General features: G+C 47.5%; 1 long non-coding RNA gene across 2 annotated transcripts; it reads left to right on the top strand.

Annotated features, from left to right (window-relative positions):
* The first annotated feature begins 28,559 nt into the window (after window positions 1–28,559).
* Window positions 28,560–35,231, top strand: LOC115506447. Of its 2 annotated transcripts, XR_003966387.1 has the most exons (6): window positions 28,560–28,831; window positions 29,532–29,596; window positions 30,702–30,751; window positions 31,124–31,271; window positions 34,037–34,127; window positions 34,839–35,231. It is a non-coding gene; the product is annotated as an uncharacterized LOC115506447 (long non-coding RNA). The 2 variants fall into 2 exon arrangements; XR_003966386.1 differs by lacking the exon at window positions 28,560–28,831 and having other exon boundaries at window positions 28,924–29,596.
* The last annotated feature ends 36,442 nt before the right edge of the window (window positions 35,232–71,673 follow it).

Here is a 71,673-nt window from a genome sequence, read left to right as displayed (position 1 = left end):
TGCGTCGATTGGGGCTCTCTTTCCGTGCCACTTAGAAATGGAGAAGTGATGGAAGGCCAGCCCGTGAAGAGGAAAACCCAGCTCGCAGTTAGGCTGAGTATCCCTCCCCCCCAACCCCCCCCCCCCCCCCAGGCTGCCCGGGGGAGGCCCTCCTCGCCCCGTCGCGTAAGGGCCTGCGGTCATGGCCGCCTCGGGGAGGGTAACGGCGTGCCCGGTACAGGGCTGTTTGGAAGACTTAATGAGATAATGCGTGTAGTACTGAGCAGAGCTGGCACAAAGTAAACACGTCCACAATGTCAACTATTGTGCATATTGTCCCTGCGTGGTGATGGGCCCGCAGAGAAGGTTGTCCCCATTGTATCGGCCCAGTTCTTGTGTGACTTGTGTGTTTGTTTGAGTGGAATGAATTCTTCCCCTCATTCATTAGCGTGGAGGCTGATAGGAATTCAGGGCAATCTGGGGCGACTCTTGATCTTGGGGTCATGAGTTCAAGCCCCACTTGGGGCAGTGAGCTTACTTTGAAAAAAGAAAAGAGGGGCGCCTGGGTGGCGCAGTCGGTTAAGCGTCCGACCTCAGCCAGGTCACGATCTCGCGGTCCGTGAGTTCGAGCCCCGCGTCAGGCTCTGGGCTGATGGCTCGGAGCCTGGAGCCTGTTTCCGATTCTGTGTCTCCCTCTCTCTCTGCCCCTCCCCTGTTCATGCTCTGCCTCTCTCTGTCCCAAAAATAAATAAAAAACGTTGAAAAAAAATTAAAAAAAAAAAAAGAAAAGAAAAGAAATTCAGGGCAATGTAATATACCTTTAGGCCTTTCCCCTCTGCCCTCACACAAATCTGGAAGACAGAAATGAGTCCGTGTACTGCTGTCTGACTTCTGGGACCTGAATGGCGTCCCTGCCAAGCTAACCCAGGTTCCTGGGCCCCCGTTGGCCGCTGCACGCCCAGGACACCCACTCCTGTTCTCATCTGCCCTTTGGGACACAAATGAAACCAAACCCCAATCAAAAAGGCCCTGGAGAGTTGCTCTCAGCTTTCCATCCTTACGAGGAGGGAGCTCCCGCCAAAGGAAAAAGGCCTCTGCGTCTGTCGCTGGCCTTTTGAGGAGTCCACACTTCCTCCTGCCGCCATGCTGCTCAGTCCCAAATGCGGGGGCCCCACACAGTAGTGAAACCCTTGCATGCGGTGACGGGTGGATGAAGCAGACTCCGCTGGACCCCGGGGTCGGTCCCTGGGCCCCGAGGAGTGGGTGAAATGCCGGCAAACAGGTCCTCTGCAGGAGCTGGCTCTTGTTTTCCGAAGCTGAGTTTAAACAGACACGGAGACCATGTCTCCGTGAGCTGATGTTAACAGCTCACCCCTGGTAAGGGACGAAGCTTTACACACCTATAGGCACTGAGCCTATTTGATTTTCACACCACTGCGTGGTATAGGCTGAATTGTGTCCCCTGCCTTCCTGGACTGAAGTCCTCCCGTTCAGTACTTCACAATGTGACTGTATTTTAAAATAGGGTCGTTAGAGAGGTAATTAAGGTAACATGAGGCCATCTGGGTGGACCCTAATCTGCAATGACTGGTGACCTTACAAGAGGGGGAGATTAGGACACAGACGTGGACAGAGGGAAGACCTGTGAAGACACAGGGAGAAGACAGCCGTCTACGAGCCAAGGAGAGGCCTCAGAAGGAGCCCACCCTGAGCCCACCCTTCATCTTGGACTTTTAGCCCCTGGAACTGTGGGAAAATAAATTCGTTCAAGCCATCCAATCTGTGGCACTTTGTTACAGCCGCGCTAGCAAACTACTACCCTGTGTTTTTTTATCAATTCGTACACTAATAGTTTCCAAGTCTGGCCAAACACGTCAGAAAAGGAAATGGTAAGAAACCACCTCGCGGAAGGAAAACACGGTAGAATGTCGTAGAATGTCGTGGTTGAAATGTAGATTCGGGTTGGAGTAAGTCCGGCTGAATCCTGCTCGGCCAATTACAGGCTGTTTGCCCCGGGGCAAGCTGCACCCTCTCTCTGGGCCTGTTGTGCTAGATGAAAAGGGAGGATGATGGTGATGATGAAGATGATGGTGATGACGAGGATGACAACGGGGGTGATGACAGCGCCCGCTTCAAGAAGCCTGCAAGTGAGGACACTGGCTTACTTTAGCACACTGGGCATTTAGCACACTGTACCCTCACCCAGAAAGCACTCCCCAAGTGATTATTTTGTTCTCATCATAAACCTGAGACGTGGCTCCAAATCTGGAACCTCCCCCTTGCCAGATGTGTGACCTCGAAGAAGTCACCACCGTCCTGGTTTGCTCCATTTGCCCATCGAAGACCTCATTGACATTTGAGGACTTTTCCAGCTGTAGGATTTTATGATTCCAATAAATGTGGATACGAACCGTTCTCGAGAGAGTATTGGAACATCTTGGTAAGTTTGAGGAGCATAACGTTTTCTGGGGTTTCAAGGCTCTACGTGTTCATGGTTGACAGACCCAGGTAAATGGGGTTGCCTTTAAGGAATGACCTTCCAAATGATTCCTTTAAAAAATAAAGAACACTGTACCCTTGGATTCGGTAGGCATTAATACCAAAAGGGGGGAAAAAAAGCAAACTTCTACTTTTAAGCAGGGCAAAGTGACTGCCGTAAATCTGTTTAGGTATCATCGTGTTTGACTTTAAGAAAATGGCTGAGCTATGGGCAAGGTAATTCAAGAAGATATAAATGGCTGCATTATAATAAGCAGACACCTATTTTAAGCATGATCTATGTTTTTGAGAAAATTCATTACAATGAGTCTTACAATACCAACCTCTTCAATGAATTTTTCATGTCTGCATACCAAGATATATATAAAACGATCGTAATCATATACCTTTGGGGCAATGCTGAGCGCCAGCTGTTTCGGGAATGATTTATAGGTTGCCACACTCAAGGTTAATAATCAGGAGAAACAGGTTACAGTATGCAATGTATTTATGTCAGGTTAGAAGTTCAGTTAGTAGAGATAGCATGTTATAAGGAAGCACACACTTTTAATTATTTTCTAAGCACCCCCCCACCCACATTTCTCTGCAATAAACTAAAAATAAATGATGTTTTACACAGGGGAACACTCCTCTGCCAAGCATATCTCCTGGTTACTGTTGGCTTTATTTAAAGGGGAACCACGGCTAGGAGTTATTAGCTGTACATATGAACACACAGCTTGAAGGTATTTAAACATCTGTGCAATGGGCCTACATAGAGGGGATGATGGAGTTTTACTAACATCGAGGTAATTATGCCCTTATTGAATGGCAGCATTTTGCTGCTAGCAGGATTTCTAGCAGACTCCTCAGAGCTGGGGCTTCTACGAGCCGCAAGTCAACCCCCAGAGTGCTAAGATGTCACTTGTCTCCCTTTGAAGGCAAAACTATTTGATCAGTTTCATAAAAGTCTCAGAAATGTTCCCTTTTTGAATTGAGATAGAAATTTCCCGTGTCCTAGGAAACTTTAAAAAAAAAAATCAATAAAATGGGACGCCTGCGTGGCTCAGTTGGTTAAGCGTCTGACTCTTGGTTTCGGCTCAGGTCACCATCTCATGGTTTCGTGAGTTCGAGCCCCGTGTCGGGCCCTGCACGGACAGCACAGAGCCTGCTTGGGATTCTCCCTCTCCCTCTCTCTCTCTGCCCCTCCTCTACTTGGCTATCGCTGTCTCTCTCAAAATAAATAAGCTTTTAAAAAATACAATAAAATAATCAATAAAGAGAAAATAACTATTTTTTACGCACAATGTCGAATTCATCGTGTACCTCCCTCATCCTCATGGGTCTGTAGAAGTCTCCCTCTTCTTTTCTTTCTTTCTTCAATGCTCTTTTACTCAGTTTTCCGGTCCCTCGGCTCCCTCCCACCTAGAGGACAGCTTTCTAATGTGTGTATCAAATCTTCTATATCATGTATATATAGGTGTGTTTATTTTTGCTTATATTCTTTCAGAATGTGTGTTGTTTTGTATGCATATTTAATTACGTAAGCGGCATTTTGTTATGTATCTCCTTCTACTTCTTTAACTTTTGCGAGTTTATCGTATTTTGAAGAGCTTTCTTGAGGGCTCATTGGCGTGCGTCACACTGAGCATGTCCGTGTGGACACCTGTGAAACTACACTCTACCACGCTCTAGACAATGAGCACGTCCATCGGCCCCGAAGATTCCCTCTGGCTTCTCCGTAATCCCTCCTCTCACCTGTCACCATCCCCTCACCTCCAGGCAACAGGTGATCTGCATTCTGCCGCTGTAGATCAGTTTGCATTTTCTGGAATTTTATGTAAATGGAATCACATGGTATGTATTCTTCTTTATCTGACTTCTGTCACACAGCAAACTGGTTTTGAGATTCATCCATGTTGTGTGTATCGGTCGTTTGTTTCAGTTTTGTTTTGGTTCTGGTGGTAAAGCAGCATTCCATTGTATGGATACGGCGAGTTCTTTCCCTAGTCACCCGCTTGGGAACATTTGGGTTATTTCCAGTTTCTGGCTCTCAGAAATAAAGCTCCCACAAAGAGCCATGTGCTAATTTTTAATTAGACCTATGTTTTTGTTTCTTTGGGATAAATGCAGAGGAGTGAAACATCTGCACTACATGGCAAGTGTATGTTTTCCTTTTTACAAAGCTGCCCAACTTATTTCCAAAGTTGCCTTATTTTACTCTCCTGCCACAAATGTCTGAACGCTCCAGTTCCTCCACATACTCGCCAGCACTTGGTGTAGACGCTCCTTTTAATTTTAGACGTTCTAATAGCGGTATCTCATTAGGGTTTTAATTTGCATTTCCTTAATAACTAATGATGTCGAGCATCCTTGTCATATGCTTATTCACCATCTGCGTATCCTCTTTGGTGAGATGGCCGCTCAAATCTTCGGCCCATTTGTGGAGGAGGGTGTTGTTTTCTTTTCTTTTCTTCTCTTTTTATGTGTATTTATTTTTGCGAGAGAGCACGAGCGGGGGGAGAAGGCAAAGAGAGGGAGACAGAGAGTCCCAAGGAGGCTCTGTGCTACCAGCAGAGAGCCTGATGTGGGGCTTGAACTCATGAGCCGCGAGATCATGACCTGAGCCAAAGTCAGATGCTCAACCGACTCAGCCACCCAGGTGCCCCAGGGTGTTTGTTTTCTTATACTTAGTTTGAGTTATTTCTGCAACCTGGATACAAGTGCTTCGTCCGATATATAATCTCCTAGCCTATCGCCTTTTGTCCATTCTCTTAATAGAGTCCTTTGAAGAGCAGAAGTTTTTAGTTTTGATGAAGTTTGATTTAGCAATTTGGTTTTTTATGGATCGTATTTTTGGCATTGTTTGTGGACCGTGTGTTCTGCCCATTGGTCTATATGTCTGTCTCGATGCCAGAACCAGACTGTCTTGATTATTATGACTCTATAATAAATCTGGAAGTCAAGTAGTATAATCCTCCAACTTTATTCTTCTTTCTCCAAATTGTTTTAGCTAGCCTAGTTCTTTTGTATTTCCATATAAATTTTAGAATCAACTTGTCAATTTCTACAGAACTCCCTGCTGGGAATTCTATTGGGACTGCCTTGGATCTATATGCCAGTTTGAGCAAGATGACATCTTAACAATATTGAGTCTTCAAATCCATGTACGTGATATCTTCTTAAGAACTTTTTTCTCTTCACATTGAAAATCTCAAGATTAATTTATGTCGCTATGTGTGTATTTACTGTATTGCTTCTAACTCTGGCATAATATCAGCGTGTGTTAGTTTCTCGTTGATGCCATAAAATTCCACACACTTAAAGGCCTACAACAGCACAAACGTGTTCTCTTCTTAGTGATCTGGGAATGAGAATCTGAAGTCCGTTTTGGTGGGCTAAAAGTCAAGGTGTCGGCCAGACTGGTTCCTTCTGGAAGCTCTGATGGGGAGAATCTATTTCCTTCCTTTTTCAGTTTCTGGCGGTTGCTTGTATTCTTCGGCTGTGGCCCTTACCCATTTTCAAAGCCCATCATTCCGACTTCGGTCTTGTCAGCCCACCTCCCTCTCACTCTGACTCCCCTGCCTTCCTCTTATAAGGACTCTTGTGATCACATCAGGCCCACCCAGATAGTTCAGAATACTCACCCCATTTTAAGCCTTAACTTTATCACACCTACAAAGTCCCCTTTGCCATATAAAGTAATGGTCACAGGTTCCAGGGATTAGGACAGGGACATATTTGGGTTGTCCACATGGCACATGCACCCACCACATTTTAGGTACACATTTTCCCAGTGATGGACACTAGGTTGGCCCTTCCCCCCAGCCACTACAAAGAATGTTGCAAAGAACATCCTCCCTATGTCTTCTTAGGGACTTGTATACACATTTCCTTGAGATTTGTCCCAGGAAGAAGACTTCAAGGACACTGATGGGTGCATACACTTACTGTGGCTGAGCAGTGACTGGTTGGTCTCCAGAGAGGCTGTACCAGTCCCCCCTCCACCAATCATGAACGAACGTGCCTCTGTCTCTGCACCCTCACCAACATTTGCTATCGTCTGGCTAATTGTTGCCAGGTGTAAATTTCTGTCCTGCAGTTTTATTTGCATTTCTCTAGTTACCAATGCGTTTGAGCATCTCTCCGTGTTCGTTAGGCTTTTTGGTTTCGTTTTGTTGCCTGTTCAACTGGTTTTCCTATTTTTCCACCAGGGTTGCCTTTTTCTAGTTAATTTGGTTTTATTTAGAAAGTCTGCCTTCAGGAGACATCGGGGTGGTTCAGTCGGTTTAGTGTCTGACTCTTGATTTCAGCTCAGGTCATGATCTCACCGTTCGTGGGATAGAGCCCCACGTCGGGCTCTGTGCTGATGGTGCAGAGCCTGCTTGGGATTCCCTGTCCCTTTCTGCCCCTCCCCCACCTGTGCTCTTTCTCTGTCTCTCTCTCCAAATAAATACATGAACACGAAAAAAGAAAAAGAAAAAGAAAGTATGCTGTCAAGCTTGTATCAGAAAGGTCTTATCGTAGGTTTTCTTGGCTTTGTAGTTTTACCTTTCACATTTAGGTTTTTATCTATCTGGATGCCACTTCTATAAATGCTATTACATAAAAATGCAGTGTTATTTTCTCCAGAGTGAACAAGTATCCCCAATGCTAGCTGCTAAAAGTTTCATCCTTTTTCCATTGGTTTGTAAGTTCCTCTCTGTGTATGTGTATGTGTAATATTCCATTAGCTTCTTTGTTCTTGTACCAATATCACACTTTTTTTTTATTACTATGGTTTTATGGTATATTTTATTCTCTAATGTGGAGAGTTCTTTCTCTAGTATTTTCGAGATGGATTTGAAGGTTTTATTCTTCCATATGCATGTTAATATGTTATATAAGTTAATATAATAACCTTCCAATATAAGTCAAATATTCCATAACTGATCATGATTACGATTGCATCTATATCATGGCTTAATTTAGACATATTGACAGACCTAAACTATTAAGTTGTCCGTCTAAGAGCACAGACCATCTCCCCACTGTTTAGATCATCAACAATGTGCTTATCAAATTCAGATCTCTGCACAAAAGACTTGAGGACTTTTGGTTAATTCATAGACAGTTCATAGGTTTTGTTGCGATTACGAACAAAGGATTTTCTTTTATTTTTTGTGAAAATTTCTAGTTGGCTATTTTCTGCCATCAGAAAGTGCTATTTTAATAGTTTGCTCACACAAACGACCTTGCTAAACTCTGCATTAGTTCTAGCGGTTTCTTGTTCTGCACGTTCACCACATAGATGATCACATCACCTGCAAACACTGCCTGTTTATTGATTTAGAAAACATTTTCCCCCAGAATCCTATCCAAGTGTCATTGCCTGAATTAGGGAGTCCCTTATTCAAGACATCTCTTGATGTCATACATTTACGTCTCACACTTGCAATGCACCAAATGATATTCTCTTACTGTCATGTCAGGATACTGATAAGGAAGGCAAGAATAGGAGAGTTAATTTGCAGAGTTATAACTACTTAAACTTATTAAAAATACACGCCTTGCTGGACCTTTCTCTTTAGAATCTTCTGTTTAGTCAACACTTTGAAATCTGGTTAGGAAATGTAATGAGAGGAAGCAAATTCAGAGAACTTGCAGAATCAAGGATAAAACGTTGACAGTAATGATATGAAGTCCCCAGTAATTATTCTCTTTCAGCGTTCTGGGGATTACTACATCTTTTCCTTTTCTGCAAGTTATTTGTTTAATATAGTCGGTAAACTGCTCAAAACGAGCCTCTTCTATAAAGATTGGGTCATTTTTTCCAAGTCACTTTCACGTCATATTTTTTAAAGGGAACAAATACCTTGGAACATCTTTTGAACTCCACCTATCTAGGAAGAGTGTGGTGTCATAGTTTACACTCATCTGGTTGCTCCAAAGTTGTGCTGAACGTTTGCTATGTCTTAGCCCATTTGAGAGTTCTGATCCCCTTCACTGAAATATTTGAGGGGAACTGTCATCAGGTCTAATGCTGGGAAAAATTGGGACCTGAATAAATTTCTATCGTATTCAATGCCTAGCAACAATTCCATTGCAAGACTTACCCCAGAGATATGAGAGTCCAGAAAGAGTGCAGCCTGTAGTTCCTCTCTTTCCACCCTGAGCATGTGGGAGCTGGAAAAAACTGAAGGAAACCAAGTCTAACCCACTCAGGTCACAGACGGGGAGACTGACCGTCCCCAGGCCACACAGCGAGAAACGGCTATTAACACTCAGGTTCCACCAGCACACGAAGTTCCCTCCTCCCACCTTCACAAAGGTGAAATCCAGTTAAAGTAATCATCAAATAAAGGAAGGGGCAGATGTATCCTACATGATAACTAACACTGTGTAATTTTAGATACTCCTCCTTAAAACTCACATCGATTCAGAAAAAACATAGATAATGATAGCTAACATCATTGATCCTAGCCATAATTATCTCCCGTATGTGGATTTAATTCCCATAAAAGTCCTGATATGGGTTGTTATTATTGTCATTTCTATTTTCTAGATGAGGAAAGAGAACAGAAATGTCAAGCGGTCTGCCCAAGATGCCACAACGAGAAAGTGGCCAACCCAGAACTTGAATTAAGAACTCTCTGATATGTAAGCCTGCGTCCCTGACCATTTCCCTACAGGTGGCCAATTTTCTTACCTCCATTTCACAGCTATGGACCCAAAGTGCAGCCCAATGTGCCAGAGTTCATAGTTACAACTCAGAGTAACCAGTTTGGGCTCATAAAGGAAAACGTATTGAAACTCAAGACTCCGGATTCCAAGAATATTGCATTCCTAAAATGCACCCCAGGGAACTTCCTGGGTCCCATCCAGGCTCTTCTCTGTTCCATTGTGGACCAGCAACTCCATTTCCTCCTTGAAAGGAGATCAATTACTCCAGAATCCGTAACACCCCCATCACCACACACACACACTCTCTCTCTCTCTCTCTTTCCCCATCTCTCTCTTTTTTTGCCTCTTCATCCAATGGCAGGAGAGTCAGGAAATGGGCAAGTGTGAGTCTCAGCTTCCAATACAATGGGACCCATCCTACCTCACCTGGAGGAAGCATTCTTCCCTTGTTTAGTACGACCTCTAAACCAAAGCCAGTGCCGTGGGATTGGAAAACAAAATGGTTGCAAGTGATCATGAGGCCATACCATTGTCACGTCAACCCTCTCTACACGGGAAAGAACACTACATATTGATCGCTAGCTCAGCACATTCTGTGGACCCCAAACCATGAGCTTGACGGGCATGAACTCATCATCTTTACAGGTCAAAAATGGTTGTATATTGGCAATGTCATTTGGTTCGGTTTAAGAGCAAACATTTTCTTCTACTTTTGCTGTTGCTAGAACTAAGGCTTCAATAGATTATTCTGCTGTTTCATAAGGGCACCTGCTTCCAAGAAATGGGTTGCATGGTAAAATTGGTGAATCTTGTGGACATGAGCCCACTGTCTTCTTTCGGTCAGAAGTACGTGCTTCGGACAGAAGGAACTTTAGGTGAATGAGGGATACTGTGATGATTAAGAAGGCCATGTGGGTCATGTAGGGAGAAGCACTCTAGGAAGGAAAGCAAATGTAATCCAAATCCAGACTACATGTTTATTCCAGGGAGGATGAATTACTACCCCTTCAGTTATGGAAAGAACGCAGTGTGATTAACCAGCTACAACGAGGCTGGCTGGGTATGGCACCCTATTGACAGGGCAAATCACTGCGGCAGGTAAGTGGGATACTCAGCCAGCCGAGTGCCCACGGTTTTGAGCGTGTGCTCAGCTGCGCTTCCACCCTCCATGGCCACTCACTTCATGAACCTGTCGGGTGAACACAGGGTTGCCGGAGATCGTGATTGACAGATACCCAGAAGATAAATCATCACGCCCACCGTATTAACAAAAGCCTCCTCCACTGCGAGGGGGCTTTTGGTGCATATGTACCTGGCACTCTCCAAGCCTATTCTTAGGGGCCCATCCATATGCTTTCCTTAATCTGGTCGCCAACTCGTAAATCTTACACTTTCCTATTTCCTTACCATCTGGCCAAACGATTAACCACTACCTATGTAGACTGACCTCAGCATCTCCTCTCTCCTTTGAGGTAAAATAGAGAATGAAAAACAGCCAAGGTTATATTGATTGGGAAGATTTCTTTTCTTAACTGTCTTTCAAGGCCACCCCTGAGTCGGATGTAACTCTTCAACAGCCTCCATCCGGCTGGCAGCTGCGTACTGTGCACAACCCTACAGGCACCGATCGATTTTTTCCACTTTCGGTCAACTGATCGGGAGGATGCTCCGCGAGGCCCAGGTGTGGGTGGAGGGAAGGGTCAGACTAGGAGGAGGCAGACTGGGAGGTGAGCCATCTGCCCGGACAGTTTCCTTGTGCCTTCGGGATCTGTTCAGCCTGAACGCTGGGTGCTTCTGGGAAGGGCTGACTTACGGCCAGGAGGATGAGAGGAGGCCCACTTTGTGATGCGCAATTCCTGTTGTCCTGGTGTTCTACCCTTCGAGTTTCTTTTTTTTAATGTCTATTTATTTTTGAGACAGAGAGGGGCAGAGCATGAACGGGGGAGGGTCAGAGAGAGGGAGACACAGAATCTGAAACAGGCTCCAGGCTGCGAACTGTCAGCACAGAGCCCGATGCGGGGCTCGAACTCACGGACCTCGAGATCATGACCTGAGCTGAAGTCGGACGCTTAACCGACTGAGCCACCCAGGCGCCCCTACCCATCGAGTTTCAACATCCGTCAGGATCCGGTGGCCATGCCCATTTCTCAAAAGAGAAAGAGTTCTTGCCGACAGGTTGTGGCTGTGCTTCCCAAACCTACAGGCCCCTGTTGTGATACTGCAGGGGCCCAGCGGAGGTTTCGTACGGACGCTTTGGCTCCATTGGATCCGCTGTCATAAGGCTCAAGTGCAAGGGCTGATGCTGCCTCAGACCAGCAATTTGGAGGTGAGCTGGCCCCTCCTCATGGAGCGTAGTCTCTAAAGTTACCTGGTACATGGACGGGGCGGGGGGGGGGGGGGAATGCGTCCTACCAAATGTCCCATGTGTCACGTCCAAACTCCAAAGAAGTTCACAAGGCATCGTGCTTTCTTAGGGGCTGTAAGGCACAACGATTAGTTCTCCACTTTTGAGAAGATATCCCTTTAGGCCCTTAAGGCCCTCCCAGAAACTTGACTGATGTGGCCTTTGTTTCCGTGGGATGTATCTGATGCCTTTGGCTTACATATCCCTTGCCAAGACATCGTGGGCACCTGTGACTTTCTGCACGTTTTATCGTCGTGACGTTATCACTGCAGTGGATCGGTGTGAGGTCTTTTGGGAAAGAGAGATGACCGGCGACCCTTTGGCACAGCCCCTGGAACTAGATGATCCAGAGGTATCCTGCCGCCCAACCGGGCGAAAACAAACGTCTGATGTTCTCTGTTCGTGGAGCTGGAGGGAAAAAGTACGCACTTTTTGGTAAATTGCTTCCTTTACTTTTCTTATTTGTTTGTTTGTGTTGAGAAAGAGAGAGAGGGCAGGAGTGGGGGAAGGGCAGAGGGAGAGGGAGAGAGAGCGTCTTCAGCAGGATCCACGCCCAGCACGGGACTCATCTCTCCATCCTGAGATCATGACCCGAACCGAAATCAAGAGTCAGACACTTAACCAACTGAGCCACCCAGACGCCCCAAGAATACACGCCTTTTAAAAGTCAGTACCTGCACAGAAAGTCCCAGAAGCCATGTTTATTTATTTCAGTAGGGAGACCTCACCTGAAAGAGCAGGGCAATTAGAGCAACCGCTTTATTAACCTCATGATAATCCCCTGTCCTTCATTCTCCCAATCCTATCTATCCTCTGCATCACCCTGAGGTCTGTCGCCTGTAAACAGTTCTGGTTTCGATTCCTTTATCAATGAGCATTTTTAGTCAGAAGCAACAGAAATGGACTCTGACTGATTTGTGTACTATACAACCCCTTATGTCTTTGGTGAGAGAGCTTATCTCTGCAACTCTCCCAGAGAAAAAGCATAGTTTTTTATTTACTATTTTTTAAGAGGCTGTCCGCATGCTTCAAGGACTTCCATCAGATTCTCTGACCCTTGTAGCCTTCATTTCGCCTCTAAGGGAGAGCCGGAGTGAGGATTCCACTAACTGTTGAGGCGACACAGTAATGGGGGAAGGGTTTAAGATTCCATCGAATCTCCTAGGATGGGATTTTGGTCAGCTTCGGTGGTGTTGCAGGTCTCCAGGAGTGAGTGTTTCCTATGACCACCAGCAACCCAGCCTGTAGAAAATGGCAACCATGGTGCCATATAAGAACACTGGCCCTGACTTCACCCATGCATCTCTCGATGTTTTGATGAAGGGATGTTTTCTTGAGGCCCTCTTTGGAGACATAAGGGTTGAGGGAATGTGTTCCGCTTCATCACTTATGCTAAACCTTCTCCGAGTGTTCCTCTCTCCCCAGACTCCAAGTCCTTGGATTCCCTCAACTACATTTTATCAACTAATTTTTGGCATCTCAGTCTCATTCAGCAGGGACTATCAATGATTACAGACTTTAGTCAACTGAACAAATAACTAAAACTCTTTCCAGCTGCCTGAGCTAACTCAATGAATCCAGCCTCTCTGGAAAATACACCCATAATAAAATTCAATTCAGTCTACAAATACGTATTTCCCTCCTTGGTGTGGCTCTTCAGAATACATCCCCCGATCCATCTGCCAGATTTGTGCTAAAATAAACTTCTTATTTTGGTATGTGAGTCTTTTCTGCTCAGGTTTGGTATTAGACTTGACCTTCCAGAACATCCTGGGACTTACTCTAGTTACGACACTCAGAAGTCTAAGAGTGTCATAGTGTGGGGTATAAGGACAGTTTTGCTCAGATGAAGTGACTGGGGTTCTTCCACAGGGCAACGGTGGTTTCGTCAGAGGAGAGAGGGGCGGTTGTGGCCTTTGTGACAGGTTTGGGGGGAGCCAGAGATTCTTAGTCCCCAGAGCCTGTTGGATCTTCCCCAGATCCGCTTTCCAACTTGTAGGCTTTTACTCTTTCCTAATCAATGCTCTAAATTTTGCACAAAAGGCATAGTGAGGCTGTAAATTCAACTGGCAACAGAGTTCATCGGCCTGCAGGATCCAACTTTGAGTTTGGCTTTTGGCTTCCTCAGGCATATGGCTGCAAGAAATAAGAGTTTATTTTAACAGCCGCACAAGTCTCGCATCTTCTGACTATGCTTTGGGCCGAGAATTTACATATTTGAACCTTCGTTAATTGCCCATCCCCTGTAGAGATACCGACCCCGCCCTTAGAGCTTTAATTCCTTATGGTTTCCGTACCATTGTTTGGCAGTAGTCATATGTTCCCCTGAAACCTGCTGTGAATGGGTGCTTTATTCAGAGGACGACAGGTCACAGTGAACTATTTTGTCACCGTGCTGGAGGACCTGACAGAGTCACATCCTTACCTGCACTTTTTTCCCCCCTGCTACCTTCCCCAACTAGGCCTATTAACCAATCCCAGATTTCCCTCCTTCCCTCAAAGTCTGTTTCCTATAACCACCTCTGGTTCCAATTTCTCCATCTGTGAGCATTCTTAGTTGCAAGCACCAGAAACTCGCTGTGGTTGATTTAAGCAAAAAAGAAACTCATTTAAAAAGCTACTGGGAATCTCAGAGAATTTCTAGGAGGGTGCGAGAAAAAGGAATAATGCCCTCAGATTCCATCACAGAACCTCTCCAGTGAAGACCCCATGGTTATTGTCTCCCAGGTTGGCTCCCACCCTGATGCCACTGGCTGAGTCCTGGGGCACAAGAACCAGGGTGTTGACTTTACTCTCTCAGGGGCTTAATTTGCTACAGTCATCCCTGTGCTGGAGAGAACTTCAGTACCTCCTGATAGGATGCACTGTGAGGGACGTTGTAGATACCTTCCCTCTGAAGTAGCCTTCCCAATAATGCATGATTTCCATCTTATGATGAGTAAACATCAAGCAAAGCCAAGTTGAGGAACATTCCACAACCTTCCTGACAAAACACTCTTTAAAAGTGTCAAGCTCATGAGAGACAAGGAGGGACTGAGAGGAGGTGACAAGGAGATGTGATAGCCAAGTGCAATGTGGGATGCTAGATTGGGTCTGGAGTAGAAACAGGAATAAGTGAAAAAGCTGATGAGATCCAAATAAAGTCCGCCATTTACCCAACAGAGTCATAGGAACGTTCATTTCTTCGTTTTGATAATTGCATGATGGTTACGTAAGATGTTAACAGAGGGGAAGCTGCATGAGATACAGGAACTCTGTATCATTTCGGCAACTCATCTGAACATCAAAAATTATCTCAAAATAAAAAGACCAAAATCAAACAATATTATGCCCTATGATCAATGACACATTTGAATGGAGGAAAACACTATAGTTTTGTCTAACTGCTGCTTCCCTCAGTTATTACATCAGGGTCACTAGGTACCAGATCTGTGGAGACAGGAGGAAGTTGGCAGGGGTGGCAGAGAGGGAGAGAAGCGAGTAAGAGTGGGTGGGGAAACCCCATGGCAAGCTTGTGGGGAAGGTGTTTTTAAATGGGGTTTTGGGATGCCTTAAAATCTGCCAAAAAAAAAAAAAAATGACTATTTGCTTATGGGCCTGGCTTTGGAGATCATGATTTCTCAATCTATCATTCTTCTGAGGAAGAATTCCCCATGGGATGGTAGCCCGTCTTGGGCACCTGAGCTAGTCCTTTACTTAGAGATTATTTTCTTTCTGGGGCACCCGGCAGGCTCAGTGTCGCACGTGACCCTTGATCTCAGAACTGTGAGTTCGAATGCCACATTAGATGTAGAGATTACTTCAAAAAAATTTTTTTTTAATGTTTACTTATTTTTGAGACACAGACGGAGAGTGCAAGCTGGGCAGGGGCAGAGAGACAGGGGGACAGAGAGGATCTCAAGCAGGCTCCGTGCTGACAGCAGAGAGCCCACTGTGGGGCTCGAACTCACAAAACTGAGCCAAAGTCAGACGCTCAACTGACTGAGCCACCCATGCGCCCCCCCCTTAAAATTTTTTTTAAATAAAAAAAACAAAAGAAATGATTTCCCTGCTAATTACAGCACTGTCCAATGGAAATTTCCATGATGATGGAAACGTTCTATGTCTGTGCTCTCCTATACTGTTACCACTAGCCACGTGTGGCCATGCAGCCCTAGAAATGTAGCTCGTATAATGGAAGACCAAGGTTTAATGTAAAGAGCCATACGTGACTAATGTCTGCTGACTAGCTAAACCTTTTTGCTGTCGTCCATGATACGGCTCACTACAGCAAAGAGTTACAATTTTAAAGATGTGTATGTATGTATGTAATCGGCCAGCCAAACCGCAGCGACATGTTGAAATGAGGAAGAGTTTTACAACCGGTAAATTGGTAAATCATGGAATTTCATAGCTGGAGGAGACCTTAAAACTTGTTTGTTCCAATTTCCTCATCTTCCTGCTGAGAAAGCAGGGAATGCATGGTTTTTCCGGGATCAAGGGCAAGATCAGAGCAGAGGCAGGTCTAGAACGAGGTCTCCCCCGGCCCCATCCCAGGGCTGTGTATGCCTGCAGATGGCCTCACCCACGATCACCCCTGCAGCCCCCTTCAGGGAACCTGCACACATACTGATGACTTTTGGACATGCCCACTCCACCCTGCCTACCCGCCTCATTTCTCCCTCCCCACTCCCCGCCGCAAACGAGCCTCGCTGAAATATCCCCAAAGTGATGTTTGAAGAACAATCCCTTTTGAACAAAAAGTGGCAAAACCTCTGTCTTTCAGCCATATGGTCTCTCTTCTGGTCCCGTGGGAGGAAAGAACTAAATAATAAATCCTCTGGAGGATACAGAATCAAGGACGCCAGAGAGCCTTCTCATAAATTGCCTCTCCATTACAATTTGAGTATATTCACAATGGAGAACTCTAAATAAGATGGGGGAGAGGCTAATTCATTTTATAAACATGGCTTTAAATCTCTTCCTGTACCTGGGCCACGAAATTAATTATGGCAGCGATGAAATGGAAAAAAAAAAAAAAAAGCGTTTTTTTTTTTTTTTAAACTGTAATGAATATTACCAGAGCTGCTTTCTCAACCCGTTTACTTTCCAGAGATGAAGAGATGATTTCATGAATTTAGATCTCCTTCTTGGGTAATTCAGCAGAAAATATAGGTGATATTCAACAAGGGAAGCCCCGCTGGTCTAAAACAACCAACACAGTTTAAGTCTCCTAGCGGTGCGAACATCAGGAGGACCCATCTTCAGATGCAAATGTGAAATCGCAAAGATGGGTACCCACTTCTCACCAGCTTGTGTGTGGCAGGGCCTGCTGTGGCGTCATTCCAGCTGTTGTCTTTGGGGTGTGAATTTGAAGACCTCCGTTTCTCATAACTTCTCTCCCGGAAGGTAAAAGCCGTACTTGCGCCTGACTGTCCAGGGAGACCATCCCAAGACAGCTCACGTTTTTGCGACTTCAGCTGCCTAAGAGCCCACTTTGGTGAAGATTGAAATTCGCTTATTGACATTGAGTGCTTCTCTCTTCTTTGGCTCAAGGTCTTTCCTCAGCGGGACCCTGAAGCCTATGGTGACTGACAAATGTAGTGTGTGAATTAATTTCTGCTGACTGTAAACACATACAAGATCAAAGTGACATCCTAAGTATTCCATACTGTCTCAGGCCGCCCAGAGGAGAATGCTGCTTTGTCAATAATCTATACACACATCAGTTAGCACAGGCGCTGCATAAATAATTAACATGGGATAGAAGACATCACAGCAACTAATATTTACTGAACCTTCTCTCTGTGCCAGACGCTTTTCATCCACTGTGTCGTATAATCCTCTGAGATAGGTAGCATTGTCATCTTCACGGGTGAGGAGACTGAGGCAAAGGGATGTGGGAGACCTTGCTCTGGGGCATCAACCCGGTGACAGTCAACATTGGAATCCACATTTATCTGACTCAGACCCTGAACTCTTAACCATTATATTAGTCTGCTGTCTTTGGCAGGAAGGAGGTGTTGAGAGAGACCCAGAACCAAGTTACTAGGGTCCCGTGCCTCTGGGCAGATTACTTCCGAGCCGTCAAGAATGTTCCACGACTCCAGTCACCGCGCCACCCCCCACCTCCTCTGTGTCCCAGCTGCCTCCCGAAACTTGAATGGAATATGTGCTCTCCGTGACTTTTATTCCTTATTCCTTGCTCCGTCCTTGCATCCCGATCCCCCACCCCTACCCTGTGGTGTCAATGTTTCTAGGACCTTCTGCACCCTCTCAAACCATATCATGTTCCTCTCCCGTCTGGGTTCAGTGTGTAAAATGGGGGCTAACTGAATCAAATTTCCTCCTTCAGGGTGAAGGGTAGGCCCTGTGAGGACACAACACCTCGACTTTCTGTGTGCCCTGTTGGTGGGCATTTTTGCTACACCGTTTTCCCCTGGGCAGGGCTCCCACAAGAGCACTCACTTTGTAAGACCAGTGATGGTCAGGAAGGAAATGACACTTATGCTGATTTTCTCGTTGGCTATTACAGTTTTCTTGGGAAAGCCAAACTTTTGCTTTGCTAAACTCTTATACTGTAAAGTAGCCAAGGACTGTATTAAAATTACCACAAAGTTTACTTTCTGAAAATACCTCTTTTTTAAAAAATGGTTATTTCGGGGCGCCTGGGTGGCTCAGTCGGTTGAGCGTCCGACTTCGGCTCAGGTCATGATCTCGCGGTCCGTGAGTTCGAGCCCCGCGTCGGGCTCTGTGCTGACAGCTCGGAGCCTGGAGCCTGTTTCCGATTCTGTGTCTCCCTCTCTCTCTGCCCCTCCCCTGTCCATGCTCTGTCTCTCTCTGTCTCAAAAATAAATAAATGTTAAAAAAATTTTAATTAAAAAATGGTTATTTATATTTGAGAGAGAGCACATGCATACACGTGTGCGCGCGCACACACACACACACAGACACACACACACGAGTGGGGGAGGGGCAGAGAAAGAGGGAGACGGAGGATCTGAAGCCGGTTCTGCGCCGACAGCAGAGAACCCAGTTCGAGACTCGAACTCACCAACCATGAGACCGTGACCTGAGCCGAAGTCAGACGCTCAACCAACTGAGCCACCCAGGCGCCCCTGAAAGTACCTCTTTTATCTTTCCTAACCTTCTGGGGAAAACACAATCCAAAGGTCAAAGAACTTTCCATATAGACTGACCTGGCCGTTGCTATGTGGGTGCCGGGCGATGTTGTGTGTAACTTGATAGTGATCACTTAGCCAGAATTGACAGTAAAACTACAGCCTAAATGTCATTATGTGTGTTTGCCTTCGTGAGTTTGGCAATAAGAACTCAGGCCAAAAAAAAAAAAAAGAAGATGTTGAGGAGGCAGAATAACAACGTAAGAAATAGCTCAGACGATGTCCTGTGCTAGACCACTCGATGAGCGATGAGCGACACCCCTAGAGGGCGGAGACGGGGTCAGATGTCTATCATTCTTTCCACGGGTCTCAGTTGCCCTGTGCCTTTGTGGTATGATCTCTGTCACTCTGGCATTTAAAGAGATGAATTCTGTCCAAGTACCCACATGTAAACCCACAACCCCAGTTGGTACTTTGTTGAAGCAGCAGTGATGTGTCCAGAAATGAGGACAATCTGGAGGTACTGGACTTTCCAATGTGACAGTCTTCTAAGGGATTTTCGAGGGTACTTTTGAAAGCGTGTGACTTTGCCCTGAGAGTCTGAGATGGGAGTCCGCTGGGTGATAATGAGTGTATCCTGTCCTAATAATGATAACCGTCACTTGCTAAGAAGCAGTTGTATCCCAAGCTTCTTTCTTGCAGCGAGTATTGTGTAGGTATATATCGTAGATACGAGAAATAACGAGGACTGATCTTTCCAAGCTGTCCCCAATTATGCCATTGTCCTCTGAGGCAAAGGACCTGTGATAGGTGCTCCGCAGGTGCCCCATTATGACGCCTTTTACTGTATCACTGAGGTCTAGAGGTGTGCCTCATTTTCATCATTCTGGCTTTCTCCCTCTACCCTTTGGCTCTGCTTTTCTAGGGCCCGACTTCACTTTGGGACTGACTTTCTCCGTATGGTGGCTCCTGGCGATGTCAACTTTACAAGGGCAGCAGAAAGAACTTATCTTTGCAGTGACAGTAAGAGTTCTAGAAGCCGGCATTCGGGGCTCTCAGTTGACCCGGTGTGGGTCACATGCTGGCCGCGGGCTCTGTGGTCTGGTGTATGGAAGGCTCTGATTGGCCAGTCCTGGGCTGGAGCTGAGGTGAAGCTAGGTTCAGTCCACTCCCTTCTTGACCGAAGCCACTGAGTGCCCTGAGCAGAGATGCTCCAAGGAAATCGCGGCCACTGCTGCTGCCTGAAGCAAGTCCCCCGGATGCTGACAAACACAATCCAGTCAGCGTCTCAGACCCTCTTGGCCCCTTTTCCTCCGGTCCCCACTGGTTCTCTCCTCCTCCTTCCCTCCACTTCCAGACTATCAATTCTTGGCCTTTCCTGCCTCCCAAATTCCATGCCTTTGTGCCTTCTGTTTGTTTTCTTCTCTAGGCCCCTTTCCACCTCTGCTTACTCCACTCTTGTTTCCTTTTAGTACCTGCAGTTCCCTCAAGGGTATCTCATTGGGTTTATTTGCATCTAGAACAGAGCGTCCATGTTAAGCAGTGTGTTCATGTCAGGCCACCTCATAGCCACTAACCAGCCTACAGACTGGTTCCTTCAGGTCAGACCCCTTCCCCTGAGACTATCAGTCAAGGTAACAGAGTCATGTGCTGTGTTAGAAGTCAAGGGGCCAATGGAGAAGGTGCCACCTTTGGCTTTTTTGTTCAGAGAATTGAACAATCAGAGCTTCTTGGCCTGAAGAACGTATATAGTGTTTCTCCTAAGGACCAGCCTCTGTTTAGTTCTAGTACGTACTATATAAACCTAAACCAACATTTGCTGAAAGAAAGATCTTTGGGGCGCCCGAGTAGCTCATTCGGTTAAGCGTCCGACTTCATCAGCTCAGGTCACGATCTCGCGGTTTGTGAGTTCAAGCCCCGCGTCGGGCTCTGTGCTGACAGCTCAGAGCCCGGAGCCTGCTTCAGATTCTGTGTCTCCCCCTCTCTCTGCCCCTCCCCTGCTCATGCTCTATCTCTCTCTGTCTCTGAATAATAAATAAACATTAAAAAAAAATTTTTTTTAAAGAAAGAAAGATCTTTGTGGAATAGGGACTTTTTTTTTTAAGCTCTAGGTGGTATCACTGTTGGGTGTATGACAGATGGAAAGTCTAGAAACTTATAATCTCAATGACTACAGGAAAAGGGGTTTGATAAGAAAAGGTGAAAGGCGTTGAGAAAGGCTAAGATGTGACCACAAGAAGTTTTTTTTTTTTTTTTTAAACTAAAGGTTAAAAAAGATTGCTCAGCTATTCCAAAGGTACAGGGAGCAGGCAGATAGGTTTCAATAGTAGCAAGAAACAACCTTATTAAACCACAGATTGCAGTACTGAGAGAAGCTTCTAAAGGCTTCTAAGAGCATGTTCTTGGATGAGGTGATGGAGTAAATGCCTATTTCAAGGTCATCAAGAGGATTACAATTCAGAGTTTTGTAATTTGAGTTCTAATATAATAAAAATGGGAAGGCTGACACTTTTTTTTTAATTTCATTTTAATAAAAGAGCCTTCATTTTATCTACCATTCTGCATTCGGTCTCCCTCCCCACTGCCCAGTGATTACTGTGGGTCAGAACTCCAGGGAGAGGCAAACACAAAATTTAAGGAGGCCCTTGGTCTCAGGTACCACTCATGCACCTGCCTGCGCAAGCCGGACATTGAGTGCCTCCTTAAATTTTGTGCGGGGGGGGGGGGGGGGGGGGGGGGGGGGGAGTGGGGGGGCCTCCCGGCCGCCTCACCTGAGAGCTAGCTCTCTTCCAGGAAGTAAGGTGGTTTCATTTTCCTAAAAGCAAAACATTTGGTGGTTTGGATGAGAGCAATCACTTAATCCTGTTCTTTCTGACCCAGGTTAGAGGACTCAAACTAAAAATGAAGAATTTTGTTTGCTAGCGTGACAAAGAAAAACAGACAGATTTTTCTAAATGCAAAAAAAACCCCTTGATTTTATGTCACCTCATTTTTTTTTTTTAAATCCCTGTGGACTATCAAAACACAGCTTCTCCTGGCCAGACTCATCCCTAAGCCTGCCAGGTGGCCACTTCTGCCCTGAGCATTTTCATATCGGCAATCTGTTTCCCAGTCCAGACACCTCTCTAGACAGCACCTGTTCACCTGTCTTATTAATAATTGGCTGCAACCTTTTCAATTTTCCCCTCTAATAGGCTCACAGAGTTATGTTACTTATCACTTTATGAGCTCAATTCTTCTAGATTTTTACATTACTCCTCTAATGCCTTCAGGTAAATTGCAGGATCACCTGAGTAACTTGATGCTGATGAGGAAGGCTTTGAGGCAAACACAATGTGGATGAGACCAGAATGTTCTCTGAAAACCTGGTGTAATCGTCTCCAGGCTGCGGGGCACGACCACATCACACGTGGCTTTCCTCCACAGTGAAAAAAAAAAATCCTGAAAACAAGTATTCTCCCCAGAACACAGTGGGATTCCTCATTTCTCACTGTCTGAGTGGTGCTGTGTTCATTTATTCACGGATGCATTCTTCTGCTTCCTAAGAGGCCTTACTATCTAAGCCGACCACACCATGTAATAGCCTGGAATTTCCTTGGGAAATATTCTGGGCTTCTCGCTGCACTAGAAATCGTTATATCCATTCAGGAAGATCCTTCTTCAAGCATTTATTTCTGGAAGGAAGATCCCTAGAAACACTGACTCTGGGTGTGTATTTTCAAGACTCTATTGAAGACGGGCCACTTTTTGACTAATAGTTATGAATCATGTAAAAAAAATCAGATGTTGATATTGTCTCTCAGATATTGTCTCTCATGGGCTCACGCTGCTTTGTTTTGGTTAGAGAGAAGCTGGAGATGTTATCTAGGGGGTGAGTTGGCCAGACAGGCTTGTTTCCCAAGGGGCACTACCAAGCTGGGTCCCCAGTCTGGTCCTGCGCTTCTCAGGGCAAGGAATGATTAGTTAGGGCAGCTGGAAATGTTTGGCTTAGAACCCTCTTGCTTAATCAAAACCTACAAGAAACTGACATGTTAACCATGAGTCCCGTTAATTCATATTTAATGGAAAATGTATCAACCGAATGGTGGAGAATCCTAGAACACTGGCGGCTGCTGACTTCTGTTCATTAAAGCCTCCAGCTTCCAACTCTGTTTTGGGGAGGTGTATCCCAGGGCACTTGACAATGTTACTCATGGTTATTGGAGGTTCTATTCTCCTCCCCTTCCCCCCAGCAACACTAGGAAGAGAGTGAACATTTCTGGATCAACTCCCTTCTTAAAAGTCCCCAGGTTGATCACTTCGGCTCTGTAAGAGTCTTCCTTGAGCTTGGTTCACTTCGTTCGCTCACTACAATCAGCCCAAATTCCCATTTGGTGACTTGATATTACCTTCCTGAGAATGTAGGTCTACCACTCTGTGGGAGTGGGGGTCTCACATTTCTAGAAGCCGTGGATTCACTGACCGTCCTTAGAGTGATCATTTCTACAGACAGCTGGTCTCATCTGGGATGCGAAGGTTTGCCTTCCTCAGTGGGTCCTGATGTTGCCTCCATGGACGGGCAATTTTTACAACAGCCACACAGAAGAGAAGAAATGACGGATGTATCTATGGAACCAGAGCAAACGGAAAGCTTCCCTTTTCTTACTCTGTTGAACTTCAACCTCATTTAAGTAGAACAGCAAATAAGTGTTACAGAGAAGTCTCAAGATGCAAAAAGTCCACCCCCAACACACACACACACCCTTCAACTTGTGAAAGATGAAGTGGACCAGTGAAAATACAACTGTGTGCCAAAAGCATCAGAAGTGCGTATCATTGCTGTTGCCTATGTTTTTGCAGTCAAGTTTGGATGTCACAAAGTCGTCTTAAAAATCTCAATCTGGTGTGCGTATTTGTATTAAAAAAACCCAGCTGACAGAAAGGTAGATGATGCCTCATTTACACTTCAAATAACATCTCGAGGATGGGTATCGATGCCGGTCTGTGTGGGTAGGTTTTGTTGGTAAAACCCTCACCATGGGCCGGGATGATTGATTACAAGACTAACTCCACGTCGTTTCTCTGCAGCCCACCTTCTCGTCCCCTCCCCTGGCAAGCAGAAGTAGGCTTTCGTTCACCAGAAGGCGGCTCAGGGTAAAAAAAGTAGCCTGGGTTAGTCAGAATGCTCTCCTCACTGGAAAACCACCATTGGAGGGGCCAGGAAATGACAATTTTCAGCCCCCTGTGGTACATGAGCTGTAAACCATATAGTGTCATGTGAAACCAGGGAAACTCATATATTTCAGGAAAAGCTCCCCCTCCCCCTGGGGTTGTCGTGTTTTGCTCTGTGTGAATCGAATTCCTGTATTTTTCTGTAGAGCATCTATGGTTCCTACCGGAAGGAAACAGAACACTTCAGTTCTCTGAAGGGAAGCTCCTCCATCTGGGGCCTGCAGGCCTTTACTGGAAACACTGTTGCATTTCCTCCGTGGGACATCAGGTTTATCAGAGCTGTGAAAGCGCCGCGAAGATAAGACCAGTGACGTTTTTCTGGTTACGACAAAGCGGCCTGCTTGCTGTCTGGAAACCGTGAATCTTTGATTTTGAAGGGACTCCAGCAACTTAAGGTTGAAAGCAGGGCTTCTTCATTTACTTGAATTTTGCCTGTCCCTTGGGGGAGGGCTGCTGATGAGTTATTCCAAGATTTTAAAAGTACTAGAAGGACAGGTCACTGGGTTTGTGGCTACGTTTGGCTCCTACTATTGTGCAATAAAACCACGTTCTGCTGGTTTCCTTAGGTAAGAGGAGAAATGACTGGACGGAATACCCATTGGCATTTGTACTATTTGAAGAAACACAGTTTAAATGCTCAAATATTTGAAACCTTTAAAAAATCAGAACTAGTATTCTGAAATCACAGAGCACTTTAATGTTAACCTGTGTGGCTAGAATAAATGCACCAGATGATGTGTTAATCTCTGGGGTGTTTGGAAATATTCCCCTTCTGTAAATTTAAATGGTTCTCACAAGGTAAGTTCATTTTCTATGGAATTCAATGTGATTTTATTTAACATTTCTTCATGATCATGTGTGTGTATCAGTTTGTCCTTGGAACCAGTCAATGCTAGCAATCTGAAACACGCATTGCCACATTCCAGATCCAGCTGTAGGACTTCTGGGAAATTAGTTAACACCCCTGAACCTCAGTTTCTTCACTTACAAAGTGGGGATAATAACACTGTCTACCTCCTGGAGTGCTTCTCTATTTACTTGCTTATGGATTTATTTATTTATTAAAGTTTATTTATTTATTTTGAGAGAAAGAGATCTTGTGCCCGGGAACAGGGGAAGGGCAGAGAGGAAGGGAAAGAGACAATTCCAAGCAGGCTCTGTACCATCAACGCACAGCTGGACTTGGGGCTTGAACTCATGAGCCGTGAGATCACGACCTGAGCTGAAACCAAGAGCCAGTCACCCAACCGACTGAGCCACCCAGGCGTCCCGTCCCTCTATTTATCAATTTAACAAATACTGTTGTGTGCCCCAGGAGTCCTAGGCTTCAGTGACACATTGGAGAGCAATGCTGAATCTGTGTCCCTGTCCTGCTGGTTCTTATGGCTCAGGGAGGAAAAGGAATAAGCAAGCAGACAGAAAAATAACTAATTTCACATGATTTTAAGTGCCATGCAGGAAAATAGAGTGCTAGGGTGATTTGATTGGTTTGAAGGAAGGTCTCCATGATGTGGAGACATTTAAATTGAAGAATGAAAAAAAAATTAGCCAGGCAAAGGCTGGATATTCCAGGCAGAGGGAGAAATATGTGCAAAGGCCCTGAGGTGGGAATGTCTTTGATCTTTACTAGAAGGGCCTGACTCATGGCTGGAGGACAGCGATGCGGGCTGCTGGAGTAAATAGGCAATAGGCAGTTTCGGGTGATGCTTTGTGGGCCAAGGGAAGCAGCTGGAGTTTTCTTGTGCACTTTGGGAAGACTTTAACCAAGGGCAGGACTTGGCCTTATTTACATTGAAATAAAAAAAATTTTTTTTTGTTTTAAAGTAGGCGCCACGCCCAATGTGGGGCTTGAACTCACAACCCTGAAATCAAGAGTCTCACGCTCTACTGACTCAGCCAGCCAGGTGCCCCTTTTCTTTTTTACATTAAAAAAAGTTTTTTTTTTTCTTAACCTTGTTTACATTTTAATAAGAGCTGTCTGGATACTGTGTGTGTGGAGAGGAGACTGGGAAGAACGAGTGGAAACCTGGGCTTTCTTTGTAAGGATTAAATGAGCTGATGAATGTTTAACACTCGGTGTGATATTCAACGCATAATAGCCTAGTTCATGTTAGTGATTGTTATTAATAATTATTATCAGTATTAATAACAACAATGCTTTAGTTTGGCATCACCATCTGATGGTTTAAATTCAACATTAATATCTGAAATTAAATGCCCATGTTGATTTCAGTCACGACAATGTAAAAAAAAAAAAAAAATTAGGTCAGCAGCTGGGAAGTGAGTTTATTGGCCTAGCTGGGACTCAGTTGTAAAGCCAGTTTTGATTCGTTAAGTGTTTGCCTTATTGTTGTCCAGATAGTTACAGGTGTTGAGTGTAAGCTTGTTAATAAGCAAGTTTATGAAACATTCCTCATGAAATTACCAATCTGTAAAAGAAGGCACTGGAAAAAACAAAAATCTTCTTTTCCAGAAATCGTAGCATTTACTTCTGTGAGATTTACTGCTGACCCCAACGACGATATAGGCAGAGAGAATGTGTGTTTGGAAAACTGGGATTTATATATCAAATCTCAGGCTTTGGGAAAGGATCCCTCTTTGGGCCGCGGATAACCAGAGTGCATGCAGTCCATTTTCCTTACTCTCTGTCAGTTTTTCAGCACCTGTAGGCAGTAGGGGAAAGCCGCAAACTGCTGAGTAACTTTGCTCCCTCTCCCGGACCTCTCTGAGCCTCAGTGTACTCATCTGTCAAATGGTTGTGATAGGAGGTTGTGATGACCTCCTTTTAAGGCCCGGAAGATTGAGGGAGAGAAGTCGTCAAAGTATTTCCATCGTGTCCGACACATAAAAAAGCTCAACAATTGTTAACGGTTGAGCTAATATTAGCATTATTATCTGAAGACCAAGGTACCTGCTCTCCTTTATTTGACCCATTTAATTCCAGGTGAAAAGGAAAGTTCTGGATTCCAGGCAAAACTGCTTTGGATGTCAGAAAATGTCAGTGTGATGACCTTTGACATTTTATCTGTGACCCTAATTTAACCCCTGAGCCAGGATGAGCCCTGGAAAAGAGCCCATTGGCTCTGGCTTCCGGCTGTCGTCCCAGACCCAGGCTCTGTGCGAGGCCGTCCTCAAAACGCTGGGAGTCTGATAAGCAGGGGGTCTGAGGTTCCAATTCCCTCTGTCCTTTGCGGTTTCTAACTGGCAGTAATTATTTCTGGAATGCTCTAATGCTAAATAATGATGCTGCTAGCTGCGTTTTCCAGCACAGGTGCCAGCTGTTACCTGGTGTTGGGGGGTGGGCAGCTGACCGCTCGCTCGGGGCGCACTTCCGGCCGTCGCCAGGCCCAGCCCCTGCCCACACAAACAACACAAAGGCAGCCCCAGCCTCCTGCAGACCCACCCCGCCCTTCCCCCTCGGCCTGAAGGAGGCCCTTCTCCCTCCCTCCCAGGCCTCGGTCCCCTCCTCCACCTCCCTGCCCTCCCTCCCACTGGTGGTTTCTTCCTGCACAAGAAATCCAGGAAACCACCACTCACATTTCCTCTGCCCACAGTTTCTCCAGGGCCTGACTCACACACAATTCAGCTTGATTTGGAGTTCCCTTGTCTCTGCCGCATGAGAAACCCCAGCTCTCCCGTGCATTTCTGGGAGTGCGGGCCTGCCAGAGAAGGTGGCTTCTTTTTGGGTCTCATAATTGACCTTTCATCATTAAAAGGGGGGGGGGCTTCATACTGAAGACGAATCACCAAAGAACAAACGTGAGGCTGTTGGCTTTACACACGCGCGCGCGCGCGCGCGCGCGCACACACACACACACACACAGCCTTCCACATTCGTCAATAGGCAGCCTTCAGCAGACAACATCTGCAGGCTGAGTCGGTGTTCGGTGACTTATTCTTGGTAATTCATTGTTTCTGTGGTGCCGGTGACAGTAGCTAAAAGGGCAGAACAGCAGGCCGATTTGGCACAGAAACATATTTAAATGCGAGCCGAGGGGTTTGCCCACCTTCTGATGAGTGGTTGACTCGCTACCAAAAAGCAAAACAAAAACAATTAGGTGGGGTTGCTGGGGGGGTGGGGGTGGGGGGGCAAGAGTTGCAGTTTCTAAACTGGGCGGAGGCTCCTTTAATCTCGGCGGCGCGAATAATGCCAGGGGGTCACAGCACATCTGCTCCGGAGGAAAGACAAAGGGCAAGGTGGGGCTGCAGGGGCCTGCGGGCCGAGCTGGGCGCAGGGCGCGGCGCGGGGGCCCAGGCTCTGCGCGCCCGCCGCAGCCCCCGCCGCAGCATTTAACCTTGACTTCTCCCTCCTCGCATCTGGCACGGGAGGAAAGCAGGTCCAGATGGGCGTCCTGAGTGTGACGACTCCCCTCCCAACCCCCCGCGCTCTCGCGCAGATGTCGCTCGCTGTTCTGGGGGCCCCGCCACGCCGCCCGCGAAGGCGCACCGCGCAGCGTCCACGCGCGCCCCTGGTGTCCCCTGCCGCGGCCCTGCTGTGACCGCGGAGCCGGGCGCTGGGTGCTCCCGCGGGGTTCCCGGGAACAATGGCGAGCCTGTGCTCGGCCGGCCAGGGGCCCGTCCCCGCAGCTGGCGCGTCCCGCAGCGCTGAGCTCCGAACAGTCCCCAGGGAGGGCCCAGACCAGACCAACCCCGGGGCGGGGAGGGTGGGGGGGGGAGTGGGGGTGGGAGGGCGCCGGGGCCAGGCCGGGAGAGGGCCACCCAGGCCCCGGCGCCCCGAGCTCGCGGACGACAGTGTCGCCCGCGCCAGGCAAGTCCACGGAGACAGATCACGCCGTGACAGGCCAGAGGCGGCTCGAGGGATCCATAATTTATGATGTTGTTCTTACCAGTCCGGTTTGGGATTTCACAAGCGTTGCCCGTTCCCCTCCCATTTGTTGCTCCCGCCCGTCCTTTTGGAGAAAACTCCTTTTCCCCTACCCAAGACAGTAACAGTTGCCGGATTGAATTAATGTGATAAGAGAGAGAGAAAAAAAAGGTGGGTTTCTACTGGAGGGATTGCTGGGGGGGGGGGGGGGGGGGTTGGTGGTGAAAGGAACACAGGTAAGGGGGCGGGGCTGAGACCATGCTTAGTCCACTGTGTACCTTCCACCGATTTTCCCTAAGCAGAAAAAAAAATAACCCTTTTAGCCAGACAGTTGAGGTGGGGGCTTTGTGGTGAGAGGTAGTGAGGGCAGATCTTCCCCTGCCACTGAGATCGATCATTTCCCTCATTTATAAAGGCACTTCTTCCTCCTAAGTGAATATATATATATATATATATATTCATTTATTTTTTTGCACTGCAGGCCTGCAAAAATTATGACTTGGGCGACAGGAAGGGAAGGGGTTCATGCTCCTCCTTTGCTGGCCTGATGCCACTGGTCCCTCTCAGGGGCTTACCCTCCAACCCCAGGGACTCCTTAACCTAGGACACATTGAGGGACCCTTGGCAAAGATGCTCCTGTCCCCAAATTCCTTAAATTGCTGTACTGATTGGGGACAGATTTATCAAGTTTTCATGCACTACTTGAGTATGTGATAGACACAACCAAGGACCCCAAACTAAGTTGGAGGAAGTTTTCTTTCTTGTTACCTTTCCCTTTTCCTTTGTTTGTTTGTTTGTTGTCTTGAAAACAAATTTATTGTAGGTCCCTTCTTTTTCCTTTTTGGACTCCCAATGGCTAAATGGAATTCAGAGCAGAGAGCAACTGTTGCAATTGCTCGCAAGGCTGGAGCCGGTGAAGACACGAATAAAGCAAAGGTTGGACCTGGTCAGATCCCTTCTGATTGCTGCAACGGCCCAGAGGCCCCACGCCCAGGGCAGCTCCCATTTCGCCTGGGCTGAGGAGGGAACAGGCCTGGGACAGTCTGCAGGCTCCAGAGCCTCTGCAGATGGCTGGGTCATTTTGTGGTTTACAAATGATCAAGTCAGGTTGAAGCCACAGTCTCTGTGGTTACAAGGCAACTGTGATTAGTCACCCAGTTAGTGACCCAGTTATGGCACACCCTCTTTTAAAAGGACATCATTCAACATCTTGCTGGCTTGATTTCAGAAACGTTCCATGTAGACCAGGAAAGTGAACACTGCAAGGGGGTGGGGGGGGGGGGGTGGGGGATTGAAGCCTAGGTTATGTGTTTGCATATGCCAAGAGTTGGATTTTCCAAAAAGGAGTAAATCTAGGAGTTAACTTTTGAGGCTAGAATTTCACTGAACTTTGGCGAGAGATTGCTTTTCAAGTTCAGGTATGGCTGTTTCTGCAAGGAGTCGGGGAGAGAGAGAAAAGAGAGTTACCTCGTGAGCTTTGACTTGGCTTATATATTCATGGCCATCTGTAAAATGAAAGTGGGGAGGCAGGAAGGGGAAGAAGAACACTACATATGAAGGCTTGTGTGGCTTTTGATTTTTTAAAAATAGCCTTTCTTTTTACCACAATGGCATAGGAACTCGTAGACATGAGTCCCCAGTAATAGTAAACAAATTAGCTTCTTTTATCTGAAAAACAAGTAGAGTAAGTCTCTCTCTCTCTCTCTCTCTCTCTCTCTCTCTTTTTGCAAAGAGAAAATGCAAAACAAAAATCCCCCCTCCTCTTAAAGGCTTCTTTGCTGGTTGAGTGTTTGTCCAGGAACAAATAGTCTTTTATTCGAACGGTCTCCAAAAGTTCATAAGCAAAAAAAGTGTCCAACGTCTGGTTACCGACAATGCAATCTCTGGCTGCATGGTGAAGCTTTTCTGTCCTGAATTTGTGATCTGCTATCAGAGTCCTTTAATTTCTGTGAACAGAAGGCTCTTTGGGAGAAGAAAGCTTGGGGGTGGGGAGTGACATTGGAATCAGTCTTTTTTCCCCCCTTTTGCTGTTTTCTTCCAGGCAGCAAGTAGTGCTTGAATTCTTCTGATCTTTCCCAGCATCTTACTGAGGTGAGGGCCAGGGAAGGGTTAAGCCGGGCCACAGGCAGGTTTCCCTGCTGGCCTATTTTACTGGGGTGTAGCAGCTGGTCAGGCACCACCTAGGAACTGTTCATAAAAAGGAGACGCCCTACTCCTGATGCCCTTTATCTCCTTTGGAGATTTTCCTTTTACAGCGTGTTTTATCCAGTCTTCAGTGACAACCGTCTTTTTAAAGTCCTAGGTTCCCTTAAACCATTGGGGGTTTACATGTATTCCCAACATTCCCGGTGTAGTATCTGGCAGGATGAAAGGAAAGAGGCAAACCATTAGGGAGAAAATAGAGAGTCATTTTGAGGGCTGTGCAAAACTGATTATTTGTAACTAAATTTTACTTGCTTGCAGATAAATTATTTTAAACATTTGGTCACCTTTTGTGGTTTGAAACTTCAATTCGAGTGGATTCCATTTCACACACTTACTGAGAAGCTTCAGGAGAAGCCTGGTCCTTTCCTAGGTGCAGAGGACACAGGAGAAAGCAAGACACCCAGAGGTCACACTCTCATGGAGCTTATATTCTAATGTATGTGTGTTGGGGGGGCGGGTAGAGCTAATAAACTTTAAAAATAACTTTTGGGTAAGCATAAGTGCTTTCTCAAAAGGTAGGTAGCCATGGTACCTCTTGGGAGAAATAGTGCAGGCAGAGAGTCTCATGGAGGCCTGAGACTGGGATGGGTTGCTTCAGCCATGGAGACAGAAAGAAGGCCCGTGTCACAGGGTTGGAGAGAAATAGGGTGGAGAGGAGGCGCAGGGTTCTTTCACTGTGGATTTTTCCGTGCTTGCCAGAGTTGGCAATTTGCACAACTCCAGGGGGCGCTGTCCTAACCTAAAGCCCGCCCGCAACTGGCATGGGCCCTGATTCACTTCTACGTGCAGAGTTGGGAGAGCTGGGAAGTCAGATGCTGTCCCCTTTATCTGCAAGTCTTTGTCAGATGCTGTCCCCTTTATCTGCAAGTCTTTGCTAAAGCCAGCAATATCGACTGGACGCAGAAGACACAGCTCTTGCGGAGCGAAAAATGGTGGCTGGGGTGGGGGAGGGGAAGGTGCAGCCGTGTGTGTCTTGTGGAGTTGGTCAACTGGTGGGGACAGCCTCACGTTACCCAGTTCTGAGGTGAGAGATCCTATGACATGTCTAGCCAAGACCCACATTTCCCCTCGGGAGAGGTCTGTGCCCACTGGAAGCAGTCCCCTCTCACCTGGAGTGGCCTTCCTTTCTCACACGGGCCTGATATCAGGCCCCTGGATCTGCTTCAAGTTTAAGGAGGCCTGGGGCGTCTCTTCTTAGGTCCCTCTGGTCCGTCCCAGCATCAAGGGCAAGACTTGACAGATGTGGTCCTTTGGTTCCTGCACTTTCCCCAGGCTGGTGTTTGCCTCAGGCAAGCCCCCCAGTGTTGTCTGGGATTTGCTTGGTCTGCCCTACATCCCACTCCCCTGGGGGCCTCTCCCTCCTTCTGGGCTTGCGGGGACCTTGGCCACTTTGGCTCTGGGAAGTAAGCGGATGAGCTATTCTCCATCTCTGCGCTGCCGGCTTTCATTGGCTTCTGGACCCTTGGAAGGTAGCCAGAATGGCACCCCCTGAGGCCGCATTTCCGGTCACGCAGGGGAGAAGGCTCTGGACGAGCCTCCCTGGCTCTTGCCCAGGCAGAAGCAGCCGGTGAGAAGCAGGGACTTGAGTCTCAAGGCCCCTGGCCTCTTCGCTCACCAATCTGTCACCCTGTCCGGGCCTCACTGAATCAGAGTATTTAGACTTCTATCTTTGTCTACTTCAGCTCTCATCCAGAATACTTTGTTTTCGTCTTGTCAGGCTGCCTAGAGCCACAGAAAACCGATATATCCCCTATTCCGTCTTTCTTTTCATCTCCCAAGATCCAGCTGTAGGCCCCAAGACCATGGGTTTGAATCTTAGCTCTGCGTTTTACTGGCCATATGGCCTTGATAAGTTGTACCATTTCTAGGAGCCTCAGTTAGCTCATTTGTAAAACAAGGATAATAATAGCACCCACAGAGTTGCAAGTTGTCACAGAGTTGCTGCAGGAATTACATGGGATCGTTGAAGAAGAATTCCTTGAAACACGCCTAGCCCACAGCAAGGGCTCAGATAATTTGAGCAGTATTGAATATTGCAAACCAACTCCTTACTGTCTCCTTCCTCGTAACCTCACACTATGCTCTGGACGGCCTCTGATCTTGGCTTTCTCTGTCTCCTTGAAGTTCTTCTCCATGGTGTCTCCTGGTGTTCTAGACTGAACGGGGGAGCTCGTATTGGCCCTATATTTGGCTCACGTTGTAGAATCTCCCCCGTCTGCAACCGTAGGCTCTACATGGGTCCCCTCCTGATTGTCATCGCTTTCTGCAGCTGACTTCTTATGGCTTCCGCTTCCACTTGGACTCCATGTGCCATCACAAACCCCACCTGTCTGAAAACCAAATTACCATCTTCCTTCTAAATCGGAAACCCTCTCCCAACTCGCAAATGTATGACTCCATTCTTGGAGCCGTGCTGGTTCCAACCTCGCCTGAATACGCTTCCTCCCACCTTCTGCCTCCACCTTCTGACACTCCGGGTCCAAAGCATCTGCATTCAGTGTGTCCCTCTTGGAACTATTTTCTTTCCAAGGCCGTGATACACATGCAGTTCCTGAGCGCTCATGCTGTCGTGTTCTAGTCGCTACCCAACCTGCCCCCAGAGCTCCAAGTTCTCCCCTGTGATGGGTCCCCGCAGTGGACTGCTTGTCCCCACAGGCAGCCCATGGGAGAGAGAGAACAACCTGGTCAGTATCTTAATCTCAGCCTCACCATACAAGAACTCGGTTTTGCCATCTGAATGATACGCTCCCGCGTGTGTGTACTGACGATTTTTTGGCTTATGTCCACCCCACAATTTGATGTTAGGGGGAACTTCTGGAAAGGCCTCTGAGATTGGTTTGCATGAAGGGCCAAGAGAGTCCTGGGTCAGGACTCAGCATGAGGGCACAAAGTGTGGTCAGATTCATTACAGTTTAAGCTACTGGCCTAATGTAGAAAGTGAGGGGAGATTTCAGGTGGGCTAATAATAGTAACAGTAAATATTCTTATGAATGTTGTCCCCTGGCCCTGTTTCCCGACTTCCAGTTCAGGGACTCGCACCAGATCCTAAGAGTACGAGTGATGACAGAACGAGTAGAAGAGTCAGTTCGCTAAAAGGTCTACGTGTTGTCCTGAGCACGAGTGCTGCTTTGATGCATTAATACATTCATTCCTCCACTATTTCCTACGCAGGTCCTGTGGTCTCCACACTGGGGATATGCTTGCCTGCAGTTCACAGTCAAGCAGGGGAGGCAGATAATACAAACAAGCAATGACCTTGAAGGTCAGTACGTGCTACGGGTAGTCAGATACAGAAGGTCACAGGACCACATATTAGGGATGCTTAACCTTAAGCTTAGTGAATCAGATGAGGCTTTGTGGAGGCCATGGAATCTAAGCTAAAACACGAGAGGAAAGCAGGAGTCAGATGGGGACGGGAAGAGTTCCTTGCGGAGGGGAACAGGGCACACAAAAGTCCCTCGGGCAGAGAAGCACGGCATTTGTGAGGAAATGAAGAAGGTTCAGCTTGGGCAAAGCGTGGCCAGGATGCTGAAGAGACAGGACGGGCAGACACAGGGCATTGCAGGGTGGGCACATGAGTTTTGATTTTACGCTAATAGGCTATGAAAAACCATGGGAAGGGTTTCAAAGTTGGAAAGTTGGTGTGTGTGTGTGTGTGTGTATGTGTGTGTGTACAAATGGGTGGGTTTGAGCAGTATTAGAGTTTGCACCAGAGAGAGAAAGGTCATGGATACCCCCCCCCAGGTTTCTGATTTGAACCACTGGGTGGGGGGGGGGGCACTGCTGAGGTCGGGAATACTTGGGGAAATGTGAAAGGGAAAGAGGACAGGTTTGCTTTTGTGCATCTTAGGTTTGAGGTTCCTGACAGACTGCCAAGTGGATGTGAATTTGGGGACACTGGTCATCATTGGGAAAGCCAGGAAGGACTTGAGAAAAATCATTCAGATAACGTGTGTGTTTGTTTCTGCGGTAGCCTGAGAGCCTGTGGCTGTCAGGAGAGAAATTCACTCCAGCTGGCCCGGAAAAGTGGGGAATTGTTAGGGTACAGAGAGCTTCACGGGGTGTGTTGCTCACCGGGAAGCTGTGAGGATGGGAACAGCTCTTGTGGACTATGTAGGACAATGTGGCCGCCTGCCACTCGAACCTTCCCTTACACCGCATGCCCCTCTGTGCTCATGCGTGAGGCCTCCAGCCTCCATATCTGCCCCCGGCAGAGCTGACTCCTGCTCTCACTTGCCGAAGGACTTGACAGCTGCATTGAAAAGCCTCCCGTGGACTTCACCACAATCTTTAAAAGACTTTTTTGGATCTTTTATTTATTTTTGAGAGAGGGACAGAGAGTGCGCAGGGGGAGGAACAGAGAGAGAGGGAGACACAGAATCTGAAGGAGGCTCCAGGCTCCGAGCTGTCAGCCCAGAGCCCGACGCGGGGCTCGAACCCACAAACCGTGAGATCGTGACCTGACCCGAGGTCGGACGCTCAACCGACTGAGCCACCCAGGCGCCCTGAGTACAGAACTTCTGATCAGACACGATGTCGGTACATTCTTTATTTCCCTGTCTAACCCATGAAATCTGCTGCTGTGTGTTCCTGTTCCATGGAGCAGGGAGGAAAGGGCGTGTGCGCAAAACTGTCTGAGTGTCTCCTTTACCAGGAGGATCTGGGCAGTTTGCGTGTACTGTACTCTCAAAAGCTTCAGTCCCCTACTCTGAAAGTCAGCGCCTACTTCCCCAGGAGAGACAGTTGCACGAGATAACACGTGAAATGCTTGCCCTCGGTTGACTGTTCCTTTCCTCCTTTTACTTCTCTGTAATTCTTGTGCAAACCACTGTTTGCCCAGAAAACAGGGATTGTACTTCTATGACATTTTTATAGTGATTCCTATGCATGGGTATTAACAAATGTTTATAGAATGATCATATATTTTTGTTCTGTTAAATAGTAGTTGTAGCCACTCGATAACATGTTAGGAAATTTGAGATGAGGAAAAATCATTTACCTATACTCCTGCCGTTTAAATAAAAACATATAAACTATGATTTATTTCTGATCGGCTTTTTCTTGGGCTTTTTTTTTTTTTTTACATAAATAGGATCCTAATTTACACACAATAAGATGCAGTGTTTTAAGATGTTTAAACATAAATTATTTGCAGAATGAAAACCATATAATTTAAAAGCGTTTAGGGGCGCCTGGGTGGCGCAGTCGGTTAAGCGTCCGACTTCAGCCAGGTCACGATCTCGCGGTCCGTGAGTTTGAGCCCCGCGTCGGGCTCTGGGCTGATGGCTCAGAGCCTGGAGCCTGTTTCCGATTCTGTGTCTCCCTCTCTCTCTGCCCCTCCCCCGTTCATGCTCTGTCTCTCTCTGTCCCAAAAAAATAAACGTTGAAAAAATAAATAAATAAAAAAAAATAAAAGCGTTTAATTCTCATAACTCTCAAATATCGATGGGCATCTTCCTCTGATTTCCTCTGTTTTGTCCTGAACATCTTGCAGAATCGGCACTGTTCACTTAGAACCTTATTTAATTCTACCAAACTACAAATACATTCCCGGCAAGAGTTATGTCCCTTCAACTGTACTTTGCTGTGTTAGATTTAATGCAGAACTAATGAGGCCAATCTACAGGTTTCATTCTCACGTGAGCCAATTAGCTTTACTAACTACTATAGCCACAAACTTCACCCCAATCTTAGTTTCCCACCTTGCAAATGAATGGCAGGGGTCACCCGCGAGAACAGGAGGAGTTCAATGCAAATCCATTGCCATTACTAGACAGCCAATGCAAAGGCTTCATCTTTGAACCATCAGGTGACGTTGTGCGGGGGAGGGGTGCTTAACAGGCACAATTAAAATGTCCATGTTCAGCAATTGTTGGATTCGAGAACGAAAGCTCTAGATCCATCTAGAACAAAACTAGTCCAGATCCGGTTTTTTATCAAGGACGGTACATGAAAAAAATCTCTTTACTTCAGATGAAATGGGGGTCAGCAGCTTCAAAACAACGATGTCACCTGGAGAATTCCTTCAGCCGGCTCTCTTTCTTCACATGAACACCACGCCGCTGGTAGGGTTAGTAAATCTGAGAGAGGTGAAGTCCAGCTACCGACTGTGCTAACCCTTGAGTGGACCTCCGAGAAGATCCCAAGAAGCACTTGTGACAAGTGGGAGAGATTTGGAACATGCCCATGAACCTGTTTACCTGAGGTTGGCTTACAGCAGGGGCACAGATTTCAAAACTTGAGAAAAATGCATCACGCTGTGGCGGGAAGGGGACATTTCTCCAGTGAGACGGTACGACGACGTTTGTCTCTGCAGGTCTGCGTGGGTCTGCCACGATGCATATTCTGTGCACTGATGTGCTTCCTTTTCAAGATGGCTTGCTCACATACCCACCACTCCTTGCAAGTCCTTGGAGAAGATGTAGGCTATCAAGAAATACGTGCATGGGCTCTGATGACTCTCCTGCCCCGGGGGGATGGGTCTGTGCCATCTTGATATTCTGCCTCACCCTCTCTGTGTTTCAGTGCTAAGGCAGGGGGACCTTAGTACTTCTGTACGTTGGCTATCAACACACATCCGCCATGCTAGTTTTGTCTCACGTTAGAAGAGAAAACGGAGAAACCACTGAGGCTTTCAAGCCGCTTTTGTAGCATCTGGATTTCTTTCTAAGTCCTCCTTGTAAGACCGCAATGTTCAGGAGCTCGTGTTTGATATTGTTCTTGCTGGTTACCATGCTGGTGGCATCAAATGTCCTGATTGATTTTTTCCTGATTGGTCCAACCTGGAACAGGATCAGCTTCAGAAGTGGGACGTCTTGTGGTCTGAAATATGAGATCTGTATTGCCGAGCCGCTCTTGACCATCATTTCTCCCATGGATCTGCCCGTGGCTGAATTTCCTCTTGGCTTTCTCTCCGGTGACCCTTCTCACTCCTCCTGGTGCCCCCTTTCCCTCCTGCACTTTCTCCCCCTGCTTACAAACAAAACCCCCCAAACAATACTCCCCGAACTCTCAAATCCTTCCCTGGGCCCCTGCATCAGACAGAACGGAGTCATTTTGGCTGCCAATTGAGTGGAGGATGTCGGGAAAACGTACCATTGTGTAAGTTAAGGAAAGGGTCAGAGAACCGAAAAGACTCAGCTGCATTAAAGGGCTTCTGTGCCGGATTTTCCTTTTCAGCCATCCAAAGGCATAAATTAAGGACCGTAAACTTGAAGGTATGGCAGATGAACAGAAACGTAGTTTGTGTCTGTTCTGTATTTCAGTGAAATTCCTCGATATCCCCGAAACTCCATCAAGAAGCGTCACATATTTTTCATGTCAGCTCTGTTCCCTGCCACCTTTGTTTTCCAGCCTGCGTGCCTGCCTCCCCTTAACAGCTGGACACATCACCATTCCATTTTTCTATTGGTTGTGACTGAAGTAGCTTGAGGTCAATTATTTCCCCAGCAATTGACAAAGAATCTTGACGAAGAGGAAAGTGACATTGTCCCTTAAACAACACTGCTCCCTCCTCCCCCTGCCCTCCCAGTTGAGAGGAGGGCAGACTTTCCTTTTGCAAGCCGCCCAGCAGGGCAGGGGCGGTGGGGTCTGTGGAAGTGCGTGGGTAACATATGGTAAGTGGAGAAAATATTTATATTCATGGGGAAAGAGCAGGAGAAGATCCAAAGAAGGTCATTCCACGGAGATTTCAAGCCAGAGACCTGCAGACTTGATGAGTCTGTCTTTGGCCTGGAAACCCCCGAGAGTTTAGAGAAAGAGTTTTGTTTTGTTTTGTTTTGTTTTGTTGCATTCCCACCACCTGTGCTCCTCTTAACAATCTGAATTGTTGGCGATTTCAAAAAGGGACTATCCCTCCCCCAAAGCTCCAGGACAGTATCACCCTGGACCTTCCCAGGGCCCTGCCTGGCTCCCACCGCCTTTCCTCCCTCTGCCGCTGCCCTCCACACCAGAATTCAAAGCCGCTCTCTCTGGGCCTCTCGGGCCTGTCGGGCGTTTCTTCCCTTGTGTTGACTGGGGAGCGGGTAACCGAGCGCACTGGCAAAGTGGGCTTTGGGGGCAACTACTTCTCCGGGGAAGGGTATAAATTATTAATCGGTACTAGATTGCTTTCTGATGAGCCCCCACGAAACCTCCAGTGCCTTCCCCGGAGCTTTCCGGCCGGCATTTTGCGTCACAGCTTCCTAAGAGAGGCAAAGGGCCCTCTTCCAGTCCCCAGTGGGAAAACTCGCGCTGTTCCGCAGGGCCACAGTCCAGCGCGCGCGGGACGGAACACCTGCCTTCCGAGCGGCGGTCGCGCTGCGGTGCAGACGCGCCCACCCGCGTCCCGGGATCGGCAGACACTGGACCGACACACCCACGTGCGCTCCTTCCCTCGCCCCGGAGGCGCAGCTGCGCGCGTCCCCTCCCGCGTCCTGTGCCCCCCCCCCCCCGCCGCCCCCAGACCGCAGGGGGGAAATGTGCGCAGCCTCGCGTGCAGGGTAGCGGAGAGCCAGGAGAGGGTCATTTCCCACCTAGCCGTCGAAAGTTTATTCCTCCCGCACGGAGGGGTGCGGGACGATGAGAAGCCGGGTACTTTGGAGACACCCCCAAAGCGGCGGAGCTCCGCGACTCTCTTGCAACTCGTGTTTGGAGGGGGCTTCTTACTCTCCACTCCTCCTCCCCCCAAATTGCAGTTCCCTAGGGGCGGGTATTGAGATGGGGGTACAGGTGCGTCTGGACTCGCGCTTGGGAGGGGTCCCCCAGGGTCCGCTCGCGAAGCAGACCATAAACGAGCGGCCTCTGCACCGAGGCCACGCTTAATGGATTCTTGCAGATAAAAGAACCAGGCTACCTTTCTTTGCTATAATGGCCCCTGAGGCTAACGTCTTAAAGAGGAAACAAAGGGATTGTTTTACAGCACCGGCGGGGAGGGGTGGGGAGGTGGGGAAGACCGGCGGGCGGGGAGGGGGGGAGGGGCCCCCGCTTCTTAACCCTTCCCCTCCCGTGGCCTGGGCCTCCCCAAGCCTCGCCCTCGCACCCACGAGCCCCAACAGCACGGAGGAGGCGCCGCTGCTGGACGGGGTCCCCTGTGACCCGGCCCCCGGCTCTCCTCACTCCCTTCCTGTTCTTTCTAAAGATCCTCTGAAAGGGAGGACAGAAATTGTCAAGGGGACCAGTGTCGTGCGAGCTGCAGTTTTGAGTCCATCCAGGGGGGACGTTTCTCGCGAGCCCCGGGTGACCACGCAGGATCGTCGGGTGGCAGTGCCGTCAGGGCTGGGACTCTCGGGGGCCGGCGGCGCGGAGCGCACCGCGTGCGGACGCCGGGAAGGCCTCTCCCAAGTGCGCCCCGAACCTCGCGCAGGTTCTGCTCCCGGCCGGCCGCTTTGCGGACACAGTTGTTCAGGTGTGAGTGGCGTGCAAGCCGCTTGGGCGTCTTTTACGGGAAGTTTACGTTTGCAAATAGCGGCGGGAGAGAGAGACAGGGAGAGAGAGAGAGAGAGAGAGAGAGAGAGAGAGAGGAGTCGTGGTCGCATCTGCTTCCTGGCTTTTTGTTCTGGCTCCAGGAAAAGATCAAAACAATGGTTAAATAGCAATTGAAGACAACTGGTGTAAGGAATAAACAACTCAACAACAAAAATGCCTACAGGGATGGGTTTTTAAAAATCCTTTATTATGGAAATACACAAATACTGATGGAAACAAAATGGTTTAATGCAGTGAGTCTCAAATGTAAGCGAGAGCGTCGGAATCACAGAGCAGAAACCTGGGGCGGGCCTGTTCAAACCCAGGTTGCTGCACCCCACCCCCAGAGATTTTTATTTAGCAGATGTGGGGTCTCCTGCCCCAGCTTGAGAATTTGCAAGTGTGTGTGTCCCAGGTGATGCTGAGGGTCTGGAAAAGACGCTGTGTCGTCCACTGGTATAAATTCCCTTACCTTGCCCAGCTTTAATAGGTGTGACATTTTCTCCTCATGTGTCTTCTGTTCCTTCCCCCAACTTTGTGGTGTCCTGGAGATTTTGTTTTGTTTTGTTTTGTGTTGTTTTCGAAGGGTAGGTCTACATGAGATCAACCCTAGCTCGGTAGCTATTAATTTTTTTTTTTTTTTTTTTTTTTTTTACTTTAGAGAAAGCGTGTGTGAGCGAGCTATGGAGGGACAGAGAGAGGGAGAGCATCCCAAGCAGGCTCCACAGTCAGCGTGGAGCCCAAGGAGAGGCTGGAACTCTCAAAGAGTGAGATCATGACCTGAGCCAAAATCAAGAGCCTGGGTGCTCAGCTGACTGAGCCACCCAGGCACCTGTGCCGGAGAGTTTTAGGGCAAATCCCAGGTGTTGTGTCATTTTATCCATATGGATGATGTCTTCAAAGTATTTATTTATTTATTTTGAGAGAGAGCATGCACGTGTGCACAAGTGGGGGAGGGGCGCAGAGAGAGAGAGAGAGAGAGAGAGAGAGAGAGAGAGAATCCCAGATAGGCCCCTCTATGTCAGGTCAGAGCCTAACTGGGGCTCCACTCAAGAAATCGAAAGGTCATGACCTGAGCCAAAATTGGGAGTGCAGGGAGTAGGATGCCTGGGTGGCTCAGTTAAGTCACCGACTTCAGCTCAGGTCATGTTCTTATTGTTTGTGAGTTCGAGAGCCCGTGTGGGGCTCTGTGCTGACAGCTCAGAGCCTGGAGACTGCTTCGGATTCTGTGTCACCCTCCCTCTCTCTCTTTGCCCCTCCCCTGCTCATGCTCTGTCTCAAAAATAAATAAATATTTAAAAAATTTTTAACAAAATCAAGAGTTAGATGCTTAACCAACTGAGCCACCCGGGCGCCCCCCCCCCCATGGATGGAATTTTAATTCAGTAGTTATTTCAGCCAAGAGGGACTAAACGCTATGAGAGGTAGTAGAAAAACCTTTATATGCTTCTGAGAAGTTCAGCCTCCCTTTTGGTCATGCTGGGGCCAAGTTCAGAGCCTGTCTCTGTAAAGCCACACCTACATCTTGGTTTTGAGAGCACGCTTCAGGAGCTCCTCGCAAGCCAAACTTGTCAGGTTCCTCTAATGCTGCTGGCTTTTCCAGCAAGCTGGCCTGGTTTGGGGAGCCACCTGGTCCCCACCTTTCAGCTTCAGGTCATTATCTGTCTTGTCGTGTATTCCCATGACCATCATTTATCCTCGAGTGTTTTCCTAAGAAGGCACCTTTCCCTAGGACTGAGCTTTGAACCACAGGGGTGGGGTGGCGTCCACAAAAGTGCAAACCCACGGTGATATTTTGAATTACGGAATCCTTTTGTAAGGATCCTGGGCTGGCACCCCGGGGGGAGCTGCCGTGGGCTGCCTGCACCTTACAATTACTGGTATCGGAAAAGGGGAGGTTCCAGCCCCTAGCCTCTGGGAATGGCCATCCCTGAAGCCCAGCTCGATCTTCCTTCATTGGTGGGTCCTGTACAGTCTGGCTTTGTGGGTCACTTTTGTTCAGAAAGGCTCCGAGTTCCCACTTACATTCTATATTCGGCTGGTCTTCGCTGTGAAGCTTCTACCTAGGCCACCCAACCCTCCCTTCGGCCCCTCTGAGAGAACCCCCCCCCACACACACACATTTAGGATCTCTCCTCCCCCACCCCCCTTTCTCATCCCAAACCCCCTGGAGTCCCTTCCCCACGCCCACCCTCAGAGCTTTCTTAGGCTGTTCAAAAGTTCACTCTCTTACATGTTGCTTGTTCTTTCTTTCTTCTATTTGCCTGGCTCTCCAGGAAGCTGTACGAATGTTTCCTTTCTCCATCTGCTGCTAAAGAAAGCCCTGGGGACGGAGTAGACTCCTCCACCCCGAGCTCTGTTCCTATTTTCATTGTACCTCATCTTCCTATGTTTTTCTTCTTCTGTCAGCCTGGAATCAGCTGTCACTGCTCTATTTTCTCATGGGTCCTTCAACTTGCCTTTGCTTTTCTAGCCTCCTTGAGAGAAAATGCAAACAGCATGTGTTTGCTCCCCTTTGGGTCCTTATCGCACCTAATTTTGTTTGGTCGTCGGGCTGCCATGTTGCCCACTGATAGAAGCAGTTTTTCCCACTTGTACGAGGAAGGAAGGCTGGGGGGGGGGGGCTGGGGGCAAGGTTTGGGATCAGCGGATTCGAGCCCAGCCCTGGTTCTGCCTTTTGATAGCTTGTGTCGCTGGATTCAACCCTGGGACCTCAGCCCCTTTATTCGAACATGGCAAAAAACCCCAAACCAACCAACAAACAAAACCCCCACAAAAAAACAAACAAACTAAACCGAACAAAAAAACCTTCATCTGCAGAATGGGGTTTGAATAGTTCGCAAAGTTGTGAGCAGTTCAGTGGGATGATGCGTGTGTCAGTCACGCCCACAAAGGTAGAGCCTCTTGCCTTCATCTTGTCAGTGTCTTCTAAGTTTGCAGTTGTTGAAATCTACTCTGAAGGAGAGCCCAAGGGTGGAGCCTTTCTGATGGCTTTGGTGACTGTTTCCCCTGTCACCTGCCTCCCTAGGTCAGCCCTGGCCTGGAGGTGCGCCTCTGAGAGGCCAAGCTGGTCCCTCCCTAAACGCGAGTCTCTGAGTCTCTGCGGATGTCACTGGGGGAGCTTGGAGGAAGCACCCATGGGCAAGGGCTCTGCGGGTGTCACTCTCTCCCCTACCTTTTTGTGGCCTCAGTGACAATGCAAAGGAAGTGATAATGCACAGGCTGGTCTTTAATGAGAGGAGCTGACAGTGGCCATGGGAGACTTCCCCGTGAGCAAAAGGAGGAACTGTCTGGCTGAGGCAGGGCTGACAGGAGGTTGTAACCGCCGCAGCAGCCGGTCGGTTGGTGGCCCTCACTGAAGCCGCCGTGCCTTTTGCCAGTTGTCCCAGGTGCTGTTCCTGGCTGTTTGATGGGCCAGAACCCCTCAGGGATGTCCAGGCCCTACCCCGTTCTGCACCTCGCAGGTGCTTCTCAGGATGTCTGTGTGTTGAATGCTCATTCGTACTTCCTAGGCCTTTGAGATCATCCTGGCTCTGGGCTGCGGTCTGGTCCAGGGATGGCCATGTCCCTTTTAGTCACCACTCTGTCTTCAGAGCGTTGCAGGGAATGTGGAAAGGGTAGCTTGTTTACCTTTTCGCCTCTTGGTCGTTGCTGCCTACCCTGACTCAGATCTGAGGGGCGTAGTGGCTGTTCCCCTGAAGGAGAAGCGCCCGACTCTCTCTGTGTCTCTGTGCTCCTTGTAGTTGTTGTGTAAAGCTGGATTGCTCACAAGGTGAAGGCTCTGTGTCGAGGCCACTCCCTACAGCCAGGTCTGGGCAGGGGAAGCTGGTGGTTCTTATCCAAGAGTAAACAATAGTGCTGCTGGGAGGCCAACCTCCTGGCCCCGGGGGTGAGGGTGAATGAGGGTAAATGGGCTGCTTCAGCCGCAGGCCAGTCACTGGAGGGTTTATCTGGTTAGAGCTGTAGAAATGAGCCATCGAGGGTCTGATCCCCAGACAGTGCTTCGTGCTTACAACCACTCTGCAGAAACTGTGGGCCTGCAGAGGGTGAGGGGATGTTTCTTGTCTCCTTTTTGGAAAGTGGAGAGACTGTTCACCCAAACTCCCCAGGAAGCGTCCAAGAGGCAGGCCAGGTCGGAGGGAGATATTCCCCTTAACCCCTTGTCCCAGGCTCACTCTCAAAGCAACTATGTGAGTGTCGCTGGCTGGTGGGAAGGGAGAAGCAGCTGAGGGAGAGGATGTGGTTACTTTGCAAAACCCTGTTCTGTTACAGGATCAAAAAAAGAAAAAAAGATGTTGCAAAACACACTCATGTTACAACTTAATAAACCTGTGGGACATTAAAACAGCGTGTGTGGGGGTGGGGGTGGGGGTGGGTGTTTTCCTGGGTATTATTGTACAGAGGGCCTTGGTCCTCAATGGCTGTTTAGTGTCATCAGTATAGTTTAGCAAGAAAGATAATCACATGTCCTTGTATTACTTTGCTAGGGCTGCCATAACGAACTACCACGGACTGGAGGCCTCAACAGCAAACTTTACTTTCTCACAGTTTTGGAGGCCAGCATTCTGAGACTATGGTTCTTTCTGGGCCTCTCTCTTCGCCTTGCAGATGGCTGCCTTCTCCGGGTGTCCACATATAGTCTTTCCTCTGCACGTGTCTGTGTCCGAATCCCCTCTTCTTATAAAGATACCGGTCGTATTGGTTCCCAACCTAATGGCCTCACTGGAACTTAATTACCTCTTAAAAAAACCCTACCTCAAATATAGTCCCTTTCTCGAGTCTTGGGAGTTAAGCCTCCAGCATATGAATTTGGTGGGGGCGCAATTCAGCCCCAACCCTCCCCAAGAGTCATGCGTGGCACAGAACGGGGTTTTGGAGTTTAAACAGCATAAGGGCTTAACTATGGGGGGAACAATGACAGGAATTAGTAAGAATTTTTTTCGTCGGAAGAAAAAAGCTGAAATGTGCGTGTACCTTTCAAAACCGGTTACGTCGCCAGGTTTAAAAGATCGGAATGGGGGCACCTGGGTGGCTCAGTCGGTTAAGCATCCAACTTCGGCTCAGGTCATGATCTCACGGTCCGTGAGTTCGAGCCCCGCGTCGGGCTCTGGGCTGACAGCTCAGAACCTGGAGCCTGTTTCAGATTCTGTGTCTCCCTCTCTCTCTGACCCTCCTCCGTTCATGCTCTGTCTCTCTCTGTCTCAAAAATAAAAAAATTAAAAAAAAAAAATCGGAATGTAGACCTAAGCCACTTACGTTAGGATAGTGGGAGCAGAGATGATTAGATTTGTTTCCATTTCATGAATTTTATTGCTGCTATATTGCCTTTATCATTAAAAATTATAAATGCAAAATGAATAGAGACATCGCGCGTGCATCGCCCTTAGAAACTGCCTATTCCGGTCTCTTCACTTTGGAGAAAGGGAGCTGAGACGCCGAAGACAGAGTGAGGCCACCCCCACAGCTCGACCCCTTGCCCCCAGCCCCCACTGTGCCCCACTGGGCAGGGAAAGCTTTGACTGCCCGGAGGTAGTTGCTTTGGTTCTTAGATTTCCGCAGGCGGATGGAAATAGGCTGGAGGTCTTAAAGCCATCATCCTCTGATCCCGAGTTGGGACTTTTGCTACATTTTCAGAGAATACTTTCCTTTGTTTGTTTTTCTGATAAACCTTCAAACCAGCGCAGACTCTTCCGCAGCCCCCACGAGACCCAGATGAGACGTGCACTGTCTCATTTCCCTTCTCATCTCCGCCCACAACACCCACACAAACAAGAGTTGAGCCGGGTTGAGTACTAGAATCCTTCCTGACTTTTCTGAACAGAGTTCTTTATCCCTTTCTCTGTAAAAACAGTGTGAAAGCAGCCCATCGGGGCGTTTCTGGTTTCAGGAGGCAGGCGCGGCTCCCAGGAAGGCTGGGACCTGGTGCCTCAGTCTCCCTGTGGGGGACAGAGATCCTCGGAGCCACATGGGAAGCCCTTCCCAAAACGCAGGAACTGCATGTCAGCACACATTCATCACCAGCAGCACAGCATTTCATGCAGAATCCAGATACTCGGGATCTGATATGAGCCGACATTCTGGAAACTTGAAGGCCAAGCAGTGACTTCCTAAGTCAACTGGTTCCCTATTGCAAGGAAAATTAGGATGCACGGATGTTTATTTACAGGTCTGAGGAAGGATACAGCATTGTTTGATACGTGAAGGGGCTAGTGTGTTTTGCGTTTAAAGGAATCCCCCAGAGTCCTGAGATAGATGGCTTATGTCTCCATGGCATGGAATCCCCCGGCCTGTTCCTTGCTGTCACGACCAAGCCTACCATCTGCTCTGAGACACTCTGGGTCTGTGCCCAGGGTTGTCGAGCAGAACTCACCTCCGCTGCCTTTTGCATCCTTCCCCTTCCCAGAACACACAGCTCCCTCCTCTCATGCCCTCAGCTGGTCCTGCGTGACGTACTCTGGAACACGATTCCTCACCTCCAGCCTTATGTGGGTCTCAAATGTTTTCCTGTTCTTGATTTGGGGTAGGATGATTAGTCCCAAATATTTTCTTAGGTGATTTAAAAAACTGTGGTAAATGGGGCGCCTGGGTGGCTCACTCGGTTAAGTGTCTGACTTTGGCTCAGGTCTTGATTTCACGGCTCATGAGTTCAAGCCCCACGTCGGGCTCTGTGCTGACAGCTCAGAGCCTCGAGCCTGCTTTGGATTCTGTGTCTCCCTCTGTCTCTGCCCCTCCCCTACTCACACTCTGCCTCTCTCTCTCAAAAATAAATAAACATTAAAAGAAATGGTCTAAATTGTGGTAAAGGAGTATACAGAGCATAGAACTTAATATTTTGACCATTTTGTTTTATTATTATTTTTAAAGTTTATTTATTTATTCTGAGAGACAGAGTGTGCCTGCAAGTGGGGGAGGGGCAGAGAGAGAGGGAGAGAGAGAATCCCCGTCAGGCTCTGCACTGTCAGTGCAGAGCCCGACATGGGGCTTGAACTCATGAACCGGTGGGATCATGACCTGAGCCGAGATCAAGAGTCATGACCTGAACTTAGATCCAGAGTCAGACACTCAACGGACTGAGCCACCCGGGCGACCTGCTTCACTTCTTGGAAAAGGAAGAAAGAAACTGGAACAGTCCTGATTTTCCTGTGCTTCACTTGCGACCCATACCTGGGATAGCTCTCTTACCAACGCATGCTCAAAGAATTCAAGGAGAACAAACTTTGTTGGGAACGCAAGCTCAACTCTGGCACACAGAATGGGAGAAGAAATGCTTTCAGGGAGGGAAAAAACCTCCTTTTCACCTATCACATGAAATGGAACAGTGTCCTTGATCCATGGCATTGGCTGGTGGCTGGTGGTTTGAGTGGGGGAAAGAGTCACTTTTGGTCTCCCCAGGCCAACCAAGTCCAGCTACCCCTACTCTCCTGGGCATCTTGCACAATGGACCCATTTGGCTGTGCCAACTGTGGGCGGGTGACTCACTTCTGAGCCTTTGAAACACCAACTTGTTAGTTCTTGATGGAACTTCAGAGGTGACCTTAATAGTGGCCTTGCCTCACAATGCTCATGTTCCCACAGCTGGCGGTGGTAGTAGAACCCAGGACTTGAGTGTTCACTTTGGCTCCCAGAGTTTTACAAACAAGGCAGACCTTGTTTAGAGGTTGAAGAGCATCTCTGATGATGTTCCGCAGATGGCTTGGACCCGCGGCCAACTGGATTGACAAGGGTGCTACTTCTTTTGGGGTTTAAACTTCAATAGCTGTGACCTATTAGCAGTTCTATGGTTAATAGTCTCTACTTCAGATAGTGAAGAGAATATCTTCACTCGAGGTAAGCAAACACTGACCATGTGCTGTGACCCAGCCCCAATTCTAGTCACTTTTACAGCGAGAAAGGTTCTTATCTTATAGACACTGGTCCAGCATGTAATTCATCCAATGTTGCACATCCAGTGTAATTCATCCAATGTTGCACAATTCATCCAAAGACTGAACTCTCACTCTGGAGACTGAGCTTTCAACCCAGCACTCTGGGGTGTCCCTTGATTGACTTGGTGTCTCCCCCTCAGAGCAAACAGAAGCCATCAGATGGGGACACACTCCATCTCCCTCCACTGAACTGACACCCGTCCCCCTCCCCGCCTGCATACCGTCCCCCTTCCTTCTGCCTTGTGCTTCTCCTCAGCTCCTTGCTCCCTGGCTTACCTGCCTTCTTAAGGACTTGATCACCATACTCTTTCTCCTATATTTTCAACCTCTTGTTGAGGTTGTCATTCACTGGCTCCTTCCTGCCTTCAGTATCTCCCATATCGACAAAAAAACGTAATGCCCGCAATCACACCTAGTCACATATGTACATATGTGCTCCGTGCTTACTGAATGAGTCGTCGAGATGTTTGCATTATTTTTCCACCTTGCGTCATCTCCCCTCTGCAATCGTCACCCCCTTGAATGTGGTCTTTCCAATGTCACGATGGCCTCCATGCTGCTAAATCCAGTGAACACGCCTTAGCCCTCTTGAGCTATCTGATGGTGCTCCTCACTCCTTAGACACGCTCCTCCGATGCATCTCCAAAGTGGGTATTGTTTGGGGCTACTTACTTTCTGTTCCTCCTCCTTGGGGAAAAGAACACCTCTTGTCCTTCTGGAAACTCCTCTGCCCTACTTGTGGGGCTGTCCGTAGAGAAGCTAGTTTTCTTCGGCAACCAACGTGGCTCCCCGCTGGCTTGGATACCCAGCTGGGGAGGAAGGCGAGACCCCTGCTCCTCCTTTCCACGTGGAGAGATTTTCACTAGAGCCGCAGCTCCTGAAATGTGCTCCCTGGACCAGGGGTATCAGCGTGTCTTGCAAGCATGTAAGAAATGCAGGTTCCCAGCTCCCCCTCAATCCACGTTTGACCAATTCCCCAGGGGATTCTGATGCATTGTAAAATTTGAGGATGAGCCTAATACCCTGGTTGTGTTGTTTTCTAAGTTTATGGAGGTTTAATTTACAAACAGTAACGTTCACTCTTTTTACACACACAGTTCTAGGAATTTTAGCCAATGTATAGTTGTGTCATCACGTTCGTTGACATGATATTAAATACTTCTATCACCCTCAAATATTGCCTTATCCTCCTTTGTACTTAATCCCTTCCTTCACCCCAACCCCTGGCAACTACTGATCTTGTTTTGTTTTTGTAGACTTACCCTTTCCGGAAGACTGTATAGGTGGAATCATACAGCGTGTGGCCCTTTGAGATTGCTTCTTTCACCGGACACAGTGCTTTTGAGATTCATCCACATTGTTGTATGAGGGGCGAGTTCTTTTTTATCATTGAGTCATACCTTTTGTGCGGACACTGGAATTTGTTCAGTCATTCACTGGTCGGTGGGACACTTGGGTGATTTCCAGTATTTGGCAACTATGGATAAAACTTCTATAAACATTCGTGTACAGACCTTTCTGTGGACAGGTGTTTTCACTTCTCGTAGATCAATCCTTAGGGGAGGGTTCTGGGTCGTATGGTAAAAGCACATTTAGTTTCATGAGAAACCGTCTTCTAAAGTGGCTGTATTATTTTGTGCTCCAGTCCACAATGGAAGAAAACTTCAGAGGTTCCATGTCCTTGTCAGCACTTGGCATTGTCAGGTTTGAAAATTTTAGCCATTTTGATCGGTGTGTGCCTGGGATTTTTTTTTTTTTTTTCGTAATTCCAAGGGGAAAGTGGAGGAGGGAAGGTGGGTCGAGAGGTGACTCATCTGACAGGTGAGTTTGGGAGGGGGCCGGTGTGACAGCTCCCTCTTCTGCCTGCAGAGAACGTGACTTACGGTGCCTCATGGCAAACTGAGCTGGGCAGGCTGTGTTCCCAGGCTTTGAGAACAAAGCCTGGCTTTGAGTGGGGGTAACTTTCATCCTTAGGCACAACATTAAAAAGTCAAACGCACAAACCCGGTCTTCACCCTGGCACCCTCCCCCCGCTCATTAAATCTGACGTTCGGGCTCTGTTTGTCTGGTGCTCGCACCCATCTGTCAACAGATTCTAAATTTGGCGTGAGGGAGTGGAAACTCACCTACCCGTGTCCTATGATTGATTTGGTTTGGCAAGTGGTGGAGGAGGAACTCTCCTATGGAGATAATGTCAGGCTGGGGCTGTTGTCAGTGACCTTTGCCATCATGTCAACGGAATGTGTGTGAGGAGAAAGCCAACATAAGGGAAGCTGAGCAGGGGTGGGGGGAGAGGGGGAGGGGGAATAATGGCATTGCTTCACTCTCCCCAAGTGTGCCTGAACAACGTCCTATGTTCTACCCTCCTAGTTTTCATTAGGGTGAACTAATAAATCCCGACTGTGGTTATGTTGGTTTGCATTGGGTTTCTGTGCCTCAGAACAGAAAGAGGCAATTTGGCATAAATGGGTGAGAACCTGGACTCTGGAGGCAGCCACCTGAGTTAGAATCCTTGCTCTTCCATTTCCAGGTGTGGGACCGTGTGACCTTGGGCAAGTTACTTCTCTCTGTGCCTCAGTCGCCTCATTTGTAATATAAGGATACTAACGTGATAAGACCTCATAGAGGGCTAATACTCGTCATCCACTTAAAATAGTACCTGGCACATGAAAGTTCTTAATAACTGTTGGCTATTATCTTTTTTTTTTTTAAGTTTATTTATTTTGAGAGAGAGAGAGCATGAGGGGGGAGAGGGGCAGAGAGGGAGAGAGAGAGAATCCCAAGTAGGCTCTGCCCTGCCAGTGCAGACCCCGATGCAGGGCTCAAATTTACAAACCGTGAGATGACGACCTGAGCCGAAGTCGAATGCTTAACCAACGGAACCATCCAGGCACCCCATGAATACCACCCAGGCTATTATTAATACAACCACATTCGTAGTTTCTCCCCGGCCTTGCGAGGCCCTCTTTTTCAGAATCCTTTGAGACTGTTTCTCATCTACTCATCAAGTAAATGTTGGTGGATCCTCAGGTGTCTGTCCTAGGCTGTCTCCTTGTCACTGTGCACTCCCCTGGGCTTCGGCTGCTATCTATAGGTTAATAACTGCCAAATGTGTCTCCCCAGGCTTGAGTTCCATCTTGGGGTCTAGACCCTCATGTCCGATCACCTGTTTGCTATCTCTAATTAAATCCTGTATTATTTTTCTGTTGCAGCCTAACAAATTACTTCCTACCACTTAATGTCTTCAACCAATACACATGTATCATCTCATGGTTTTCATGGGCCAGGAGTTCAGCCATGGCTTAGCTGGGATCTCTGCTCAGGGTCTTACCAGACTGAGATCGAAGGGTCAGTTAGGCTGTGTTTTCATCTGGTGGCTAGACTGGGGGAAGAATCCACCTGCAAGCTCACTATATGAGCTATATGCTCATAGGCTATATGACTGAGGCCCTGACTTTTTACAGGCTGTTGGCCGGAGGCCACCCTCACATTCTAGAGGCTGCTGGCTGTGCCTCACCATGTGGGCTCTCCCAACAGGGCTGCTCGCTTCATCAAGCCTACAGGAGAGTTTCTAGTCCAGTTGGCTAAGAGAGAGTTTTGCATGACATAATGTGATCACAGGAGTGATAGCTATCCCCTTTTGCCAGATTCTGTTGGTTAGAAAGAAGTCGTAGGTCCTGCCCACAAGAAGAGGGGACCTCCCTCAAGGACAAGGAGCACCAGGAGATTGGATCTGAGTGCCACAGGTGTCCGTAGCCTCATCAACATGCCCCAAGAGGGATGTATCACCTCCCGGCCACTCTGCTCTTCTTCCGTCTTCCCTGTGGTAGGAAATGCACCACCTCAAACCAAAGGCCAAGAAGTCATCCTTGACTTCTCCTCCTACCCAACCCCTCAAACAACCAGTCATCAGGCCCTATTGATGAGCCTCCCAAACACCACTTGATTCCTTCATTCTCTCTACTGTGTTTACTACACCAGCCCCCTGCTCGTCACCATTCTTTTCTTTCCACGGCAGCCAGTGATGTCGCTGAAGTGCAATTCTGACTGTATTGCGCTCCACTTAAAACCCCTTAATGACTTTCCATTGACCTCAGGACGAGGCCTTGATTCCTTAACGGGGCCCATCAGACCCTTTGCCATCTGGCTTCCCTCCCTTCTCTGACTCCTCTCCCTTCTGGCCTGCTCACGTCCTGTCCCTTTTACCTGGAACACTCGCTCTTTGCTGGTCCTACGCCTCCATCAGCTTTCACGCCATTTCCTTCGGGAGGCCCTTCCTGACGGCTCGGCTCATTGGTCCGCCCCATCCCCTCACTTTCCACGCTCAGCAGCCTGGGCTCCCCTGTTCCTGACCCTCAGCACGCAAAATGGAGCATGTTCTCATTCTCCGCCCGACTGTAAGCTCTGTGTGGCTGGGGATGCCCTCTGTGGCTAGCACCCTGCTTTCAACCCCGGAAGCCCTCACATAATTGTCACGTGAGGAACATGGCAGATGAAGACTTGGATCTCAGGCTACCCTTGAAAATATTCCCACCCTTCCCTCCCAGCAACATCCAGCTTCCACTCTTGACGGGCTCGGTTCCAGTTGGCGGACCATTTTCAATCGAAAGTGATATATTAAGAGAGGCACCTTTGTTTCGGGCAATATTTCTTTCCTATTATGGCCGGTCTGGTCTCGAGACATTTCCTTGCTACTGATGTAGTCCAGCGACACGAGCGCCGGCCTATCACCTATTTTCTCTTTATGCGGTGTCTGTCCTTTGCTGTGTAATTGGAATTTTGTAAAAATAGCTGGCCAACTGTAGTGCATATAGTTCTATAAACTCGCTGGGAGCAGGCCCCTCCTTCCACCCTATGGAGGGGCCCACACCTGCTCCCGGGACATTCCAGGAGACGCCCTCATCCACTGAGAACAGAGGGAGCGTTTGTTCCCTGAGCCCACTTTGGAGGACAGCTGAGGCTCGGCCCAGTCCAGCCAGGTCGGCCTGTTCCCGGGCACTGGCTCTGTTTTCACACGACAAGTGACGGAGCTTAGCTGACAGGTGTAGAGCCCATCACTGCTCGTGTCTGCCTGTGGGGATGAGGCAAAGTCACTGGGGAGCCCAATTAGCATGTCTTGTTGGATGGATGGAGGGTGGAGAGAGAAAGAGAGAGACAGAGAACGTGTGTGTGTGTGTGTGTGTGTGTGTGTGTGTAAAGGGGGAGGGAGGAAGGGGAAAGGAGTGGTAGAAAGAGAGAGAGAGAGAGAAAAAGGGAAAGAAAAACAAACTCAGAGAAAGTGAGACGGAGAGAGACTCAGAGAAGAGACAGAAATAGAAGGAAACAAAGAGAGAAGCAGAGAGCTGGAAGGCGAGAGATGGACAGATAAGAGGGTTTGGGAGTAGGTGCAGACGGGCACCATTGGTGGCCTTTTAGTTGGGTTAAGTGCACACAAATGGAAAACGAGGTAGTGTAGAATGTCAGTCCCATCTGGAGGACCATGTGTGAAGTAAGGGCGAAATGAGCATCTGTATGGTCGTTAGCGTGCTGCTAATGGGCTGGGAGTGAAGCAGGAAGGGAGGCGGGCTGGGGCCGATTACGCTGGGAGGCCTGGGTTTCCACGGCAGGCGGGAGGCTTCACCGTGGCCCTGGTCAGCTCTTCGGTCCGTGCGCGAGCCTGGGGCGTATGGGACGGGGCCCACCAAGTCCCCAAGTCTTACACTGGGGCCAAGATGCGAGAGCCTGTTTTACGGGGAGCGGAATCATTCTCTTGAATTTTTAGGGGTGATGCTAGCAGGCCGATGCCGGCAGCCCAAGCGACGCCTTTTTGGCCCACGCGTGGGCCCGGGACCCCCGGGTGTGACGTGGGCCTAAAGCACGCACCTTTCCTCACGCTCCTCACGCGTTGACGTGCATTAACACGTTAGTCCCCACAACACCCCCGCGTGGGGGGCGCTATTGCTGCCCCCTTGCACAGATGGAGACAGGAGGCACAGAGAAGTCAGCCGGCTTGCTCAGCACCACGCTGCTGGGTAAGCACGGGCCCGACTCCGCACCCAGGGAATGAGGTCCAGAATCAGTGCACCTGACCGCGGCCTTCCCCGCGAAGATACAGCTTGCAAATCAATTCACGTATGTTTTCAGAGAAGGCAGAAGAGGCAGTATGGTGGAAAGAACTGACTTCCTGCCCCGTGTCTGGCTTTTATAAGCTCTGAGATTTCCAGACGGCCTCTCGAAGCTTCTGCTGGGGGCAGTGGTTGAGCGCACCGATGCTGGACCCGGACCACTCTGGGCTCGCACACCGGGCTCGGCCACTTCCCAGCTGGGGCCCCGGGTGGCTCTTCCTCTGTAAATGAGGACAAAACCAGGGCTGTCCTCATGGGGTTGTGAGGGGTAAACAAGTTTATATAATTAACAGGCTTGGTCTGAAGTAAGCCCTCAATGAATGTTACCCGGTTTAGCTATCAGATGGTGACCCTTTCTATTTTATATGCTAACTGTAGGGATGATAAGAGATAATGACTGTGAAGGTGCTTTGTAAAATTTTCTGCGCTGTGCGAACGTTAGTGCTGTCGTTATTAACGCTGCATATAAGGTACGTGGAAGGGACGTAAATTAATAGCTTTAGCACGGAGTCAGCAAGACAAGGAGACTACCGGGGGTGGGGGTGCTAGAGAGAAGGGCCAGAGAGAGGAGGAGTAGACAAGTGCAGGCATACCTTGGAGGTACTGTGGGCTGGTTCCAGACTACGGCAGTAAAGTGAATATTGCAACAAAGCGAACATCACAACAGAGCAAGTTAAATGAATTGTTTGGTTTCCCAGTGCATGTAAAAGTTATGTTTACACTATACTGCAGCCTGTTAGGCGTGCAATAGCATTAGGTCTAAAAAAACAGTATCCATAACTGAAAAATATTGCTAAAAAATGCCAACCATCATTTGAGCTTTCAGTGAATTATAATCACTGATCACAGGTCGGCATAATATAATGATAATGAAAAAGTTTGCGAGATTGCAAGAATTATCAAAATATGACACAGAGACATGAAGTGAGCAAATGCTGTTGGAAAAATGGTGCCGATAGACTTGCTCGACCCAGGGTTGCCACAAACCTTCAGTTTGTGAAAAATGCAATATTCATGAAGCGCAATAAATATTGCAAAATGCAATAGATCGAGGTATGCCTGGTAACTGTGATACAGAGTATAGGAAGTCACGCAAAAGAATCCAACACAACAAACTGGGGTCCAGTAGAAAAAGGGAGCAGAAAAGGCTTAATTAAAGGACTAAGTTTTGTAAAGGATATGAAAACCCATGCATTCAATGCGTGTTGCGACTCTACCCTTTGCCGGTCATTGTGGTAGATGCTGGGGATACAGTGGACTGAGACATATCATGGCAAACAGGACATGGTCTTTGGGATGAGATCTCAACTGGGATCCATTTGGAAGGGCATTTTCCGAGGAGAAAATAGGGTGAGCAAAGGCATAGAGATAAAAAAAGAAAAAAAAAAAGCAGGTTGTGTAAAGCTTCCAGGAGTCATCTGTGGCTGGTATGAAGTTTGTAGAATAATAAAAGGTGAAAACAGAAAAGGTGTTTGGGGCCATATTTGGGCAGCTTTGAATGACAGTTTGTAATTAATTTGAAAGGCAATGGGGAGCCATTGAAGGGCAGTAATATGATTGCGGCCACATAAAGGCCATTCTCAATACAAATTCACATTAATGCAACTTATTTTAGCTATTTTAGAGATCATGTCCTTAAATATAGATGATAGTCTATCCCAGAAAACACTTACTCAAAACATTTTCAGGGCATGAACATGTATATTCAAGTCTTGGAGAGTAACATTAAGCCAACTGCAATAAACCAGCAATACCTTGCAATTTTTACAGATTTATTGCAGCACTTGCTCACGCACACGCGCGCACGTGCACGTACACACACGCACACACACACACACACTAGTAGACTATAAAGTAAGTCAGTTATCCTTTTGGGGGTATTTACAAGTGTCATTTTCTCTTTCAGCTTCAAAATTTAGTGTGTCAATATATAAAATTCAAGAATAAATGTATATGGCAGGGTAATTGTTCAAGAATTAAAATATATGCCAACAGAACATTGGCAGGCTTTATTTCATGACATTTGGGGCTCCTTTCTTTGCACTGTTTCTTTGCAGTGAAAGAGGTAGATTGAAGATCATTGCAAATCAAAGTGATGCCTTCAACTTCTGAAATGAACGCCAGCTTGTCTTTTTCCACTTTTCACACATTTGCATAGATCTGTCAACCGAATTCTGAATTCTTCTAAGAGCAATCTTTAATACAAAGTTAGGAACACCCGCGTGCCACAAAATTGCTTTGCCCCTCTTTTCTGAACTTCCCACCCCCACTGCCCTTCGCTTCACCCTCTCCGGAGCACGTTTCTCTCGGAAGATTTCGCAGGAGTTTCAAGAGATGGAATCAAAGTCTTCAAAGCAAACCAATAGCTGCCAAACAGAACTTGCAAGTACACACTGACCCCTCCCTGTCACTGACCCCTCCACGTCAGTTTCTGTGTTTAATTGCCGTGCTGCTGACAGCTGGAGAAATGTGTTTTCAGATGTTTCCCAGTGAAATTCCTGGCGCATCTCCTGGTGGGATCTGAGTAGGCAGGTGTGTGTTCCTCTGGGGGTACAGGATCTGCTGTTGCCTTGGGTGGGGTTAAAGGCCCCTGAATAAGAGAGCCCTCAGCAGTGTGGGAGGATGGAAAGCCCTCTTCCCCCACCCCAAACCTGCCGCTTGCCCACCTCTTCCAATCTCATTGGGCAGTCACAGGGATCCAGTGGTTCCTTGGATTCTGATTGGCTGTCAGTGGTTCGTTGGATTCTGATTGGCTGTCAGCTGCCAGACACCCCTCAGGTTTGCCAGAACAGCTCTGCTTGTTATGGGTTACTAACCACAACTGTCAAGGGCTTGAAAGAAAACAAAACCCAGGGCAGGCAGGGTCTTGGTTTGGTGTATGTTCTCTTGTCTGTTATTTTTAATTCCAAATTAATAGCACAGATCAAGCCCACAGTTAAATAACACATCTGCCTGGGGTTTGGGTAGCGATTCACAATATGTTTTTATTCATTATTGCTTTAATTATGGCTCAGGATTCTTTTGAATCTCTCCCAAGTAACAGGTGGTTTTCTGACCATGATAAATGCTAAATGCTGTGGAGGATAAGGCAGTTAGGCATTGTTTTCCTAGCTGTGGTTACACCTAGGCCCCAGGCAGCTTCTGAATTAGCAGCCTGCAACAGATTGGAATTCCTGGGGGAATTCACTTAACCCTTAGTTCTCCCGAACCTGTTTTCAGTGTGCTGTGGGATGGGGGCTCCCCGTTACACCCCGAGGCACAGCAGATGTACTTTTTGTATCCTGGGAGGTAGCAGGAGGGTTCAGGGTAGGTCAAAAAGTTAATATGTCAATGTTCTGAAGGGTGACGGGAGTAAGAACTTAGTGTGATATTAAAGATGATTTGAATTTAGATTTTTTTTTTTTTAGAATAAAAGCATTCTTTTATATATCTGCAATAGATGGTAACAATTAAATAAGTCACACATGAATCATAGAAATTAGAGTGAGGGCAAAGGCCTATTAGATCATCTAGCCAATTCCCCAGCTAACAGAATTATTCCCCACAGTATTTTCGGGAGAGCTTTGTACAGTCTCTTTTGTAAGATTTGAGCAACTGGGGCCTTCATTATTTCCTTAGGGACACACTTTCCCTTACTATAAAAGGCCACAGTGTTTTTCCTCCTTAGCCTGATATTCGAGTTTTTTTTTTTTTTTTTTTTTTAAGTCTGCATGTTACATGCAAAATCATTTGCACAATGAGACTGATCAGTGGTAGTAATTATACCTACAGTTCGCCTGGGAAACCATGCATGTATTCGGCCTTCTTCTGTGTACTCCCATTTCTGGTTTTTATGCTTGAATTTGCATACTCCTTGGAGGGGTAGTACTGAGACATCAAACAGAAGCCTCCCTGTTTCCAGTATCGCCATCAAGAACTGGTCAGAGGTAACGCTGACCCCCTCAATTTGAAACGAGGGGGAAAGATGTTTTTGAATAAATTCTGTTCAGACTGTTCATGTTTCCAGGGTAAAGAATACGCAGTCATCCAGGAAATGGCAACTGCTTAGAATTCCTCTCTCTTTGGAACAAACTGGTATTGTCTTTCCAGGGTTGTTTGTATTGGAGAGGCTACTGATTGTGCACACACATGACCCGGGGCTCCAGGGCAGACACTCCCGCTCCAGATTCTCGGTAATCCGGGCAGAGAGCTGCTGATCAAGCAACAGCGGGGGCCGCACACACAAAGCTTCCTGCTGAGTTGCCATGGTTTGTGTCCCCGTACCCTGAAGGGGCAGTCTAAGAGGTAAGATTTTTGTGCTTGGAGAGTTAGAGACACTAACAGGGATAAAGCTCATGGATTTCCAGAACTCAGATTGCCGTGGTTTGAACACATTCCCCTTTCCCGTTCCCCTTACTGGTCCTTGGAGGCAGGTCAACGTGCCAGGCACTGAGTCCGGGGAACAAAGACTCAAGCTCTCTGCCCTGGAGGACCTTCTGGACAGGTGAGGCAGGCGGGAGTGGAGATAAGGGTGTGAAAGTGCCACAGGGGACCTGCATATGCAAATAAAGAGGGGGAAAGAAGCAGGGGCACCTGGGAGTGACTCGGGGAAGCCTGCAGGGGTGGGCCCGCCTGCCATGCCAGCTTCGAAGGTCTCCGAAAGGGGCTTGTTGGCCACATTTTGCAGACGAGGACGCCATGGTTCACATCCACGTGCCTTGTCCAAGGCCACAAGCAAGGATTGGACCCGCTGACCACGCTTGTTGTCTCAGACGAGGCAGCTGGAGTACAAATTCAGGGTGGGCGTCTTTGTGGTCTCCTGGAGAGCGCAGGGGGCCGCGGAGCCGCAGGGCCTGTGGAGCTCCAAAGGCGGTCAGAATGTTTTGGAATCCGCTTCGAAGGGACGGAGGCAGGGACCTCTGTGCCTCAGTTCACAGGAGAGAACCGGGCTCCTGCAGAGTTCCTCCGCTCTTAGGATTACTAAGAATGACTCATGTCCAGACAAAACCATGTGCCTTCTGCAGACTGATGATTCTGACCAGGGCTGAGACAGTGGCCGTGGTCAAAGCAAATGCTTAGTTTTGTGGTTATGGCCTTCTAACAGGCTTGTGATATATGGGAAAGCCATGGGGAGCGATCCCCACCTCAGAATTGAGGGCAGGGAAGAGAAAGATGAAGAGGAGGCAGCAGGAGGAGAGGCGGGCGTTGGCGTCTATGTATCATCAAATGTGGGCACTTGTGCTGGAATGATCTTCCCAGCCTCTTCCCTCAGGCCTTCCTCATCCTTTCCCAGCCTCTTCCCTCAGGCCTTCCTCATCCTTACCTCAGCCTGGGTGTGGGAGGTTTTGATCTGATTGGTGAGACTGAGAGAAGCCAGCATGGCATCTTAGCGCTTTTCCACTCTTGAAGATTTTCTGGCATGTTCCGTGCCCTCCCTGCTCTAGGGCTGAGAGGCCAGGCCTGCTGCTTGCTGTGTGCTTGTAATGCGGAGGGTACGAGGCCGTGGCTTGGGCTGTCTTCAGGTCTAGACTTGGTCTTCCATTAGGAAGACCCATCGGGGGCCATCACTAAACGGTGGTGTTCAATTCCGACTCGCCAGTAATAAAGATGCTGTTTGGAACACCTGTGTCTACTTCGCATCAATTCTGGACTCAGAAATGGAGGCGTTGTGATTATCACTGCTAACATACTGATGCTGTAGGATTTCACACCAGCCTCTGAGACAGAGGTCAGGTGAAGACGAGGGTTAGAGTTGGGGGAATTGCTTAGAATAAAGTAGACGCGTTAGATTATAAGCTCAAAAAACCAAGACAAACTCAGTATCTGACAGTGAGATTTTTGTTAACTAAATTTTGGCACATCAATACAATAAATACAATACAATCAATACAATACAAGATGACAACATTAAAAATGATTATGTGTACATCTAGATTGTCATAAAATATTCACACTCTATTAGAGGCCAAAGCAGATTATAAGACAGTACAATTGCATTTTTGGTTACAATAGGCATGCGTAAGAAAAACTCTGGAAAAATATACCTAGAATATTGATAGATCATCTCTGCGAGAGGGATTATGTGTATTTTTTTTTGTTTTTCCTCATTTATTATGTTGATTTTTTCCTAAAATAAATTTGGATTTCTTGAGTTGTTAAAGAAAATGCAAGATTGTAAACATTTTGTCATACGAAAGGGAAGATGTGGCAGAAGAAGGAACAGCATTGGATCTGGAGTCAGAAAGGTCGGGTTTTGAATCCCAGCTTTGCTCCTATTCTCGAGGTGGCCTTGGCGGTTGAGCCTTTTGTTTCTTAGTCCCCCTGTTGAGAGCTCACAGCAATACACAAGGAGACGGGCTGTCTTCTGGCCGGTCCCTGGAGGTCCGCGGGTGCTGATGCGTGGACAGGCCCTGTGGCTCAGGGATTGACTTCCACTAACCAACTTCATAAATGACTCATTAGAAATGAAATTGCATGCAGTTTGCTTGATAGTGGGGTACAGTGAGCTGGCAAGAGGCACAAGGACTTGAATTCTCCGTTTGATTCACTCTTCCCATGTAAGCAACTACATGGGAAGCCAAACTGTAATAAAAACCTTGGTGGGTGAGCATGAGATTTTCACATATTCGACAAAAGACGTCCGATCACCTAAGACGTGCTAGGCTTTGGGCTGGGTGCTGCAGATGTAGGGCTAACCAAATCGACATTTCCTTGTTGGGTATAACGGTAGAATATTAATGACTGTGTAAGATAGTGGCTAGGAGCTTTGGAGGCAGGAGGTGCAAGACTTGGGCTTTTCCACTTACAGTGGAGACTTGGGAAAGTCACTTCACCTCTCTGAACCTCATATTTTTTCACCTCTAAAATGGAGACAGCACCCACTCATTAATGGTTTTGCTTTGTGTATTACGTTAAATAATGTATGTAAAGCGCTTAAGTACAATGCCTGGCATACAGAGGTGCTCGATAAAAGGTGCTGTAACAACTACTGATATGCTATTTTAACCTGATGCATCCATTTCGCCACAGGTCCTACCGGGACTTGCTAACCCCGGGCCTTCATCAAGCTAACGTAGTAAGTTAGTACTTGCGGGGGCACATCTGGCTTTAATTTCCTTTATTTTTTTTCTTGATTTTTAATTTTTTAAAATGTTTTCTTTATTTTCGAGAGAGACAGAGACAGAATGCCAGTGGGTTAGGGGTAGAGAGAGAGGGAGACACAGAATCCAAAGCAGGTTCCAGGCTCTGAGCTGTCAGCACAGAGTCCGACGCGGGACTTGAACTCACAAGCTGTGAGATCATGACCTGAGCCGAAGTCAGACGCTCAACTGACTGAGCCACCCAGGCGTCCCTTGATTTCTAATTTTTTTGATTTAGTTTTCTTGATTTTTAAAGCTTTCTCAGTTTTCTTGATTTCTTAAACATTCACTGACCTTTCTGATTATTTTTTTTCTCTAAATATGTTAATCCTGTTAGTTAGGCTGAGGGTTGACAAACACTTTCTATGAAGAACCTGATAGCAGATATTTTGGACAGAAAGGAAAAGGAACAGAAGCAACAGAGGAAGGTGGGGGCTTGGGACACCTACATCACATATTGGGGGACCCTCGTTGCCATGTGGGCACTATTTCCTCTGAAATAACCCTCCCGTCCTCTTTCCTCGCTGCTTACTCGTTCCTTGCCTGCCTTCTCTGTGACAATGCGTCAACTCTGCCGTCACGGGACAAGAGCAGAGATCACTTGTAAATGAACGAGCATGACTGTGTTCCAGATAGGTAGCTGGGTTCGGCCTACAGACCGTAGTTTGTTGACTCCTGATTTAGGCAACAGTCTGGTTGCCACTATTTAGAAGCCTTCTTAGATCATTGATCTCATCCATTATGTATTGATTTTGTAATGTAATTATTAGGTGCAAATTTATTTCCAAATCCATAGGGCCTAGCTCACTGTGGCTGCACCCTTCTCCACACCCCTGTGCCCTCACGTAATGGCCACCCGTGTCTTGTAGACCAGATAGACTTTATATTTGAGGGCTACATGACAGAAGATGGGTTAAGAGCGGCACACAGTGCCTGGTCATGTGCATACTCAGTAAATGTGACTTTTCTGATTTCCCTTTTCCCTTAAGGTCGTGCTTAGAACCCGTCATCAACACTGAGGACTGAGTGGGGTGCAAATGGGGGTGCTGCCCTAACTTTTAAGATAAGAAGGATGCTTCCTTTACTCCACACTCCAGCCTGGTAAGTAATCTCTTGTGCTCATGATGAGTGGTATGGAGAAAAAAGCCACGATAGGGCACTGTGGGAAATAATACCATTAGATTCTTCCAGAAAATACTCAGGCTGAGGTCATCGGAGCTCGGACCACATCTAGAGTGCCCTCTCCCCTACCAACACTTCATGTATAAGTAACCCTGTTCCTGCCTTGCTCACAGGTTGAGCATATATCTGGCTCCTAATCCTATCTTGAGAGAGAAATTCAGTGCTACACAATACTTAAGAGAGAGGTGTATTGTAATGAAGATACGGTAGAAATTCAAAAGGAAGAATTCACAATATATTCCACACTGCAAAAACATAATAAAACATCCTATGAGACATTCATTTTGACTCCCACAAATTGTTTCTTGTTTTGGCCAGCTTTCTTGTTACCTTTTCTTCTCTGGTCTCAAAATCCTCTCTATCTTCCCAAGCAATTCAACTCAGCATTTCTTGTTCTATTCCAGAGCATTCTTTTAGGATCATTTTGTTCTTCTAAAGTTTATTTATTTATTTTTGAGAGAGAGAGAGAGAGAGAGAGAGCAAGCATGGGCGAGGGGCAGTGAGAGTGGGAGAGAGGGAATCCCAGGTAGGCTCCATGCTCTCAGCACAGAGCCCAATGCAGGGCTTGAACTCATGAACCATGATGTGAGATCATGACCTGAGCTGAAATCAAGAGTCAGACGCCTAACTTTCTGAGCCACGCAGGCGCCTCTCATTTGGTCCCTTTAGATGCTCCCTTGATGAGTCTGTAAATTGTAAACTATATTCGTTTTTGTTTGGCCACCAGTTTTTTGTTTCCATATCATTCTTGAAAGATACTATTTCTGAGAACACAGTTCTAGATGGACAGTTCTTTCTTTCCATCTTTTGAAAACATGGTTCCACTGTCTTTTGGCTTCATTGTTTCCGTTTTAAGTTCACTGTCAGACCACAGTCATTCTGCGGTAGGTAAGCTGTCCTTTCTTTCTTGTTGCTTTCAAGATTTTCTCTTCAGCTTTGGTGCTTTGCAGTTTCACACAGTGTGCCCGGTGTGTGTGATCGTTGAGCAAAAATTTACCCTGCTTCAGATGTATTATACTTCCTATCCCTGACGACTCATGGTTTTCATTAGATCTGGCATTTTCTTAGCTATTATCTCTTCAAACAAGGTTTCTCTCTTTCATTCCTTTTCTTCTTTCTTGTGTAACTCTGGAACTATGTTAGAAAGGCTTATTCTTTCCTCTCTTTCTTGTTCTGTTTTCTATTTTCTTATCTTTTTATGCTGCATTCTAAGTATTTATTTATTTATTTATTTAGGCTCTGTCTTCAGTTTACTAATCCTATCTTCCCTCATGTCTATTTGCCTGGTTCACCTATCCGTTAGTACACACACACACACACACACACACGCACACATTTTAATATATAGAGCTTTAATTATATATATACATATATATATATATTTTTTTTACATTTATTTATTTTTGGGAGACAGAGAGAGACAGAGCACAAGTGGGGGAGGGGCAGAGAGAGAAGGAGACACAGAATCTGAAGCGGGCTCCAGGCTCTGAGCTGTCAGCGCAGAGCCCGATGCAGGGCTTGAACTCATGAACCGTGAGATCACGCCCTAAGCTAAAGTCGGACGCTTAACCGACTGAGCCACCCAGGTGCCCCTAATTGTATATTTTTTAAATTTCAATTTCTACAAGTTCTGTTTAGTTCTTTGTCAAATCTTTTTTTGGTCACTTTTGATAGCCCTCTTTTCCTTGTTCCTTTTCTATCATATATTTCTTTCAACATTTCATACATAGTTCTTTTATGTTCTATACCTGATAATTCCAGTATTGAAGTTTTGGAGGTTTAAATCATGCTTGTTGCTTTTGCTGACTCTCACTTATGGTGGTTGGTTACTTTGTGGTTTGGTAAATTTTTTTTCTCTTTTTAAAAACATATTTAATGGGGGCACCTGGGTGGCTCAGTTGGTTAAATGTCCGACTTCGGCTCAGGTCATGATCTCACGGTTCGTGGGTTCAAGCCCCGCGTCGGGCTCTGTGCTGACACCTCGGAGCCTGGAGCCTGCTTCGGATTCTGTGTCTCCCCCTCTCTCTGCTCCTCCCCAATTCGTGCTTTGTCTGTCTCTCTCTCTTAAAAAATATGTAAACATTAAACAAATTTTTCTAACATCTTTTATTGAACTTAAGCTATGAGGATCCTCACATGACTGGGTTAAGAAGGCTTTGCTCTGGCGTGGATTTGCATTTTCATCTGCCAGGCACACAGGTGTTACCAAATGGGGATTGCTTTAACTTGTTTTCTTTGTTTGGGATTTTCAAGATTAGGTGGGTAATGAAATATTGAACCTGAGATTCATGGGACAGGAGCACATAGTTACACATCCCCAGGGAAACCATTATTAGCCTTTTATTATTATTATTATTACTGTTATTGATAATATGATCCTCCTGGACCTATGGTAGGAACAGATTTCCTTCTGACTTATTTTGCCAGGAGGCGTGTTTTTCTAGTCCAACCTTTTCCTGGACCATAAGCTCCTTTGAAGGTACAAGCTTATCTGAGACTCAAGTTCATCTCTATTTTGCGCAGGCCCAAAGACCCCATTTCCCTGCACAACCATTGAAGGTTTTCTTAAAGGATCAGATAAGAAATATTTTAGGCTTACAAGCCATATGGTCTCTGTTGCAACTACGGAACTCTGCCGGATACGTAAGTAAATAGGCGTGGCCATTTGTCAATAAAACTATTTACAAAAGGGGCTCCTGGGTGGCTCAGTTAGTTGAGTGTCTGACTCTTGATTTCGGCTCAGGTCATGATCTCATGGTTTGTGAGATCAAGCCCAGCATCCGACTCTGTGCTGACAGCGCAGAGCCTGCTTGGGATTCTCTCTCCTTCTCCCTTTGCCCCTCCCTGCTTGTGCCCTCTCTCAAAATAAATAATAAAATAAACTTAAAAAAAAAAAGCTATTTACAAAAGCAGGTGGTTCGCCTGCATACTGTAGTTTGCCAACCTCTGCTTTAGAGTCCCTGTGTTGGCATTTGTTTCCCCGGCAGCCCCAGCTTTTGAACCTCTTACTTGTTTGTTCATGGCTTATTTTGTTTTGTCTTATCTTACTTTATGTTAAATACGGGAATTTCCCTTATTATCTGGAGAGTTCATCAATTTGTTTACTGTCACAGTTCATCCAACACATCAGGGTTTTGCAGTGGAAGGATTTTCACCATATCTAGTCTTCTGTATTTCCGAGAGCAAACCCAACAACTTGTCTCTCCCCTTTAGCTTACATACGCTCTCACCTGAAAAAAAGCCGGTGAGTTGGCTGTGACCACCATCTATTTTTCTTGAAACTTCTCCCCGAGTCCTCTAGCAGCTTGTTGCACTGATTTATAGCTCCGGTTCCATCTGAGAGCTTATAGCTTCAGTTAGCAAGATTTCAGACGAGTTAAGAGTTGAGGTTCTGGCCTCTCTTCTACCATGTCAGATGACCGCGTAGAAGAAATTTGGGTGTTATATATGGATGTGGCCTTCCACAAATTCTTTCAACCATGTCTGTCGCTGCTGTAGGGGCCAAGGTTTCCCAGCAGATGAGACAAAAGAAAATCCTACTCTCTTGGACCTGGCATTTTAATGGAGAGGGACAGGTAATAAATAAGTGAATAAAACCAGAAAATATCAGGAAGTGAGAGTGCTATGTTGAAAATAAAAGAAGCAGTTTTAATGGAGTATGGCTGGCAGGTTGTTTTTGTTTGTTTAGAGTGGGGGCGGGGGGCGGGGCTCAGTGACCGGGTAACATTGAAACCTGAGTCGGGTGGTACAACGGAACAAGCTCTAGAAGGATCTCAGGCAGGGGATGAGGGAGGACCGTTCAACACAGGGCAAGAGCCATAAAGTAGGAGCAGTTTGGGTATTTTTTGGGGGCAGAGAGGATGCTAACGTGGCTGAGATATGATGATAGCAAAATTGACACAGAAAAGTCTCAAAGGAAAAAAAAAGTGGGAATCTGAGAAATGGTAGAATTAACCCAGGAATATAATGAAAAGTGGCCCTAGGATGATGGTTGAGTGGCAGTCTTAGAAAGCAGTTGGTCCAAATGAGTCTAGGTAATCACAAGACAAGAAATCCTGTTAATCACAAGACAAGAAAGGTAATAGAAATTGTGAGAAAAAAATAAACATTTTATAAGAAATTTATAGTTTAAATATGGAGCAAGCTGAGACGCGGCACGATTCAGAGCAGCTGGTGTCATTCAAGAGAAGACACCATGTTTGATCTTGACGTGTGGAACATCCTTCTTTGGGCAGCACAGAGTTAGTTAGTGGCCTTCGGTCCAGTTGCTACACTGGCTTTTTTTTTATGAGCGCAGTCACATTTCTCAGTGCTGTAGTGGGCGATATTTATGCAATAATAGCATTGTTTTTAAAGTCTATTTACTTATCTTGAGGTAGAGAGCACAAGCAGGTGAGAGGGGTAGACAGAAGGAGAGACAGAATCCCAAGCAGGCTCTGAGCTGTCAGTGGCGAACTGGATGTGGGGCTCGAACCCAGGATCTGCGAGATCATGACCTGAGCCAAGATCAAGAGTCAGATGCTTAACCGACTGAGCCACGCAGGTGCCCGTGTGCAATAACAGTTTTATTACAGATGTTGTTTTCGGGTTTAAAAATTTAGACGCAACCTTCGTTAACAAAGCAAGAAAAACTACAATTGAGTCAAGGACAGACGATAAATGTTATAAACCGTGACGCTGCAGAAGTGTGCGCAGCAGCTGAAGAAGGCAGGAAGGACCATGCTTGTTTCCTTATCTCACGTAATGTGTCTCGAGGGCACTGAGGGAAATTCAAATTTTCAAGTCTTTGGTACACCAAAAAACTAAAAAACTCCCTTCCTGGCTTATTTTTGTAACTTATTTTAGAAAGTTCTTTTATTGCACAATATTTATGGGATATTTCCTGCCACTCACTGGAGAATAATTGCAGAACGAGGCAAGACGCGCCCCTGTCCTCATGCAGCTTCTATTCCAGTGGGCGAGAACGTGCCTTATTTACAACTATCAAAAAGACTCCGTTAAAGACATGGGGTATTAGTAACATCGCAGTCATGTTGCAACTCCCACAGTCCAATTGCTTTGTATGTATCGGTGACTCCTAAAACTTTATCTTCAGAGCAGATCTAGTTCCTGAGCCCGAGAGCTGCACGTCTGAGTGCCTAATGAACATATCTAAACCTGATCTTCCACATCCTGCCGCTCCGTCAGAAAACATCTTCCTCGCTTGCACCCACACGACACCCCGCATCCAATCAGTCACCAAGCTCTGCCGACCTTGCCTCCTGGGCAGAACGCAATTCCCGACATTGGTTGTACGCCCCCCTGCTCCTCCTCGGTCCTGGCCGTCATTTCTCGACTTGGCTTCTTCCAACCCTTCACTGCCTTCCGATCCATTGTGCACGCTGCAGCCAGAGCATCATTTCAAACAAACAAATCTGATCATCTCATTAATCCGTCTAAAGTCCGTCAGTGGCTTCCCATGGCCTAGGAAAAAGTTCAACTTCTTTAATGTGGTGTGGCTGGCAAAGTCCCTCTCTTTTTCTCTCTCTCTCACGGATGTGTGTGTGCCTGCTTGCGTGACTGTGCACACACCTGAGCCTACACATTTGCTGCTTTCTCTTTCCAGAACGTTCCCCCCATCACCTTGCTGTCTTCTACTGGGGTCCTCCGGTTCCTCCTGTGAGTTCGGCTGCTTGTGTTGCCGGCAGGTTATGGGCCTCACACTTGGCTGTGAGCATCTGCTTGTTTTGGTGTTCCCTCGACTGTGCCTGACGCAGGGGAATTAGAGAATGCCGGCCGGGGTCCCACCCCTTGGTTCAAATCCTGCTTCTGCCACTTCCTTGGGCCGTTACCTAACTTCTCTTAAGCCGTGTGGGCATCTGTAGAACGGGGATCATGGTGAACTTAACCTCCTAGATTGTTATAAGACATGTGACGTGCCCAGAAGTGCATCTCTGTTCCTGCTGTGACTTGCATGGTGACTCTCACACTTCTGGTCTCGGCTTAATGAGGCTCTCAGGTCGTCCTTGAGATGCCCTCTGTTTTCATGGCTCCCACAGGTGCCCTCCACACATGCACGCCCCCTCTGGGAGTCATTCGTAGATTATTGCTAGTGTATAGTAACAGTGATTGTCTGCTGGTGTGTGAGTGCCTGGGGGTGGAAGGGAAGACCAATCTCTTGTTTCCTATGAATTCCTGGTGTTCGATACAGAACATGGGACCGTGTAGTTTGGTACACGTGGAGGTCAATAAAAAAGGAGAAGCTGTGGAATGCATGGGACAGATGCAGGACTTGGCTAATCTGACTTGAGAGTCATGGGACCCTGTAACACCTGAGGATACTCCACATCTGGAAACGCACTCTGTCATTCTGTAGCAGAGAAGAGCTTCCACAAATGTATTTCTATATGGGTTTAAAAAAAAAAAAATGCTTGTTTTCCAGCCGTGTTTCTAACTTAGAGACTGTTAGAACATGTGACTGGATGTCCAAATGGCGGACCCACCTTTGCCAGCCGGGGGGTAGAGGGCTTTAGAGCTGAACCAGAGGAACCCCACACGCTCCTCAGTCTGCAGTGTCTCTCCACTTTGGGAGGCTCCTCTTTTAAGGGGCAGTGTTATCTACTTATCGATGCCCCCCCCCCCAACCTGTCCCGGGACCAGCCGGTGCTCCTTCATGTCGCTGTGCCCTGAGGCCCACGTCCAAGTTGGGGGTGACCCCAGCTCACGCGGTGATTTGGCTCCTTTAAGAGCTGGGACAGGCTCCCAGAGCCCTGCAGCTCCTCCGCAGCCGGGAGCAGAGACCAGCTGTCGGCACCCCCCGCCCCCCCAACCTCTCTGTGTTTACATGCACGGTCACATGGTAACCTCTCCCAGCTCGTGGGCTGGCTGCACAGTTACCTCATCTGCAGTCCAATGACCTCATCCACGTAAAATGTGGCAAGTGCGAGACAGGAGCAGAAAGGGCCCAGCTTCTCACTCAGAGCCCCCAGGAGAAGCTGTCCTCCGCACTGGCTCAGGAAATCAGCCAGAGAGCTGTCCACTCGGTAATTACTCCCGGCCAGGAGCTGATTCATAAGTCAAGTGGATGTGTCTTCCGGGGGTCGGGGTGGGGGGGGAGGTGGGGGCTGGGAGGGGCCTGTGCAGAAATGTGGGTGCCCACACCTGGGAGCTGCTTATCTCAGGGGCTCGGCATCCCCCCCTCTCCCTGTCAAAGGACCACTGACCGCAGGCTAGGCTGAGCCACTATTCCCCATCCTCCAGCAGCTTAGGCGCTTTGAAGATGTTGACACACAAACAGGATGAGAAATGCACCACAGAAGCAGAGAAAGGCACGTGTTCTCTTAACTTGGGGGTGGAAGTGTCGCCAGACATCATGGTTTTTTGGTTTTTGTTTTTTTTTTTTTTTTTACTGTTTATCACTTTCTTTGAATTATATTTGCTCTCCCCCTCCAAAAAATATTGCATGCGATGACTAGGAATATAAAATAAATTACCTTTGCCATAGGCTGCTGGGTTTATTAGCCCCTTTCTAGCTCTTCACAATGTAAAGGACAGGCTGACCTAGAGTGATCTCCTCCTTCCAGTGGGCTCTCTCTCCTCTCAGTAAAGGGAGCTCTGCTATTTGTGCGTTTAACAGCTTAACCCTTTCAGTGACTCCAGACCTCCGTATTCTTTCAGGGATTTTTTTTTTTTTTTTTTTGGAGGGAGAGTGTTCAGCTTTGGGGTGGCATTTAAAATTTTAAGGCAGCTGATTTATATTGTCCATATCCTGTATATATTAAAAAAAAAAATAAAGAGAGATGAAAACCAAGCCCAGGAAATAAACATGGAAGAAAAACACAGAAGTCCAGTAGCTTCAGAGGTCGAGAATTTATTTGGATAAGGTCTGCACAGTGAGGGTCTTGCTGGAGGGGGCGGAAGTTACCCATTTTAAAGAGCAAATGTTAATAAACGTACCGAAGCCTATCCCTGACTATATGGAGATCAATTAGTGAAATAGGACCCATTGCTCTTTTCCTTTAAATGCCTGACAAAACCAGTTATTAAAGGTGGGATCTAAGTCTTCTAAGGAGGGAAGCAAATGCTAGGTTCTAATGAGCAAAAGAGCAGAGGTCATTATTTCGCTGGGGTGTTTGCTATTTACTCCCAGTCATGCACTTGACATAGTCCTGCTTATTAGCAAGGCTGGGGGCAGCGCTGGAGGGTGTTCAGATCATCTCCTCCCAAATCTGGACTCCTGGACAGTCCTCCCCCGCACGGATGAACGCCCCCATGAGTAACTCGCCTCCCCAGCCTGTCCAGAGTCACCTAGACTGCTGGCAAATGGTTCCTCGGAGCAAGGTACGCACTACGGAGAACCGGAGGCTGTATATTTAAACAATTATGGGCCTCTGTGTGTCTCTGCCTCCTGCTGCACAGTTCGGAGCAAGATGGTGTAATATGTGCATTTTACATATCAATGGTAGAAGAGGCTGTTTCCAGATGGCCGTACCTATTTCAAAGCCACCTTTTTATGCACGAGGAAGACTGGGTGACCTCCCTCCAAGTAAATGTGTTTTGTGAGCCCTGGGAATGAATGCTTAAAAAAATGGTCCTGGGCTATATTTCATGTCCAGTCCATCGCGTTGTGTGTGCACAGCTGTTCGGGGCTGGCATGTGGTAGCATATTAAAAGGAAGATTACCATTTCCCGTTTTTTCCCCCTTCTGAAGGCTTGATCTGCATATATGAAACTTGTGGAAAAAATAGGCATAATGAGACAAGGAAGCTGGGTCTCAAGGCACTAGTCGGTGCACATCTGGAGTTTGTAGCATTCTAGAGATAGTTACTTATTCCCAGGAGTCCCCCGCCGGAATGGGAATGGTAGCCCGGTATCCATGGTGAGCTTCCCTATCGCACCGTGCCAGGTGTGCGCGTGTGTGTTATTTCTTGGAAAGGCTGTCCTCTGAGGGGTGGGAGGGGAGAGGACGAGAGGAGGGAAAAAACAGAAGGGAGGTAATTAGGCGCCACCTCGCCCAGTGGAGCCAGCCCAGGCGTCTGAAATCAGGAGTGGGTATC

The sequence above is a fragment of the Lynx canadensis genome, chromosome F2 (genome assembly GCF_007474595.2).
Source record: "Lynx canadensis isolate LIC74 chromosome F2, mLynCan4.pri.v2, whole genome shotgun sequence".
In the NCBI taxonomy this organism is placed as follows: domain Eukaryota; kingdom Metazoa; phylum Chordata; class Mammalia; order Carnivora; family Felidae; genus Lynx; species Lynx canadensis.
This window is presented reverse-complemented; position numbering and strand designations above follow the sequence as displayed.